Source organism: Megalops cyprinoides, chromosome 24, assembly GCF_013368585.1.
Source record: "Megalops cyprinoides isolate fMegCyp1 chromosome 24, fMegCyp1.pri, whole genome shotgun sequence".
Classification (NCBI taxonomy): domain Eukaryota; kingdom Metazoa; phylum Chordata; class Actinopteri; order Elopiformes; family Megalopidae; genus Megalops; species Megalops cyprinoides.
Window position 1 is genome coordinate 16160775 of NC_050606.1, and position 53563 is coordinate 16214337.

Consider the following 53563-nt stretch of genomic DNA (forward strand, 5'->3'; position numbering starts at 1 on the left):
TGGGAAAAGGGCATTAAACTGTCACAATATTGAGCTTTTTCTGAGTTGTTATGATTCAGACACTTTAAGTTTTAAGTTACAGGCTAAAGGAGTGAAAACGGAGTGGTTTGCCAATATTCACAAGTTGTTTTTTTTCAAATGCCGGTGAATTTCACCAAGGCATATTCCATGAATCACTGAAGACCTTCCTCATCATGTATTTATGTTGATAGTAGTTTTTTGCAGAATAACCTTTGAATTTAACAAATACATATACTCGATTTGATTCTTATACAGGTGCTTTGACACTCTTCTATGTGCATATTAAAATCATAAACTTATTAAATCTATATAGTTGATTGTACTGCTGTGTTATTATCAGATTTAAAACTGTAATCATATCCCGCTGTTTTAAAAAAATCCACATGTACAAATGTATTTTCTTGTATCCATTACAGCACAATTCCTTTGAGAGAATGGCTGAAAAAGAAGACAGCCAAGGCTTTGAGCATACCCACCATCTGAAATTAAGTGAGATATCTTGAAATCATGATGTTCCCACTTTCATTCATAAGAAAGTCTGCTTGTGATGAATTACTGTCAGCAATGGTTTTAGTCCATCGGATTTTAAGTGAATACTCAGTAGCAAGGTGGAACTCTTCCACTAGAAATGAGGTCAAGCGGCTTCCAAGTGCAACATTTGGCAAGGTATTCACCTCATTGAGACTGAGCCCTATGGCCCATAACTGAGAACTCACAGTAGTTGAATGCATTTGCCAGTTGGTTCTGCTGGGGACAGGGTTGGTAGATGGGCCAGGGTCTCCTTGTCACAGTGGTCTCTAGTTTACTCAGATTACATTGGTGAATTGCAACTATCTTCCATTTGGAGTACACTTCATTGCAGTGCACTGTGGGACTTGTAGTGTGAAAAACAATCACGATGGCCCACGTATGTACTGTAGGATTGCACCAGCCTCACCCTGAGCTGTTATGCTAGTACAGAGGTGGTTGTAATGAAAAAGCTAAAGCAGCATAAATGGTGTTCCCAAAAAATTGTGGGAAACAATGGGAAAATGATAAAAAAGAAATCAAGTCTAAACATTTCATTGTTTAATTCTTATTAACTTGAATGATTGGATTTCTCTAACGTACTTGTATATTTGGATGCATTAAAATGTGTAATACTCCTCCTTGACAGACAACAGTGACAGACAACAAGAGGAAAAACTTTCAGTGTCAGAATTAATTGAGAAAGCGAACAGGAACATTGGTATGTCACAACTTTGCAAACATGTCATTAAATACATCATTACAAATTTATATAACTGAAACAGTGCTGGTTTCATTTCTACCTGGGACACTGCTGTTGTACCTTGTACCCCTTTGCAAGGTCCCTAACCTAAAATTGCTCAGCAAATATCCAGCAGTATAAATGGATGTGTAAAAATTGTAACCTATGTAGGTCACTCTGGATTTGAGCACTGCTAAATGACAATGATGTAATGTCATACATTTCTGTGTGTTCTCTGATGTGAAATGCAGCACATATTGTGACCCTTTGTTTCAATATCATTGCACTCACGTGCACTACTTCTCAAAAATCTCTTTTCAAGGCCAAACACTTGATAAGCCATTCATCATCTTTGGAGACATTGCTGTCAACACTGGATTGCAGAATGCTGATCCCTGCACATACAGAAAATGCAAATGGGTCAAACATCCCAATGGGAAAGTTTATGTGCCCTATGTCATCTCCAACCAGTACTGTGAGTAACCTTTACTGACATTAATCCATGTAGCTAATGTGCTAGACACGCACTGAGATCTCTGAATGTACTGGGATTGCTGTGCGTTACATTGTTGTGAAGAAGTTTATAGGGATACGTAACGATTCAAAGTATCTGAAGGCATTGAAAATGCAAACACCGCAGTGAAGATGAGACATATTTAACACTCCATTGCTTTACTCTTGCTTAGCATTGATTTTGACAGTATGCCACTTTATACATTAAAATGTGTGTTACATGTTTGCTTTATGATACTATGTCATAGAGAAAAAATATGTTAATTTACATTAATTTACATGTTGTCCATGTGTGCTCTGATAGCAACACATGAGAGGAGTATCATTAAAAGGGGTTTGAATTCCTTTCACTCCTCCACCTGCATCCGATTCATACCCCGGAGCAAGAAGGAAGACTATTTGGATATTAAGAGTGACAAAGGGTATGTTGGTTTGTTTAAACAGAAGCAACCTGTGGAAGCCACACATCACTTTCCCACAATTGCATTTCTTTCCTTTTTCCCAGAGGCCCCAACCCCACTTAAGATGGATGCTTTCATTCCTTCTGACACCAGGGAACACTGCCAGTATACTGCAGTCTGTTCTTGCTTTAACTCTAACCTTCCATATGTGGTTCCAACTCTAACCCACAGTATCTCATACTGTAGATCCACCGCCAAACTTCACTGAGAAAAAGTAACTACGTTATGCTCTGAAATTATTAATGATGCAAGAGATTCACTGTATGTTATTTGCAACCGGCTGATTGGCCTGTGCATTGTTCCATTCAAACACTCCCTAAACAAAATGGACCAGTACCTTTATTGTGTTGTATTATTGTGTACTTGGCATTTGTCTCAATAACATTCCCTATGTTCCAGGTGCTATTCATATGTGGGGCGCCAAGGTGGTGGTCAGGTGGTGTCCCTGGAACGGCAGGGCTGTGTCTATCACGGTACTGTCCAGCATGAGATCCTGCATGCCCTCGGCTTCGATCACGAGCAGACGCGCAGTGACCGAGACCAGCACGTCAAAATCCTATATGAAAACATCAAACCTGGTGTGTACTGCTAGTGCCATCTCCCAGTCATACATTCATAAGAGTGGCATTTCCATGCTCAAAGGGAAACAGGACCATGCTGGCTAGCTGGAGAATATACAGCAAATGTAACTGAACCGTCATGTATGACACAGGTGATCTGGTCAATATCCCCATGGAGGGGTAAATGTAGATAGATATAGATATAGATATAGATATAGATATAGATATAGACATAGATATAGATATAGATATACACATACCCCCCCCCCCCCCCATATACATGTGGTTGGGCTCTGTGAACTAGACCCTCTTGATCTGTGGGTCAGTATCCCCATGGAGAGAGATACATGTACATGTGGTTGGGCTCTCTGAGATACCGCTTCGCATTTGCATGTAGGAAAATAGTATTCCTGATTGGAGATGGACATTGAATTAATCCTGGATAGGACATCTCCGTTAATATACATATCTGAACTGTTTCCTGTTTCTCCACAGATATGGAGAGCAATTTTGAGATAATCAACACCAACAACCTTGAGACTCCCTATGACTACAACTCAGTGATGGAATATGGAAGGTGTGTGAATGCTGCATTGCTTGGAAGTTGCTCAGAAAAGACTTTGTGGTCATGTTGCAGCAATGTCTTGACCTAGCAAGCAACTTGGAGCAGCAACTTGGAGATTTTTGCATTTGCAAGGAAATGATCATCCAGTAAAATTCCAGCCCTCTGTTCCTTTTTAATGGCTTGGTGCAGATCAGGGTCACAGCAGTGCTGCTTAATGACACTGCAATGTGCTTGTGGTTTCAGGTATGCCTTCTCCAAAAACGGAAAACCCACCATCATTCCAATCCCAGATCAAAATGTGGAAATCGGGACAGCCAAAGAGATGAGTCCCAATGACATTCTGCGAGTCAACAGGCTGTACGAATGCTGTAAGTATTGTTTCCTGGAGCACTCAGAGTGGTACAGTCTGTCAGCAAACTCTCGGAAGGTTTTATTGTAACATTCATGTACACACTCCACCCTTTACATTAATAATGTTAGCTTAGAAATGGCCAAAAAAAAGCACAAGACACTAACTGAAACTGCCACACAGGTGTGACTGCACAGCCAAGCAACCAGTGTGCTAAAGAGCGCTGTCCTCAGAACAGCCAGCTCTGGAGGTTTCAAAACTTTCAAATGAGAGACCAGTAAGCAGAGCTGTCACTAAAGCAAGTGCAATATTCAGAAGAGACACTTTCTGGTTTTTACTTCATGCTGGTGAACCTCATTCCTATATCCCTCTAAAGAAAGTTGAAAACTGTTACAATTGAGTCAAAATGCTTGGTTTATAGAAGGACTGTGTTGTAGTGAAGTCTTTTTTCCAGATATTTTCATATAGTTTGTCCACAGCAGTAATCACTCATCTTGTCCCTTTTCTCATAGGGAATATTGGAGACGAGTGATCGAAGAGCCGGGATCATTTTTCTTGCTTTTGTAGCTTAGAGTGCAATGCTTATAAACCAATAAAGAAATCCATTTCTTTACTTACCTTAGAGTAAAAATAAAATTAAAAAGCATCACAAGGAAAGCAAAGAATAATCAAGTAGTAAGAATGCACGCTCATTAATCATGTTAAACTTTAATACACCTGCATATCTATGAAAAACGTTTGCCTCTTTGGACTGTGTCTCTTTTATGATCTTCTGGTTCTAAGGGCTTCTTGTGTGAGTGTATCCACCATACATTTACAGTACAACCTCTTTTTTGGAATGATCTGATCAAATACACGGAAAGGCAGAAATGAATGATATCCAGCAATAACACGACTAACCATGACAAATAACTCTCACATGAAATGACCTTCTCCACACATTTCAGCATGACTTCCTTTTGATGAGGTGAAGCCTCAGCTCCAGCTTTAGGAAGCTGTGGTGTGGTGATAATTCAGAGTTGTGGGTTTGAAATCAGCTGGGTCACCATTTTCCCACTTAAAAGGAACATACTTCACTTGAAAATTTGTAGTGCTGAATCTGATGCTGTAATCCTGACATTACATTGGTATTAAAGAAATGCATAAGTGCAGATCCATTACAATGATCTGTGTAAAGGAAATAGCATTCCATTGACCCACAACTGAAGTTCCCAACAAAGATTTAGCAGCATAATTTTGAGACAGTCCCTATTCAATTAACCAATAAATCAAACCTAGATAATCTGGTCCTGTCCATGAGTTAACACTTCCTTTCTACATCATCTCTTCACAGCACCCCTCCCCCACCCCATCTCCCCCTTTCTTTTCCCTGTTTATGATGTCAGCATAGAGAATCAACAATATTTGCCTACAGCAATCCCTTTATGTGACTCCAAGCCAAATAAAAGTACCTCTATAACCACATTACACACATGTTCCAAGTGATATTCATATGTGATATTCATATGTGGGATGCCAAGGTGGTGGTCAGATGGTGTCCCTACAACAGTAGGGCTGTATCCATCACCACAGCATGTCCAGCATGAGCATGAGGACATAATTTCTGAATGCATTTGTAGCAGTTCACAGAAGCACACACACGTGCAAACACATGTACAATCTTTCACTCATACAAGATTTAGCCAGAGGCATAATTTTCCTAGCATGGCATGAAAGTTTGAAACATTTTTTTCATGTCATATGGGAAAAAATCATGGGAAAATTCATTAAGATTCTCACCTACATTTCAAAAGCATTTGGCATTATCTACATCACAGCTCAGATTCACCAGCAATTTGGCATGAAATCCTCTTGGTTACCTGCAGTCTGTAAATTTAAATGTTTATACTGAAGAAAAGCAGAAAAGCCATTCGACCATGTAAGGGCTGACAGCTTAGAATAATGGACTAGATCATATCGTTGTGTAACACAGTATGAAGCAGGTCGACTATTCTGTAGAAACCAGTGGCAGCTGGTGAGCTGGAAACAGGGGAGGCTGAAACATTACCTTTAAATCTATCATTACTTTCAACCCGTTCCCCTTTATCATCCTTGATGAACAATAAAACAAATAATTCACAGAATAATTGACACCAATGCATAAATAGAGTAAATGCTTATGCTTGTAAAACAGCGCGGGTTGTCTGTAGTTTGTGCACTATTGCGAAAGCTACAGCACGAGGTTGTTTAATTAACAAGGATGGCAATTTGAACAATTAAGTGGCAAGTAATCCTAAAGCTTTCTATTAAATGTTTCACATTATAGCTTTCATGTGTTACAAAATTCAAATTACAAAACGGAGCTAAATTTAGTTATACCGATTTAAATTACTGAGAATAAACTTTTAGGTTAGGTTGAGTGCAATGAACAATAACATTCAGAACAGACCTCACAAAAGCTGTGATGTGTCATGAGCATTTAATGTAATTTAAATCGATAAATGCCATCCTTGTTAATTAAACAATCATTCCCAGGCGTTGCATCATCACCAGCTGTGGTACAAGTGAGATAGAGGGACACAGCCTCTGTCTCTTCAAAAATGGGCTACTTTTATTGGCATTTTCTGCCAAAGCTGATGAGTAATCACTGCTTTGACGCTGACTTGTGAGTTTGAGAAATCGGCTGGCATATAACATTTTTTCAACAGAAATCTGTTGCTATTCATGGTTTAAAACAAAATTATGCTGTTGAGACTATGCTGAAATCAATGAATAAACACATTTTTCCTCCGAAACTTTTGATGGTTCAATAATCTGTCCCTAGAGTGAGATTATTCAACACAATCCAATAAATTATATATATTTTTAATTAATGTGCTCATGTGTATTGTTTAATTAATGTGCTCATGTGCTTGTCTGTTGCTCATTTAAAGTGAACAGATACACTTATGTTCTGTTGTGCTGGAAGTCGCTCTGGATAAGAGCACCTGCTAAATGTATGTAATGTAATGCAATGTTCAGCCAGTAACACACATGTCCTTTCCACTCAGTTCCTAAAAAAGTCACAAAATTCCATGGAGTCTAATGAACATGGGGTAATGCTTTAATCTGTTTATGGGACCAGCATTGTGCTTTGAAAGGCTTAAATTTACCAGCAACAGTTTTACATTTTTTAAACCTGAACAAAATTGCCACTTGGCCATAAAAAGATCAACCATTTAGATTATCAGCCGAGACATGTCACTTGTGTAAGATGTTATGAAATATGTGAGATATTTTGTAGCCACTTTCTTAGAAAGGAAATTGCAAAACATTCCTACCTTGGGTGGCTATCATTGTCTCTCTATGACTATTTTTGTTGTTACTGTGTCAATTTATAAATTATGTTTTCAAATGGTCAGGCAATCACCAATTGTATACTAGGCTCATCTCACCACAACAATTTCTGCACTCACACAGAATCACTCAGGTGAGTCAAACACAAGCGTCCCATGTATTCAGCTGCAGACCAGCGGCAATTTGGTCAACAATGTAATTCTGTCAGCTCACTACAACAGAGTGTAAAGGCACTGCTCTGCTGATGTCATCGGAGCAACTCACAGGCAACCTGACAAATCACAGACAAGGACCTTGATCCACAGTCAAGGACACCCTGGCCGACCTACCAACCTTAACCACAGAGCAACTTGGGAGTCCGTCAACAGCCATTTTTTTTTAACTAGGCCATGTTTGAATAAAGCCTGACTTGACACATTTGTAAATTCAGATCAAAATTTATAAAATATCAACTGATAATTCACCAAGCAGATATTTAAAGCAAATCAGTTATACCATCTTAATATCCAATTGGAGCACTGGCTATCATTTCTTACTAGTCCATTATATGAAAAACACCTTGTCTGAGTAATGCATTCAATGATCCCAGACACACACAATCACTTTCAGATGCACACACATACTTTGGCAAGGGAGTCCATAGATTTCCACATTCACTTGTTCAAACTGCTAGTCATGGCTGTAAATACACATGAAATCAAAAACATTTTTTGGAAGAAAATGGTCATTCAGACTGCCATTTCACAACTAAAAGAGTAGACTTCATAATTATGTCGGATGTTGTGAAATATGTGAGATGATTTGCAGCTATTTTCTAAGAAAAGGAAGTTTCAAAACATTGCCCCTTTGGGTAGTTATCATTCTTCATCTCTCACCATTTTTGTCTTCACTGTTCCATTCATATTTTATATTTTCAAACAGTCGTGGAGAGTGAATGTATGCATATAGATTTTTAAAACGTAAGCTGAGTTTGAATAAATCCTGGCCTAACACCTCTGAAAATTCAAATGTATATATAATAAATTTCAAAACCTGAATTTAGAATTCTCAGTGTTGATAGAGTAAAAGCAAAGTTCAGAAGGGCTGCTTAACCTTACAAAGTAGAAACTGTCGAAAAAAATCTTGACTAGCTTGCATATCTTTGTTGAGAAATACATTTAACAGCAAAGCACTTAAACCATGGTCTTATAGAAGGTTAATCTTCAGTTTTAATTTCAGTTTCATTGAGTCAAGAAGATGAATAATGTTCAAGTCTCCCTTCATTCTTCTTTTCCTTTCTAATCTGCTCTTTTCTGATCTGTACTTAGCCAATAAAAAACATGCATATGCAATACAATAGTAGGAAAAAAGGCTGACTTCACCTTTGTAATTTAATTTGATTATTATGTTTTTTCAACCAAGAAGGGAAGTGGGCTCTGGCAGAATGCCTGCTTCACGATGCAATCTTCTTCTGCAATCAAACACCAAACTTTAGCAGGTAGGAAGAGCTTCCGTTGCTTGAGAGAAACCAGCGTCACTCTGTTATATAAAAGCTATGGGTCTGCCAGCACCACAAAGGAACTGGGACCTGCAATCCATCCATCATGTCTCCTGCCTTTGTGATCACCCTCACCTTCACTCTGCTCTGTGTGGCACACTGTTACCCCTCTCTGGTAAGGAGAAATATCTCTGTTTATATGAAATGCATACTACATATTACATTTTAAGCAAGAGGTCAGAATTGGCAAAATCTGAAAAAGACAGCTAATTCACACAAGCACCGTAGCTTCACCTGTTCACTGACAAGTTCACTGTGTCAGCAGTGACTAATGTCAACAGTAAAGGAAAGCCGTTTTATCTTTTAGTTGTCAGTTGCTGCTAGTTAACTATTTAACTAGAATCACTATCTGCCATCTCATGAGAGACAGTTAAATAAAAGTGACAATTCTTTACCACTGACGTTTTGTAATAGTTGCATTAAAGTTAAATTTCTTACTAGTATCAATTCCACTCCAACCAGTAGATTTTCTTACACACGGCATTTTTTTTCTCACTAGTAAGAGTTTCATTGTCGCATGTGACAGTTTTCTTACTTGCAGCAATTCTGTTCTCACTAGTGATGGTGAGAGACTAAGCATTTTATTCAAAGTACTGACATTTATTTTCTTGCTTTTCTGGCAATTCTCTTCTCAGTATTGGAGTTTTGTCCTTACATGTCCAGTTTCTTACTAGTAACACAACCGTAAAATACTGACATGACCAGTGAGAAAATTACCAACAATAGTAATGACAAAATTGTCACTAATGAGAACATAATTGTCACTACTGAGATGGCAGTGACTAGTGAGATGGCAGAGTGAACTAGTGGCAACTGGTGATTAAATGGTAAAAAGACTTGTAGTGGGCACACATGGTTTTGATACATACCTTTGTACTGCAGCTGTGTGGGTGTACTATACTTCAAACTGCATACACTCAGTACTGGCCAGTACTGGCTGCTGAGGATTCAAATGTTCTCACAAATAGATATATAGATACTCTAGGAGAATGGTGCTCTGGCAAAACATTTGAAATGTCTATCACCAATGGCTCTGGGTCAATGCTGGTTGAGTGATGTGGCTAATGATGTAGGCATTGTGTAAAACTTTATAATGTAGATATTGCATTGCACTTGTGTGTTAATCCAAGTTCACACCCGTGATCACTGCTTTGTGTTTGTCACTGACACATGTTCAAATGGTATGGCCAACAACATTTCATGCTATTTTGTTAGATGCACTTTCAATTTGCATTTTGGAAGTTGTCTGCTAAATGACATGTAATGAAATGTATTTGTAATTTGATGTGATCAGTCACTTAAAACATTACTCGGGGTTTTTAGTTTTCAACAGAATTCCTGGCGAAATATTAGGCGCACTACCGAGCACCTGATAATGTGTATACTTTATTTCTCAAAGCTATTGCAGGAATCTTTCAGGGTTTTAGAGACTGCTGCCCCTCATAACTGCCTGTCTGAGTTTTCTTTTTTTGCCTGCTGTTTTCCCGGACTGCCACCACAGGCTCTGTCTTCCTGACTATGCCTTTTGCTAGACTAATTGAGTTGCTATGCTAATTGAGTTAATCTGTGTGTAGTTAGCCTGGTCATGTGTTTTGCGCTCTATATAAACTTTGCCTATTCCCTGCTTCCCTGCTCAGTCTTCAGCTGCCCTACCAGGTGTCCCAAAGTTTGGTGTTTTCAAATCACCATAAAGCTACTTTGTTGTTTCTTCATAACCCATCTGTGCTGCCCTGTGGTCCCTGCTATTGAATTCCTCCTGCTCATGCATTACAGCACCCTGAGGAAGCCAGAATTCTGAAAGGTTACAATGCATATAAATTAGAATGTAGTCGCACTGCAAACACCTCACAGCCTGATTCGGCTTATGCATAACTTTATTAGAATGTCTGACTTCCGGATTGCTATCAATCAATCAGTCAATCAATCAATATGATTTTATTTGAGACAATGCATTTCACTAGGGCATTCTTGGGCATTTTTGCAGTGTGCAAAGTGAGGTGATTTTTAGAACAAAGATTTGTAAAGAAATAATGAACTGAAAGGCAGTAGATAATTAGAAATGCCAGCACTTGTAAAATTTTGAGAATGTGACTGTGTGCAGCCCCCTTTGATAAGGCTAGAGGATTCCTGGTGTCGCATTCACAAAGAATATGAAAATATTCCTATCAGAAGGAGAGTAGAAAAATGAATTGACCAGACAGCTTTGACACTGATTCAAAGCTCTTTAAAATCATATTTCTCTGCTTTTAAATGAAATAATAAATGTTTTTCTCATGTACTTACAGCGGATGTTCTCCAGGACAGTGGCTGAAAAAGAAGACAGCCAAGACTCTGAGCATATCCACCATCTGAAATTAAGTAAGATATCTTTAAACCATGATGTTCCCACTTTCAATCATGTGGAAGTCTACTTCTGATTAATTACTATCAACAATGGTTTTAGTGCATCAGGTTGTTTAGAATAATGTGTCAAAACTAAGGTACAGCTTTTTAACCAGAAATAAGGTCAAAAGGCTCCCCGGTGGCTCAGTTAGCAAAGTGCTCACTTTGGGCGGAGACAGAGCCCTCTGTCCCTGGTTTGAATCTGTGTCATCTGTCTACAATGACTAGTGGTCCACATCAGCAGAACAAACTGGCAAATTCATTCTGCCAAAGGCCGGCAGTGTGGCATAGTGGGGTGGCAGTGTGCTGTTGTAGCCTTGGACAGGGTGCTTAACCCACAATTGCCTCAGTAAATATCCAGCTGTGTAAATGAGTGAAATGTAAAATTGTTACCCCTGTAACGCTCTCTGGATATCAGCATCTACTAAATGACAATAATGTATGTATAGGGCTGGGTAGATGCACCAGGGTCTCCTTGTCATACCTCTGTCAGCCCCCCACAATTTGTTGTAGGCCTGTGAGTTACTCAGATGACATCATGGAAATAGCACCCGTGCTCCAATTAGAGCCCTCTTCACTGTGGTGCACTGTGGGACTTGTCGTGTGAAGAACTGGTGTGTTGCCATGCATGTGTATTTGTTGTGGTGAGCAGCCTAAACTGGTAGAACTGTTGGTCAAAAAAGTAAAGAACTAATGCAAGAAAATAAATAAACTATTTAATAAATAAAGAATTTGCCCTTTAATTGTTCACATAAAAGATTGGGTACCAATTTAACTTATTTAAATATTTGGATGTATTCAAATGTGTAATACTCTTCCTTGACAGACAACAGCTTTGAAAAGGAAGACCTTTCTGTTTCAGCCATAATCGAGAAAGCTAACAGGAACATTGGTATGTCACAACTTTTCAAATGTGTTATTCATTACGTTATGTACCAAAGAATATGGACTGTAAAAAGTCAATATGAAGTCTCTGTCCCTGGGTTTGTTTTCTCACACTTGTCCATTCCTGTGTGTTCTTTAATGAAAAATACAGTACATACTCTGATCAGGTGTTTCATGGAGAATACACTTTCATTTACACTCATAGTGCCTCTGTTCTTTTTCAAGGGCAAAAGCTTGATAAGCCACTCATCGTGTTTGGAGACATTTCTGTTACTGGTGGGCTGCATAACGCTGACCCCTGCACATCCAGTAAATGCAAATGGATCAAGTCTCCCAATGGGAAAGTTTACGTGCCCTACGAGATCTCCAACACGTACTGTGAGTAACTTTTATTGACATTAATCCATGTAGCTTATGTGCTAGACACACACTTGGCTAAGGCATCACCATGTGCTGGGAATGTTGTGTCGAATTGTTTGAAAGGAATTGCAGGGCTGGTGCTGGTGTACTGTTGAAACGTTTGAAGACAGAGCAGATTGTTCTCTGATGCTGTGTCACGGAGAGCAATATGCTTGTGAGAATGACAGTGATTGAGAGTGAATCTGATTAACTCACATGTCGTGAACATGTGCACTTTGACAGCAACAAGCGAGGTGAGCATCATTCGACAGAGCTTGGAGTCCTTTACCTTCTCCACCTGCATCAGATTCATCCCCTGGAACAACAAGGACAAAGACTATTTGTACATTATGAGTCACGATGGGTATGTCTGTGTCTTCTTAAATTGTGTATTTGTTGTGAATTCTTACTTGACTGTTATGTATTCTTATTTATTTTTTATTTCCTCTGAGATACACAGATACACTTAAAAATCTGGTCTGCATACCTGGGTTACTAGGGTACTGTGAACTAACCAATATGTTGTGACATGATTTAAAGGTAAAGTCTTAGTAAGCAGCCAAGTGAGCAGAAAACTCATCATATTGTACCCTAAGTGAAAGTAATTTCTAATACACACCTGCAGAGTTAGGAAGAAAAGGTTCTCTCTTAAGGTCTCTAAAGTCAGGAATATTCATTTTTTGTGTATAAACACTTTGTTTAAAATTATGACCCTTTTATGAAACCTTTAAATATTTCTGCATTATACAGTTTTGAACTATCTAGTTTATAAATCATGGGTCCGTTCAGGTTGAAACTGCCATTTAGGTGGATCAATCTAAAGTGAGAATATATGAGAAACCGAGGCCAAGAAGTATATATGAGAACCTAAAGCAGGATAACAAATCACTGTAAAAAATACAATTGTAAAAAATACAGAAAAAAAGAAAAAACAATTGTACTTTAATTGGTTGATCCTGCCTTTCTTATCCAGAAAGAAATTGATATAAAGATGAGAAAAATGCGGGTGGGAGAAGTACTGAAAACTACAGAACCTCCTGATTGTAGACCTATGAAAACACAGGGATTATGCACCTTTGATTCTATTTTTCTTTCTTTACAGTCTTCATTTTCTTGTTGCTACCACTCTGCCAGGTGATTTCATGGCCTGTGCATCACTTCACGCACTCCCTGAATAAAAGGAACCAGTACCCTTACTGTGTGTTGCTGAATTGAGGAATCTTGATGTACATTCATTTGTCTCAGTGATCTTCCCTGTGCTCCAGGTGCTTCTCTTCCATTGGGCGACAAGGTGGTTTACAGTTGTTGTCCCTGAATCAGAAGGGCTGCCTCCATCGCCACGTGATCCAACACGAGCTCCTGCATGCCCTCGGCTTTCATCACGAGCACGTGCGCAGCGACCGAGACAAGCACATCGAAATCCTCTTTGAGAACATCGAACCTGGTACACACCACTGCTGGCAGCCACATACCACACACCACTCCCAGTCACATGTTCAGTACAGTGGCATATCCATGCCCTGTGCACTCAGTTTAAGGTCATTTGGAGCCCCCAAGTGGCATCTGAATCTGAATATACATCTATATCCAGCTGTGCAGTTCTGAATTCTGTGTTTGTCCGAGACTAGTGTTAGCTGTGGCTGGGCTCCCTGAGCTGCTGCTTTGCATTGACATGTAGAAATACAGTTTTACTGAATAGAGATAGACATTGAATTAATCCTGGTCAGTTAATACGCAGAGATATCTGAATTATTTCCTGTTTCCCCCTAGATGAGCAGCACAATTTTAACAAAGTCAACACCAACAACCTTGGGACTCCGTATGACTACAACTCAGTGATGCAGTATGAGAGGTCTGTATTGCTTGGAGGTTGCACCAATAATGTTTTGAAGACATCGTGGTCATGTTACAACAATTTTCTAAACTTACCAGAATACAGCAGAAATCATGAGAAATTTCTATTTGCAATAAAATGATTTGTGAACTGGAACTATTGAAAAATTTCAGTCTTCCGTAAATCTATCTCTCCATCCCTTTTTAAAGACTTGGTGCAGATCAGGGTCACAGCAGTGCTATTGACACTGCATGTGCCTGTGCTTTTAGGTATGCCTTCTCCAAAAATGGAAAACCCACCATGATTCCAAAACCGAATGAAAACGTGGAAATTGGGAAAGCCAAAAAGATGAGTCCCAATGACATTCTGCGAGTCAACAAGCTGTACGAGTGCTGTAAGTATTTAAGTTAATATGTTTCACTGGGAATGTGCTTATGAAGCCAAGGGAGGGTGTGCATGACTACATCTTGGGCCATGAACTCAGTCAAGAAAAGGGCACTACTGCACAAGGAGCCTAGAAAGTTGGCACATGTGTGATAGCATAGCCAAGCAACCAGTAGGCTAAACAACACTGAAAGGTTAGCTTCAGGCAGATGCCCAAGGCCAGAAGGAATGTATATAAAAAGTCCTTTTTTCAAAGTGTTTTAAGTCTATTAAAGAGTGAGGTGCAAGGTGCAATGAAAGCCTGGTAGTTTTGTTCTCATTACTTTTACTTTTTACTATCATACCATTCATATATTAATTGAGTAGAGGAAAGCATGATGGATATGATATGTTTTTAATCAACATATTTTAAGATACAAGAAAATTCAATCTGGGCATTGCAAATACATATGTATGTAGTGTATGTATGTACATATTTTTATGTTTATGTTTTTTTAACAAAATGAATGTATGTATGTCTTATGGGAGGTGAAGCCAATAGAAAGTTTCTGCTTAATTTAATTTAAAGGCATTATCGTTATTCAATGCAGAACAGGCATACAGCCATGAACATGGTTGAATACCTCTACATAAGCAAACAGTGAGCAAATATTTCACCAGAGCTGGCTGCTGTTAGAGGAGACACAATCACTCTATGGTTTCTTAATAATATACATACTAATCTACTTTACCCCCACAGCCTGCTCAAGGAAGATGAAAATGGTTGAAACCAATTCTTGCCTAAATGATTGGCTCATAGATTAAAAAGGTTGCCTGTTGTGGTAAAGATTTTGTTTATTCAGATTTTTTTTTCATCAGGATGTTAATCATTAATCACTTGTGCCATCTCTTTTATCTTAGAATGAGGAGGATGCAAGTGATCGAAGAGCCTGTGTCTGGGTTTCACATAAGAAAGATTTACAGCAAGCATGCTGGGGTGTGACTTTGCTTGTGCGTGTAGCTTAGAGTGAAATGCTCATCAAGCAATCAATTTCTTTACTTGCCTGAGAGTAAAAATAAAATTACAATGCATCTCATGGAAGACAGCAAACAAACGGGACCACAGTGGAGCCTTGTAAGATGTGTCAAAGTGAACTGCTCTCTGAATAGGCCTGTACAAATACATATTGCTTTGCAATTGTCAATAAAGGCATACATTTGTGATCTCAGTGCTGTGTTTGGCACTGATGATTCACTGACAATTCTTGTGTGGTTATTGGTGTCCTACATGTGCAAATGATTCATGCCACTTTATTAGATGTGTAAGTTGCACTGTGTAAGATCTTCTGCTAAATAACAATAATGTAACCTGCATCTGTGACTACTGTAATGCTTGTCTGTTTCATTATTTTCTGGTTCTAAACACTATTTGTGTGGAGTTCTATCATCCTATTCAGTTTACATCATCAACATATTTCTGATTAAAGTGTTCAAATATACAGGAAGCAGAAATGAATGATACTTTGCAATAATACCAAAACTAACCACAAGTGATATTTGTCATGTGACATAGCTTTGTGCACACATTGATGAGGTAGAGCCACATGGCTGGTTTTGTGAAGTTGTGGTAAGAGGATGACTCAAAGCTCTGGGAGAGTGAAAAAGTTGTCAACATTAACTCTCTTACCCATTCGGTAAGAGATAGTTCTCTAAATATGGTGTTCACATTCCTAATTTATTTGAGAGAATGTAGACACTGTTGCTAGGTAGCTAACTGTCTGGGTTCCTCACCGTAATTGACCAACGCTATCCATGAGTAGCCCAATTCTTTGCACCTAAGTTAGCTACCTATGTAGCCTAGCTATTAGAAAGCTAAAAGATAGTTATAGTAGCTAACTTGCTGCTGTTGCTATCTAGGTACTTTGCAGAGATAAATACTGGCCAGTCCTTCTTACAATGCTTTCTCTTTCTTGACTTTATTTAATTTCACAGAAAAGCCAAGTAAGTTGATGAAAACTAACCTTTTACCTTATGCCTTTTCTCATAAAGAGGATTGCAGTTTATTACAGTTACAGTAAACTGTATGCACTTTTGTAAGTCGCTTTGGATAAAAGCGTCTGCTAAATAAATAAATGTAAATGTAAATGTAAACAATAGAGTAGTCTAGTTAAAAAGACCAATTTTCCAGGTCCTAATGAAAATAATGTGTCTCTTTATGTAATTTAAACAGTCCTGTGAAATCCTCTTGTGTACATGTGAATTAGAAAACACTTTCATTAAAAAGTGCTTCATGTGACACCTAATCAGCACAGTGACTGCAACACTTCTCGCTCGCTCCACAATCACACACATTTGTTTATGAGTATTCTCGTGACTTAGTTCATTATGAATGCAGTTCAAGGTTGCAAACTAAGTCAACGAAAATTGCAGAGTAACGCAGAGTTAAGGGGTTTATATCATTGCGCTCGCCCTGATGGAACTCCCGAGTGGCTCAGATGGTAAAGGCACATGTCTCAAATGCAGGCTGAGTGTTACCACCTAGGCTTGATCCGGGTCGTGCCAGCAGCCTGCAATGACAGCGAGCCACAACCTGGCTTTGTTCCACCAGGGAGGTAGGGGTGGGGAGGTTGGCTAGCGGTTTGTCCCTCCCCATTGCACACCAATGACCCCCACTGGTCAACCCCAGCTTAGTTCATTTGATTTAGGAGCAATTTGAAGCTAATGCACCACTGTCTTGTTTTGCTATTAGACTTTGTACAACATAAACGTAAATAAAGCGTAAGTTTATAAGTGTTTTTTTAAGGATTTCCACAAAGAAATATTCTCAAAGGTCTTAATCAAATTAAATACAATTATCAAATGGAATAATCTTGAATAACATGTAGCTACATCATAAAGATCTCCCTGAATACAAAGTAATGTTGATAATAGTTTTGATAGAATGCACGTAATCCTATAGTCCTTAATCCTGTATAAATTCTCTAATCATTGGGATGGCGATTTGTGACTGTTGTTGCATGTATATCACAAAATGTAACACGTGAGCAGGAGGAACCCAATAGAAGAGACCACACTGCAGTAGATGGGTTAGAAGACAGTATTGCATAGTCCCACTGACATTCTGAGAGTGAATAGCCTGTACATGTGCAGTAAGTATTGTTTCCTGAAGCATACAGGGGGTGCTAGGGGTATATACATGAATTTTACAAAAATGTTGGCTTAGAAATGGCCAGAAAAATGGAGCCAAGAAAGTTGGAGAACATATTCTCAACTGCACAGCCAAGCAACTAGTGGGTTGCACATGTCTAATGCAGAATAGACCTACAGCCAAGCAGAAGTTTGAATACTTTTATACAAGAGACCAGTAAACAAAAATGTCACCTAAACAGTATGATGTTTGGAGGAGACATAATCACTTTCTGGTGTACTTCATGTTAGTGTATCTTATTAATGCAGTATATGTCTCTAAAGAAAGGTGAAAAGGCATTGTAACTACCTTGTTACAATGTTTAGCTCATAGATTATATAAGGACTGTGTTACTGTGAATGTTTTGTTTTGTATATTTTCTCAGGTACTTTCATATAATATTTCAGGGTATTAATCACTTCTACTGTCTCTTTTTTCTTTGAAAAAGGTGGCCACAAGTAATTTAAGAGATGATCTCTGGGTGTCAGATGAGAAACTTACAGCTGGTATTTCTGGGTGTTGCTTTGCTTGCACTGGTGGCTTGGCCTGAAATGCTCACAAACCATCAGTGTCTTTAATTACCTAAAACAACAATGCAGCCTTATAAGTTGTGTTAAAGCTAGGTGTAATCTCAGTAAACCTGCGTATCTTTGACAAACGTTTTGGATTGTTTGTCATCTGTAATGATTGAAGATGAACCACTTGCAAAAACTATCACGTGTCATACCATGCACACATTGACAAGGTATAGCCAAGTCACGTGTCCGGCTTTAGGAAGCTTCAGTGCAGGGATGACTCAAAGTATTGGGTTTACTTTAGCTGGGTGATCCCCTGTGTGAAACCGCTGTGCTTCACTTGAAAAAGTGTTGACGTGATTCCACACAACAGTCTTTTATTCACAGTACAAAGCTGTAGTACCAATGCAAAATGCTTGACACCTTGGAATTAAAAAGAGAGACATGATTTCATCTAATATTCAAATAGCCTGAACTTCATTCAAACATGCTGAAAAATGGTTGGACCTAGAGGCTCTGTAATTTTTGATGGTTCAAAAATGTGTCTCTAGAGTGATTTTATGCAACACAATCCAATAAATTATATATATTCTTAATTAATGTGCTCATGGGTTTTTTTTAATTAATGTGCTCATGTGCTTGTCTGTTACTCTTTTAAAGTGAACAGATACACTTATGTTCTGTTGTGCTGGAAGTCGCTCTGGATAAGAACACCTGCTAAATGTATGTAATGTAATGCAATGTTCAGCCAGTAACACACATGTCCTTTCCACTCAGTTCCATGGGGGTAATGCTTTAATCTCGTAGTGTGTTTATGGGACCAGCATTGTGCTTTGAAAGCCTTATACTTACCAGCAACAGTTTCACATTTTTTAAGCCTGAACAAAACGGCCATTTGGCCATAAAAACACAAAATTTGGCCATCAACCGTTTAGATTAACAGCCGAGACATGTCACTTGTGTAAGATGTTATGAAATATGTGAGATATTTTGTAGCCACTTTCTTAGAAAGGAAATTGCAAAACATTCCTACCTTAGGTGGCTATCATTGTCTCTCTATGACTCTAATCTCACCTCGACGACTTCTGCACTCACGCAGAATCACTCAGGTGAGTCAAACACAACCGTCTGCTGCTTTGCTGATGTCATCGGAGCAACTCACAGGCAACCTGACAAATCACAGACAAGGACCTTGATCCACAGTCAAGGATGCCCTGTCCGACCTACCAACCTTAACCACAGAGCAACTTGGGAGTCCGTCTACAGCCATTTTTTTTTAACTAGGCCATATTTGAATAAAGCCTGACTTGACACATTTGTAAATTCAGATCAAAATTTATAAAATATCAACTGATAACTCACCAAGCAGATATTTAAAGCAAATCAGTTGCACCATCTTAATATCCAATTGGAGCACTGGCTATCATTTCTTACTAGTCCATTATATGAAAAAACACCTTATCTGAGTAATGCATTCAATGATCCCAGACACACAAAATCACTTTCAGATGCACACACATACTTTGGCAAGGGAGTCCATAGATTTCCATGTTTGCTCATTCAAACTGCTGGTCATGGCTGTAAATATATATATGAAATCAAAAACATTTTTTGGAAGAAAATGGCCATTCAGACTGCCATTTCACAACTAAAAGAGTAGACTTCATAATTATGTCGGATGTTGTGAAATATGTGAGATGATTTGTGGCTATTTTCTAAGAAAAGCATTGCCCCTTTGGGTAGTTATCATTCTTCATCTCTCACCATTTTTGTCTTCACTGTTCCATTCATATTTTACATTTTCAAACAGTCATGGAGAGTGAATGTATGCATATATAGATTTTTAAAACGTAAGCTGAGTTTGAATAAAGCCTGACCTAACATCTCTGAAAATTCAAATGTGTATACTATAAATTTATAAAACCTGAATTTAGAACTCTCAGTGTTGGTATTTAAAGTACAGCAGTTCAAAAGAGCCGCTGAACCTTACAAAGTAGAAATTGTCTAGAAGCATCTTGACTAGCTTGCATATCTTTGTTGAGTAATACATTAACAGCAAACCACTTAAACCATGGTCTTATAGAAGGTTAATCTTCAGTTTTAATTTCAGTTTCATTGAGTCAAGAAGATGAATAATGTTCAAGTCTCCCTTCATTCTTCTTCTCCTTTCTAATCTGCTCTTTTAGTACTTACTTGTAACGACCTCGCCTCCTTCCACTCTAGCTACAGCCATTCAGCAATCAGTGTTGCCGACCTGCTAATCACCGGTCTGATCAGCGATTATCTCCCTCACCTGTCTCCACCTCGTTAACTTTGTTCCCCTATTTAAACCCTTGTGTTTCGTTCTCCTGTGCGAAGTCTACTCTAAGGGTATGCTAAGCTTGGTTTCTTGAACTCTTGTTTTTGAATCCAACCAGTTCTTCGATTCCCACCTGTCTCCCATCTGATCTTCTGTTCGTGCCCTGTGTGTACCCTGCCCCATTCTAGAATAAAGTTCTGTGTTTCCGCACTTGTGTCCAGCTCTCATTGCAGTGTGTGACATTACTTTAGTACTGTACTTTAGTAGCCAACAAAAAACAGATGCATATGCAATGAAATAATCATAAAAGGTGCACATCTAAATATTAAATCAGATCAATGACTTTTTGTTCCACAAATGAAAAAAAAAACATGTTATTTAAGTAATTGATCTCAAGCGTTATACCCCTAAAGTGTTAATTACCCAGTACTGCTTTCAATGCTAAAGAACAAGGAGTATTTGAGAGGTTTTTTTTTAAGAAATCAATCAATCAATTTTATTATCATTAACAAGGATATGAAAACTCATCACTGTTAAAAAAAATCCAGAACTGAATCAGTATATACATATAATTTAAAAAATAAAGGACTGTTTATTCTGTTAGCAAGTGAGCAGTGATCACTTGGTTTTCTGTTATGCACTGTTATTGCAAATAACACTCCCAACAGTGAGACAATGAAATGTAAAAGTGGGAAAACGGCGTGAAAGTACTAAGAAATGTACTTTATACTATTACAGTGAATTACAGAACTATACTATACAATCCAAATGAATAAGAAAACATTCTGCTTCTAACAAATTGACATGTATACTTTTTAAAGTGATTTTTTTTTTACCTTCTGACTTCACTTACGTAATTTAATTCAATTATTCTGTTTTTACAACCAAGAAGGGAAGTGGGCTCTGGCAGAATGCCTGCTCCACGATGCAATCTTCTTCTGCAATCAAACACCAAACTTTTGCAGAGAGGAAGAGCTTCCGTTGCTTGAGAGAAACCAGCGTCACACGTTATATAAAAGCTATGGGTCTGCCAGCACCACAAAGGAACTGGGACCTGCAATCCATCCATCATGTCTCCTGCCTTTGTGATCACCCTCACCTTCACTCTGCTCTGTGTGGCACACTGTTACCCCTCTCTGGTAAGGAGAAATATTTATATGTAATGCAGCCCCCTTTGATGAGGCTAGAGGATTCCTGGTGTGGCACTCACAAAGAATATGAAAATATTCCCATCAGAAGGAAAGTAGAAAAATGAATTGATCAGATAGCTGTGACACTGATTCAAAGCTCTTTGTAATTGTATTTCTCTGCTTTTAAATGAAATAGTAAATGTTTTTCTCATGTACTTACAGCGGATGTTCTCCAGGACAGTGGCCGAAAAAGAAGACAGCCAAGACTCTGACCATATCCACCATCTGAAATTAAGTAAGATATCTTTAAACCATGACGTTCCCACTTTCAATCATGTGGAAGTCTACTTCTAATTAATTGCTATCAACAATGGTGTTAGGGCATCAAGTTCTTTTCAGTGATGTCTCAAAACTAAGGTACAGCTTTTTAACCAGAAATGAGATCAATAGGCTCCCCGGTGGCTCAGTTAGCAAAGTGCTCATTTTGGACTAAGACAGAGCCCTCTGGCCCTGCTTTGAATCTGTGTCATCTGTCTACAATGACTAGTGGTCCACATCAGCAGAACAAACTGGCAAATTCATTCTGCCAAAGGCCAGCAGTGTGGCATAGTGGGGTGGCAGTGTGGCATTGTGGCAAGGAGAAGGACTCATAGTCAAAAGTTTGCTGTTTCGATTCCCCGCTGCTGCTGTACCCTTGAACAGGGTGCTTAACCCACAATTGCCTCAGTAAATATCCAGCTGTGTAAATGAGTAAAATGTAAAATTGTTACCCCGTAACGCTCTCTGGATAACAGCATCTACTAAATGACAATAATGTATGTATAAGGCTGGGTAGATGCACCAGGGTCTCCTTGTCATACCTCTCTCAGCCCCCCACAATTTGTTGTAGTCCTGTGAGTTACTCAGATGGCATCATGGAAATAGCACCCGTGCTCCAATTAGAGCCCACTTCACTGTGGTGCACTGTGGGACTTGTAGTGTAAAGAACTGGTGTGTTGCCATGCATGTGTATTTGTTGTGGTGAGCAGCCTAAACTGGCAGAACTGTTGGTCATTAAAAGTAAAGAACTAATGCAAGAAAATAAATAAACTCCAAAGAATTTGCCCTTTAATTGTTCACATAAAAGATTGGGTACAAATTTAACTTATTTAAATATTTGGATGTATTCAAATGTGTAATACTCTTCCTTGACAGACAACAGCTTTGAAAAGGAAGACCTTTCTGTTTCAGCCATAATCGAGAAAGCTAACAGGAACATTGGTATGTCACAACTTTTCAAATGTGTTATTCATTACATTATGTACCAAAGAACATGGACTGTAAATAGTCAATATGAAGTCTCTGTCCCTGGGTTTGTTTTCTCACACTTGTCCATACTCTGCAATTTCTCTCTCGTCTTAAATCAGGATTTTATGTCATAAAACAAATAATACATATTTTCAATGTAATTAACATGGAATACTAACAAATAGTATCTGAAACTTCAGTCTTCAGTCTGTCTAGTTCAGAGTTCTGACTGAGGCATTGTGCGTGTTCCTGATATGTTACACATTATGTATTCCTGTGTGTTCTTTAATGGAAAATACAGTACATACTCTGATCAGGTGTTTCATGGAGAATACACTTTCATTACACTCATAGTGACTCTGTTCTCTTTTCAAGGGCAAAAGCTTGATAAGCCACTCATCGTGTTTGGAGACATTTCTGTTACTGGTGGGCTGCATAACGCTGACCCCTGCACATCCAGTAAATGCAAATGGATCAAGTCTCCCAATGGGAAAGTTTACGTGCCCTACAAGATCTCCAAAAAGTACTGTGAGTAACTTTTACTGACATTAATCCATGTAGCTTATGTGCTAGACACACACTTGGCTAAGGCATCATCATGTGCTGGGAATGTTGTGTCGAATTGTTTGAAAGGAATTACAGGGCTGGTGCTGGTGTACTGTTGAAACGTTTGAAGACAGAGCAGATTGCTCTCTGATGCTGTGTCACGGAGAGCAATATGCTTGTGAGAATGACAGTGATTGAGAGTGAATCTGATTAACTCACATGTCGTGAACATGTGCACTTTGACAGCAACAAGCGAGGTGAGCATCATTCGACAGAGCTTGGAGTCCTTTACCTTCTCCACCTGCATCAGATTCATCCCCTGGAACAACAAGGACAAAGACTATTTGTACATTATGAGTCACGATGGGTATGTCTGTGTCTTCTTAAATTGTGTATTTGTTGTGAATTCTTACTTGACTGTTATGTATTCTTATTTATTTTTTATTTCCTCTGAGATACACAGATACACTTAAAAATCTGGTCTGCATACCTGGGTTACTAGGGTACTGTGAACTAACCAATATGTTGTGACATGATTTAAAGGTAAAGTCTTAGTAAGCAGACAAGTGAGCAGATAACTCATCATATTGTACCCTAAGTGAAAGTAATTTCTAATACACACCTGCAGAGTTAGGAAGAAAAGGTTCTCTCTTAAGGTCTCTAAAGTCAGGAATATTCATTTTTTGTGTATAAACACTTTGTTTAAAATTATGACCCCTTTAAATATTTCTGCATTATACAGTTTTGAACTATCTAGTTTATAAATCATGGGTCCGTTCAGGTTGAAACTGCCATTTAGGTGGATCAATCTAAAGTGAGAATATATGAGAAACCGAGGCCAAGAAGTATATATGAGAACCTAAAGCAGGATCACAAATCACTGTAAAAAATACAATTGTAAAAAATACAGAAAAAAGAAAAAACAATTGTACTTTAATTGGTTGATCCTGCCTTTCTCATCCAGAAAGAAATTGATATAAAGATGAGAAAAATGCGGGTGGGAGAAATACTGAAAACTACAGAACCTCCTGATTGTAGACCTATGAAAACACAGGGATTATGCACCTTTGATTCTATTTTTCTTTCTTTACAGTCTTCATTTTCTTGTTGCTACCACTTTGCCAGGTGATTTCATGGCCTGTGCATCACTTCACGCACTCCCTGAATAAAAGGAACCAGTACCCTTACTGTGTGTTGCCGAATTGAGGAATCTTGATGTACATTCATTTGTCTCAGTGATCTTCCCTGTGCTCCAGGTGCTTCTCGTCCATTGAGCGACAAGGTGGTTTACAGTTGTTGTCCCTGAATCAGAAGGGCTGCCTCCATCGCCACGTGATCCAACACGAGCTCCTGCATGCCCTCGGCTTTCATCACGAGCACGTGCGCAGCGACCGAGACAAGCACATCGAAATCCTCTTTGAGAACATCGAACCTGGTACACACCACTGCTGGCAGCCACATACCACACACCACTCCCAGTCACATGTTCAGTACAGTGGCATATCCATGCCCTGTGCACTCAAAATAAGGTCATTTGGAGCCCAGTCACAACCCAAGTGGCATCTGAATCTGAATATACACCTGTATCCAGCTGTGCATTTCTGCATTCTGTGTTTGTCCGAGACTAGTGTTAGCTGTGGCTGGGCTCCCTGAGCTGCTGCTTTGCATTGACATGTAGAAATACAGTTTTACTGAATAGAGATAGACATTGAATTAATCCTGGTCAGTTAATACACAGAGATATCTGAATTATTTCCTGTTTCCCCCTAGATGAGCAGCACAATTTTAACAAAGTCAACACCAACAACCTTGGGACTCCGTATGACTACAACTCAGTGATGCAGTATGAGAGGTCTGTATTGCTTGGAGGTTGCACCAATAATGTTTTGAAGACATCGTGGTCATGTTACAACAATTTTCTAAACTTACCAGAATACAGCAGAAATCATGAGAAATTTCTATTTGCAATAAAATGATTTGTGAACTGGAACTATTGAAAAATTTCAGTCTTCCGTAAATCTATCTCTCCATCCCTTTTTAAAGACTTGGTGCAGATCAGGGTCACAGCAGTGCTATTGACACTGCATGTGCCTGTGCTTTTAGGTATGCCTTCTCCAAAAATGGAAAACCCACCATGATTCCAAAACCGAATGAAAACGTGGAAATTGGGAAAGCCAAAAAGATGAGTCCCAATGACATTCTGCGAGTCAACAAGCTGTACGAGTGCTGTAAGTATTTAAGTTAACATGTTTCACTGGGAATGTGCTTATGAAGCCAAGGGAGGGTGTGCATGACTACATCTTGGGCCATGAACTCAGTCAAGAAAAGGGCACTACTGCACAAGGAGCCTAGAAAGTTGGCACATGTGTGATAGCATAGCCAAGCAGCCAGTAGGCTAAACAACACTGAAAGGCTAGCTTCAGGCAGATGCCCAAGGCCAGAAGGAATGTATATAAAAAGTCCTTTTTTCAAAGTGTTTTAAGTCTATTAAACAGTGAGGTGCAAGGTGCAATGATTGGTTTCTCTATGGTTTCTTAATAATATACATAGTAATCTACTTTACCCCCACAGCCCGCTCAAGGAAGATGAAAATGGTTGAAACCAATTCTTGTCTAAATGATTGCCTCATAGATTAAAAAGGTTGCCTATTGTGGTAAAGATTTTGTTTATTCACTTTTTTTTTTTCATCAGGATGTTAATCATTAATCACTTAGCTTAGAGTGAAATGTTAAGCTTGTAGTTTAGAGTGAAATGTTAATCCTTAATCACTTGTGCCATCTCTTTTATCTTAGAATTAGGAGGATGCAAGCGATCGAAGAGCCTGTGTCTGGGTTTCACATAAGAAAAATTTACAGCAAGCATGCTGGGGTGTCACTTTGCTTGTGCGTGTAGCTTAGAGTGAAATGCTAATCAAGCAATCAATTTCTTTACTTGCCTGAGAGTAAAAATAAAATTACAATGCATCTCATGGAAGACAGCAAACAAACGGGACCACAGTGGAGCCTTGTAAGATGTGTCAAAGTGAACTGCTCTCTGAATAGGCCTGTACAAATACATATTGCTTTGCAATTGTCAATAAAGGCATACATTTGTGATCTCAGTGCTGTTTTTGGCACTGATGATTCACTGACGGTTCTTGTGTGGTTATTGGTGTCCTACATGTGCAAATGATTCATGCCACTTTATTAGATGTGTAAGTTGCACTGTGTAAGATCTTCTGCTAAATAACAATAACGTAACCTGCGTCTGTGACTACTGTAATGCTTGTCTGTTTCATTATTTTCATTATATCTAAACACTGTTTGTGTGGAGTTCTATCATCCTACTCAGTTTACATCATCAACATATTTCTGATTAAAGTGTTCAAATATACAGGAAGCAGAAATGAATGATACTTTGCAATAATACCAAAACTAACCACAAGTGATATTCGTCATGTGACATAGCTTTGTGCACACATTGATGAGGTAGAGCCACATGGCTGGTTTTGTGAAGTTGTGGTAAGAGGGTGACTCAAAGCTCTGGGTTTAAAATCCAGATTGTTTCCTTATCTACAATCAATGCACTTCTGGGAAATGACAAATTTCCTATTTTATTTTATTTTGTGGTTTTGTTTTTTTATTTTTATTATTTTTCCCCTTTTCAGACCCAGTTTTAGTCACCAGTTATGCTTTTAAGTTTGTCACCAGCACAATGACATCCACTCAACTAACCTGAGCATGGGGCAGGGCACATGCAATCCTTCGATACACAGGCATGCCTGCCACAAGTATTTTCCTGCACTACAACTCCCACAATGCACCAGGAAGCAAACACTGTCTGAGGAGCAGCGCACTCTCCTGACATTGAGTAGCCCACAGGTGCACCGCACGAGTCTCACGGTGTCAAGAGCAGAGGGGACCTGCCTACCTCCATTCAGGCAGAACGAAGCCAGGTTGTTCTGCTTATGAGCACAGCCAATTTTCAAACCGAGGCCATGAAGCTAAAGCTGCACTTGAAACGTTGCTTTTAATGTCTGGGACACTCAGCAGCCTTCATTACATGAGTTTCATTTTGTCCTCAGATAGGTTAAGCTGGGTTGTCCACAAGCAGTCAATGTCAGGAGCTGTGGGACGCCCCACAGACCATCCTGCTGCCCCCTCAGGAATCCATCACCGGCCCCACCAAGCAGATCACAGACACAGAGGCAAATAATAAAGTAACCATTCTATTCATTTCTGCATTCATGAATTGCACTTGACCAATTTTAAAGACTGTGCTGGAGCTCACAGATGTTATCTTGTTGTGACAAATTTAGGTGTGATGTGTTGCAAAGGAAGTCGCAAAAATACACATATTTTGGGTGGCTATCTTCCTCAATCTGTTGCCGGTTTTCATTACTGTGCCAGTTTGTTGATGATGTTTTTCAAACAGTCATACAAAATGAACATACACATTTATATTTTAAATATCTAGACTGAATAAAGCCTGACCTGATGCCTCTGTAAATTCAGAGAATATAACTCCCCCAAACAACATTAAACCGGGAAAAGAGAGGTTGACACTGGCAACAGAACTGATTGCTGGACTTAAATGGATTAAAGCCTGTTTCATTAGACATACACTAGATATGCCACAAACCAGTCCTTTATAGTGAATGACTATGCGTGTGATAATGAGCAAGGTTTAGCATCACAGCTCTCTGCTCTGTAGAGAATATCTGCATTAGCACTGTAATAACTTTCAATAGTTTTATCTGTTTGCTATATCATACAGTACATGCTCTAAAGCCTTTTCTCACCAGTTCCTGCTCTAAGAAACACTTTTGTCATTATTGTGCCAGTTTGTATATGATGTTTTTAAAAACAGGATGCAGGATTAACATATAAATCTATATTTTAAAAATCTAGACTGAATAAGGCCTGACCTGATGCCTCTGTAAATTCAGATGGAAGTTTATAAAACATGAGTTCAGAACTCAGCAGGTGGTTACTTGCAGTAAAGCAGCTCAAAATGACTGCTCGTGTTTGCAAAGAAACAGTCGTGATCAGCTAGGAAAATCTTGACAAGCTTGCATGTATTTTTTGAACAATACATTTAATCTAAAAACCCTTCAACCACAGTCCTTTAGGAATGCAGCTGTGCTGGTTTAAATTGGTGTTAATTGTGTCAAGCCCTTACTGATTCATAGTTCATAGTCCATAGTCACTCCAGTCTGGCAATGCAAATGTGATGCAGTGAAATGACAAAAAGTGCATAAATGGTTAATTGGATCAGTGACCACTGGTTCATCAAATGAGAAAAAAAAAACGTCTGAGTAATTCATGGAAAAGGACTGAACCATAAAGCGTTACTACTAAATTCCTATTTTCATTTCTACCAAGTGGTGCAAGTGGTAAATTTGAGAATCGTGTTTTATTGTCAAAACTCATTGATGTTAAAAATGGCCATAGTCCAGACAATATATTACTGCCATTTACAAAATAAAGCATTGTGTGTTCTTTTCACAGCGTGGTGTCGTATGTTATTTCATATTGTTAGAGGAATCATAAATGAAAAGGAAAACTACAGAAGCACCTCATGTTTATGGTGTTAGTCCAAATAACATCTGAAGAGTACCATCTAAAGGGACTGGATTTTATAAATGAGGTAATATACTGTATAAAAGTAAACAGAAATGTACGTGGTAGTATCGTAAGAGAATCACAGTGCGATAAAACTGTAGGATTTAAATGAATAAGGAAATGGTCTGGCTCTAATTTAATTTCGTGTTGACTGTCATCAGTGCATCTTGTTTCTTTTTCTACTTTCTCTCGTAATTTAATTACATTTTTCTGTTTTAACAGCTAAGAAGGAAGGTGCAGTCTTTGCCTGGTGACAACTTTAGCTGAAACTGATAAGGTTTTACAACAGCCTGGCTAGAGCTTCCGTTGTTCGGGGGAACCCAGCTTCTTTCTGCTCTATATATACTGTAGGTCTGCCAGCACCGCAAAGGAACTGGGACCTGCAATCCATCCATCATGTCTCCTGCCTTTGTGATCACCCTCACCTTCACTCTGCTCTGTGTGGCACACTGTTACCCCTCTAAGGTAAGAAGAAACACCTCACTTTTCATGTATGCATTACAAACCAAAGACTGCATTTTAAATTTAACGTTAAGAGCTGGCAACAGCTGAAAAGACAGCTAATTCACATGCTTACATCAGCTCTTCACCTGTGCACTGACAAGGCTTCCTTGCTCTAATTGGTAAATTTGGTAAAATTGGTATTTGTGATGGAGAAAATAACCCACTGATTGAGAAAAGTAGTAAAATTTCTTTACGGTAATTGTTTTGTGATTCTAAATGGACAAAAATGTTGATGTAATGCACCTAACTTAGGAAATGGTTAGGGCTGACTTAATAAAAATGTTATACATTGAATTTTGGATGTTGTATATATCACTTATTTTTAAATATTTCCTTTTCTTATCCCTTATGTTCTATTATTTGCTACAAATTCATTTGTTTATTTGTTATTATGTTTTTGTATTTAGCTTGTTTTAGGATATTACTGTGGTTTCTCTTATTTAAAAAATAATGAAAGTGAAAATGTTACATCTGTTTGGACATTTTTACACAATACTTAGCTCCACATTTCTTCAGGTTTGTTAATTGCCACACTTGTTAAGTCACAGTTGTTACTTAATACATAAAACAAACTGAACTAATATTGTTTATAATGACATATACTACCTGTATGAATTATGCAACTAATCTCAAGTTCTTGAGGAATGTTTCTAAAATAGTAACTCTCATGAATCAAATACTGGCTAACTACATACTGAAACCAAATACAGTATATGCTTTATTTAGATCCATCTTCAATAAATCCATTCTGATTTGCCACTCTCTGACATGTGCATACTGACATGCATTTTTAATAATCCCCATGTATTCCTTTTATGTATACCTACAGCGGATTTTGTCCGAGACATTGGCTGAAAGAGAAGACAGCCAGGACTTTGAGTATACCCACCATCTGAAATTAAGTGAGATATCTTGAAATCATAATGTTCACACTTACAAACACATGGAAGTCTGGTTCTGATTAATTATTATCAATCAAGTTTTTTATCCATCAGATTCTTTACAATAATGGCGCTCACTTCCGTATGCATACCATGGGCAGCGACTAATGTGCTTCTTTGGGAGAGTGAAGACGTTGAGTCGACATAACTTATTGTTAACTTGAGTGATTACTGTATGTATTGATCTAACTGATTAGATTATTTGGATGCATTAAAATGTGTAATACTCCTCCTTGACAGACAACAGCTTTGAAGAGGAAGAACTCTCTGTTTCAGCCATAATCAAGAAAGCTAACAGGAATATTGGTATGTCACAACTTTGTAAATGTGTTGTTCATTACATTATGTACTGAAGAAGAACTTGGATTTAAATCAATATAAAATTGATTTCACTGCCTTCCCTAATGTTTTTCTTGCACTCGCTCTCACTCCCTGGTCTCCCTCATGTCTTATATCAGGCTTTTATGTCATGAAACAATTAATGGTCCCATTTTTATGTCATTAACATGGAACATCACAAACTGCATCATCATGGAACGAAGCCTGTAGTTATGGATCACAATTTTACAGTGCAGACCCAAAAATGACACTTGAAACTTTAGTCTATAAGTACAGAATACAGAGGGAAGCATTGTACATGTTCCTGATATGTTCTGTGTGCTCTTTGATCTAAAACACAATACTTATTGTAATGCGGTGTTTCATGGAGAATACACTTTTGTTAAACTCATAGTGACTCTGTTCTCTTTTCAAGGGCAAAAGTCTGATAAGCCACTCATCGTCTTTGGAGACATTTCTGTTACTGGTGGGCTGCATAACGCTGACCCCTGCACATCCAGTAAGTGCAAATGGATCAAGTCTCCCAATGGGAAAGTTTACGTGCCCTACGAGATCTCCAACACGTACTGTGAGTAACTTTTACTGACATTAATCCATGTAGCTTATGTGCTAGACACACACTTGGTTAAGGCATCATCATGTGCTGGGAATGTTGTGTCGAATTGTTTGAAAGGAATTGCAGGGCTGGTGCTGGTGTACTGTTGAAACGTTTGAAGACAGAGCAGATTGCTCTCTGATACTGTGTCACGGAGAACAATATGCTTGTGAGAATGACAGTGATTGAGAGTGAATCTGATTAACTCACATGTCGTGAACATGTGCGCTTTGACAGCAACAAGCGAGGTGAGCATCATTCGACAGAGCTTGGAGTCCTTTACCTTCTCCACCTGCATCAGATTCATTCCCTGGAACAACAAGGACAAAGACTATTTGTACATTGCGAGTCACGATGGGTATGTCTGTGTCTTCTTACATTGTGTATTTGTTGTGAATTCTTACTTGACTGTTATGTATTCTTATTTATTTTTTATTTCCTCTGAGATACACAGATACACTTAAAAAATCTGGTCTGCATACCTGGGTTACTAGGGTACTGTGAACTAAACAATATGTTGTGACATGATTTAAAGGTAAAGTCTTAGTAAGCAGAGAAGTGCGCAGATAATTAATTATATTGTACCCTAAGTAAAAGTAATTTCTAATACACACCTGCAGAGTTAGGAAGAAAAAGTTAACAATATTCATTTTTTTGTACAAACCCTTTGTTTAAAATTATGACCCTTTAAGTATTTCTGCCTTGTACAGTACAAGCAGAAGTCTGAGATTCATTAACTTCAAACTATAGATATAGACAGTTTTGAGTTTTCTGAGATCTAGTTTATAAAACATGGGTCCGTTCAGGTTGAAACTGCCATTTAGGTGGATCAATCTGAAGTGAGAATATATGAGAAACCGAGGCCAAGAAGTATATATGAGAACCTAAAGCAGGATCACAAATCACTGTAAAAAATCCAATTGTAAAAAATACAGAAAAAAAGAAAAAAACAATTGTACTTTAATTGGTTGATCCTGCCTTTCTTATCCAGAAAGAAATTGATATAAAGATGAGAAAAATGCGGGTGGGAGAAGTACTGAAAACTACAGAACCTCCTGATTGTAGACCTATGAAAACACAGGGATTATGCACCTTTGATTGTATTTTTCTTTCTTTACAGTCTTCATTTTCTTGTTGCTACCACTCTGCCAGGTGATTTCATGGCCTGTGCATCACTTCACACACTCCCTGAATAAAAGGAACCAGTACCCTTACTGTGTGTTGCCGAATTGAGGAGTCTTGATGTACATTCATTTGTCTCAGTGATCTTCCCTGTGCTCCAGGTGCTTCTCCTCCATTGGGCGACAAGGTGGTTTACAGTTGTTGTCCCTGAATCAGAAGGGCTGCCTCCATCGCCACGTGATCCAACACGAGCTCCTGCATGCCCTCGGCTTTCATCACGAGCACGTGCGCAGCGACCGAGACAAGCACATCGAAATCCTCTTTGAGAACATCGAACCTGGTACACACCACTGCTGGCAGCCACATACCACACACCACTCCCAGTCACATGTTCAGTACAGTGGCATATCCATGCCCTGTGCACTCAGTTTAAGGTCATTTGGAGCCCCCAAGTGGCATCTGAATCTGAATATACACCTGTATCCAGCTGTGCAGTTCTGCATTCTGTGTTTGTCCGAGACTAGTGTTAGCTGTGGCTGGGCTCCCTGAGCTGCTGCTTTGCATTGAAACATAGACACAAAGTTTTACTGATTGGAGGCAGACATTGAATTAATCTTGGGCAGGACTGCTCAGTTAATACGCAGAGATATCTGAAATGTTTCCTGTTTCTTCAAGGTGAGCAGCACAATTTTGTCAAAGTCAACACCAACAACCTTGGGACTCCGTATGACTACAACTCAGTGATGCAGTATGGGAGGTCTGTAAACACAGTATTGCTTGGAGGTTGCACCAATAATGTTCTGAAGACACTGTGGTCATGTTATGACAATTTTCTAACCTTGCTAGAATACAGCAGCATTCAAGAAAAAATTCTATTTCCTATCAAATGATTTGTGAACTGGAACTACAGATAAATTTCCATCTCCCTTAAATCCATCTCTCCATCCCTTTTTAAAGACTTGGTGCAGATCAGGGTCACAGCAGTGCTGCTTTTAATGATAAGCGCATGTGATTGTGCTTTCAGGGATTTCTTCTCCAAAAATGGAAAACCCACCATGATTCCAAAACCGAATGAAAACGTTGAAATTGGGAAAGCCAAAAAGATGAGTCCCAATGACATTCTGCGAGTCAACAAGCTGTACGAGTGCTGTAAGTATTTAAGTTAATATGTTTCACTGGGAATATGCTTATGAAGCCAAGGGAGGGTGTGCATGACTATATCTTGGGCCATGAACTCAGTCAAGAAAAGGGCACTACTGCACAAGGAGCCTAGGAAGTTGGCACATGTGCAGTTGCATAGCCAGCAGCCAAAGCAAGCAATAGGTTTTTATTCATCAGGATGTTAATCATTAATCACTTGTATCGTCTCTTTTGTCTTAGAATGAGGAGGATGCAAGTGATTGAAGAGCCTGTGTATGGGTTTAACATGAGAGAGAAATTTACAGCAAGCATGCTGGGGTGTCACTTTGCTTGTGCTTGTAGCTTAGAGTGACATGCTCATGAACCAATAAAGAATCCAATTTCTTTACTTGCCCGAGAGTAAAAATAAAATTAGAATGCATCTCATGGAAGATGGCAAACAAGACCACAGTGCAGCCTTGTAAGATGTGTCAAAGTGAACTGCTCTCTGAATAGGCCTGTACAAATACATATTGCTTTGCAATTGTCAATAAAGGCATACATTTGTGATCTCAGTGCTGTTTTTGGCACTGATGATTCACTGACGGTTCTTGTGTGGTTATTGGTGTCCTACATGTGCAAATGATTCATGCCACTTTATTAGATGTGTAAGTTGCACTGTGTAAGATCTTCTGCTAAATAACAATAACGTAACCTGCATCTGTGACTAATGTAATGCTTGTCTGTTTCATTATTTTCTGGTTCTAAACACTGTGTGGAGTTCTATCATCCTATTCAGTTTACATCATCAACATATTTCTGATTAAAGTGTTCAAATATACAGGAAGCAGAAATGAATGATACTTTGCAATAATACCAAAACTAACCACAAGTGATATTCGTCATGTGACATAGCTTTGTGCACACATTGATGAGGTAGAGCCACATGGCTGGTTTTGTGAAGTTGTGGTGAGAGGGTGACTCAAAGCTCTGGGTTTAAAATCCAGATTGTTTCCTTATCTACAATCAATGCACTTCTGGGAAATGACAAATTTCCTATTTTATTTTCTTTTGTGGTTTTGTTTAGTTTTTTTATTATTATTATTTTTCCCCTTTTCACACCCAGTTTTAGTCACCAGTTATGCTTTTAAGTTTGTCACCAGCACAATGATATCCACTCAACTAACCTGAGCATGGGGCAGGGCACATGCAATCCTTCGATACACAGGCATGCTTGCCACAAGTATTTTCCTGCACTACAACCCCCACAATGCACCAGGAAGCAAACATTGTCTGAGGAGCGGCGCACTCTCCTGACATTGAGTAGCCCACAGGCGCACCGCACGAGTCCCACTGTGTCAAGAGCAGAGGGGACCTGCCTACCTCCATTCAGGCAGAACGAAGCCAGGTTGTTCTGCTTATGAGCACAGCCAATTTTCAAACCAAGGCCATGAAGCTAAAGCTGCACTTGAAACGTTGCTTTTAATGTCTGGGACACTCAGCAGCCTTCATTACATGAGTTTCATTTTGTCCTCAGATAGGTTAAGCTCGGTTGTTCACAAGCAGTCAATGTCAGGAGCTGTGGGACGCCCCACAGACCATCCTGCTGCCCCCTCAGGAATCCACCACCGGCCCCACCAAGCAGATCACAGACACAGAGGCAAATAATAAAGTAACCATTCTATTCATTTCTGCATTCATGAATTGCACTTGACCAATTTTTAAAGACTGTGCTGGAGCTCACAGATGTTATCTTGTTGTGACAAATTTAGGTGTGATGTGTTGCAAAGGAAGTCGCAAAAATACACATATTTTGGGTGGCTATCTTCCTCAATCTGTTGCCGGTTTTCATTACTGTGCCAGTTTGTTGATGATGTTTTTCAAACAGTCATACAAAATGAACATACACATTTATATTTTAAATATCTAGACTGAATAAAGCCTGACCTGATGCCTCTGTAAATTCAGAGAATATAACTCCCCCAAACAACATTAAACCAGGAAAAGAGAGGTTGACACTGGCAACAGAACTGATTGCTGGACTTGAATGGATTAAAGCCTGTTTCATTAGACATACACTAGATATGCCACAAACCAGTCCTTTATAGTGAATGACTATGCGTGTGATAATGAGCAAAGTTTAGCATCACAGCTCTCTGCTCTGTAGAGAATATCTGCATTAGCACTGTAGTAACTTTCAATAGTTTTATCTGTTTGCTATATCATACAGTACATGCTCGAAAGCCTTTTCTCACCAGTTCCTGCTCCAAGAAACACTTTTGTCATATTGTGCCAGTTTGTATATGTTGCTTTTAAAAAGTCATGCAAGATTAACATATAAATCTATATTTTAAAAATCTAGACTGAATAAGGCCTGACCTGATGCCTCTGTAAATTCAGATGGAAGTTTATAAAACATGAGTTCAGAACTCAGCAGGTGGTTACTTGCAGTAAAGCAGCTCAAAATGACTGCTCGTGTTTGCAAAGAAACAGTCGTGATTAGCTAGGAAAATCTTGACAAGCTTGCATGTCTTTTTTGAACAATACATTTAATCTAAAATGCCTTCAACCACAGTCCTTTAGGAATGCAGTTGTGCTGGTTTAAATTGGTGTTAATTGTGTCAAGCCCTTACTGATTCATAGTTCATAGTCCATAGTCACTCCAGTCTGGCAATGCAAATGTGATGCAATGAAATGACAAAAAGTGCATAAATGATTAATTGGATCAGTGACCACTGGTTCATCAAATGAGACAAAAAAACATCTGAGTAATTCATAGAAAAGGACTGAACCATAAAGTGTTAATACTAAATTCCTATTTTCATTTCTACCAAGTGGTGCAAGTGGTAAATTTGAGAATCGTGTTTTATTGTCAAAACTCATTGATGTTAAAAATGGCCATAGTCCAGACAATATATTACTGCCATTTACAAAATAAAGCATTGTGTGTTCTTTTCACAGTGTGGTGTTGTATGTTATTTCATATTGTTAGAGGAATCATCAATGAAAAGGAAAACTACAGAAGCACCTCATGTTTATGGTGTTAGTCCAAATAACATCTGAAGAGTACCATCTAAAGGGACTGGATTTTATAAATGAGGTAATATACTGTATAAAAGTAAACAGAAATGTACGTGGTAGTATCGTAACAGAATCACAGTGCGATAAAACTGTAGGATTTAAATGAATAAGGAAATGGTTTGGCTCTAATTTAATTTCGTGTTGACTGTCATCAGTGCATCTTGTTTCTTTTTCTACTTTCTCTCGTAATTTAATTACATTTTTCTGTTTTAACAGCTAAGAAGGAAGGTGCAGTCTTTGCCTGGTGACAACTTTAGCTGAAACTGATAAGGTTTTACAACATAATTTTAGCAGCCTGGCTAGAGCTTCCGTTGTTAGGGGGAACCCAGCTTCTTTCTGCTCTATATATACTGTAGGTCTGCCAGCACCGCAAAGGAACTGGGACCTGCAATCCATCCATCATGTCTCCTGCCTTTGTGACCCTCACCTTCACTCTGCTCTGCGTGGCACACTGTTACCCCTCTAAGGTAAGAAGAAACGCCTCACTTTTCATGTATGCATTACAAACCAAAGACTGCATTTTAAATTTATCGTTAAGAGCTGGCAACAGCTGAAAAGACAGCTAATTCACATGCTTACATCAGCTCTTCACCTGTGCACTGACAAGGCTTCCTTGCCCTAATTGGTAAATCGAGTATTTGTGATGGAGAAAATAACCCACTGATTGAGAAAAGTAGTACAATTTCTTTACGGTAATTGTTTTGTGATTCTAAACGGACAAAAATGTTGATGTAATGCACCTAACTTAGGAAATGGTTAGGGCTGACTTAATAAAAAAGTTATACGTTGAATTTTGTATGTTGTGTATATCACTTATTTTTAAATATTTCCTTTTCTTATCTCTTATGTTCTATTATTTGCTACAAATTCATTTGTTTATTTGTTATTATGTTTTTGTATTTAGCTTGTTTTAGGATATTACCGTGGTTTCTCTTATTAAAAAAATAATGAAAGTGAAAATGTTACATCTGTTTGGACATTTTTACACAATACTTAGCTCCACATTTCTTCAGGTTTGTTAATTGCCACACTTGTTAAGTCACTGTTGGTACTCAACAATATTATAAAATATTGTTTATAATGACATATACTACCTGTATGAATTATGCAACTAATCTCAAATTCTTGAGGAATGCTTCTAAAATAGTAACTCTCATGAATCAAATACTGGCTAACTACATACTGAAACCAAATACAGTATATGCTTTATTTAGATCCATCTTCAATAAATCCATTCTGATTTGCCATTCTCTGATATGTGCATACTGACATGCATTTTTAATAATCCCCATGTATTCCTTTTTTGTATACCAACAGCGGATTTTGTCTGAGACTTTGGCTGAAAGAGAAGACAACCAGGACTTTGAGTATACCCACCATCTGAAATTAAGTGAGATATCTTGAAATCATAATGTTCACACTTACAAACACATGGAAGTCTGGTTCTGATTAATTATTATCAATCAAGTTTTTTATCCATCAGATTCTTTACAATAATGGCGCTCATCTCCGTATGCATACCATGGGCAACGAGTAATGTGCTTCTTTGGGAGAGTGAAGACGTTGAGTCGACATAACTTATTGTTAACTTGAGTGATTACTGTATGTATTGATCTAACTGATTATATTATTTGGATGCATTAAAATGTGTAATACTCCTCCTTGACAGACAAGAGCTTTGAAGAGGAAGAACTTTCTGTTTCAGCCATAATCGAGAAAGCTAACAGGAATATTGGTATGTCACAACTTTGTACAGTAAATGTGTTGTTCATTACATTATGTGCTGAAGAAGAACATGGATTTAAATCAATATAAAATTGATTTCACTGCCTTCCCTAATGTTTTTCTTGCACTCGCTCTCACTCCCTGGTCTCCCTCATGTCTTATATCAGGCTTTTATGTCATGAAACAATTAATGGTCCCATTTTTTATGTCATTAACATGGAACATCACAAACTGCATCATCATGGAACGAAGCCTGTAGTTATGGATCACAATTTTACAGTGCAGACCCAAAAATGACACTTGAAACTTTAGTCTATAAGTACAGAATACAGAGGGAAGCATTGTACATGTTCCTGATATGTTCTGTGTGCTCTTTGATCTAAAACACAATACTTATTGTAATGCGGTGTTTCATGGAGAATACACTTTCGTTAAACTCATAGTGACTCTGTTCTCTTTTCAAGGGCAAAAGTCTGATAAGCCACTCATCGTCTTTGGAGACATTTCTGTTACTGGTGGGCTGCATAACGCTGACCCCTGCACATCCTGTAAGTGCAAATGGATTAAGTCTCCCAATGGGAAAGTTTACGTGCCCTATGAGATCTCCAAAAAGTACTGTAAGTAACCTTTACTGACACTGAATCCATGTAGCTTATGTGCTAGACACACACTTGGCTAAGGCATCATCATGTGCTGGGAATGTTGCGTCGAATTGTTTGAAAGGAATTGCAGGGCTGGTGCTGGTGTACTGTTGAAACGTTTGAAGACAGAGCAGATTGTTTTGTGATACTATGTCATAGGGGAAAAATGATTGCGAGAATGATTGTGATTGAGAGCGAGTGTGATTAACCTAAATGTCGACGTGTGCTTTGTCAGTGCAAAACGAGACATATATAATTGAAGAGGGTCTGAAATCCTTTACCTCCTCCACCTGCATCCGATTCAGGCCCCGGAAAAAGGAGGAGGACAAAGACTATTTGTATATTATGACTGGCAGAGGGTATGTGTGTGTCTTTATTAATTACGTATTTTTGTATATGTATTGTTGTGTATTCTCATTTGACCTTTTTTTTTTCATTTTTTTAATCTCCTCTGAGAGACCCGCATAAAAAATTTGGTTTATATACCCGGGCTTTTAGGGTACTGTGAATTACTGTGAACAGAATTCCTTATGTCTGTATGTATTCTCAGAAGCAGCATTGTAAAGCCAGACAATCCTGAACTACAGTAGTGTTTTTTTATAGAGGGCACAACCTTATTTTCAGTTTGGGTGTTTCACTCCTGACATATTTCAACAACTAAGTACTACACTGTTTTCTGTTGTCATCTTTAGAATTTCTAGTGCCTCTAATTTATATTCCATCTTACATGAAATGCAAGACCTTTAAGAATAAACCATGCCCTGAGCTGGAATTATCAATGTTGATACAATGCACGTTACTCACAAGGTTGTTTATTTCATAAGATAATTCTGCATTTCTATTCTAAACCAAGTCACACAACTTACTGCGGTACAGTCTATGCATACCCAGGGATGTTACACTCCTGAAAGAATTCATACCAAGATGAGATCAATACAAGTGGGAGGAATAATAAAAAGCAGACAACATCCACATTAAAAAACTTGGTTATATATTTGATTCTCTGTTTTTTTTTTTATTACAGTCTTCATTTTGTTGTTGCTGCCACCCTGCCAGCTGATTTCACAGTCTGTGCATCACTTCATACACTCTCTGAATAAAAGGAGCCAGTACTCTTATTGTCATGCACTGTGGTGTGCTGCAGAAATCTGACACACATTCAGCATTTGTCTCAGTGATGTTTCCCGTGCTCCAGGTGCCAGTCATTCATAGGGCGACAAGGTGGTCGTCAGGACTTGTACTTGGATCGGAAGGGCTGCCTCCATCGCCACGTGATCCAACACGAGCTCCTGCATGCCCTCGGCTTTCATCACGAGCACGTGCGCAGCGACCGAGACAAGCACATCGAAATCCTCTTTGAGAACATCAAATGTGGTACGCACCACTGCTGGCAGCCACATACCACACACCACTCCCAGTCACATGTTCAGTACAGTGGCATATCCATGCCCTGTGCACTCAAAATAAGGTCATTTGAAGCCCCCAAGTGGCATCTGAATCTGAACATACATCTATATCCAGCTGTGCAGTTCTGAATTCTGTGTTTGTCCGAGACTAGTGTTAGCTGTGGCTGGGCTCCCTGAGCTGCTGCTTTGCATTGAAACATAGACACTAAGTTTTACTGATTAGAGGCAGACATTGAATTAATCTTGGGAAGGACTGCTCAGTTAATACACAGAGATATCTGAAATGTTTCCTGTTTCTTCAAGGTGAGCAGCACAATTTTGTCAAAGTCAACACCAACAACCTTGGGACTCCGTATGACTACAACTCAGTGATGCAGTATGAGAGGTCTGTCAGCACAGTATTGCTGGGAGGTTGCACCGTAATGGTCTGAAGACATCTTCGTAATGTTACAACAATTTCCTAACCCTGCCAGAATACAGCAGAAATCAGGGGAACTTTCCATTTACTGTCAAATGATTACTGAACTGGAACTACAGATAAATTTACATTTAATTCCATCCCTCTGTCCCTTTTTTAAGGGCTTTGTGCAGAACTGGGTAACAGCAGTGCTGCTTGATGACACTACATGTGCTTGTGCTTTCAGGTGTGCGTACTCCAAAAACGGATGGCCAACCATGATTCCAATTCCGGACAAAAACGTGGAAATCGGGACAGCCAAAAAGATGAGTCCCAATGACATCCTGCGAGTCAACAGGCTGTACAAGTGCCGTAAGTACTGTTTCCTGGAGCGCTCAGGAAATGCGAGGGATGTATGACCATCTTTGGCCTTGACCTCAGCTGAGAAAGGGAAACAAAATAATTGAAATCTGTGAACATGTGTGACAGCACAACCAAGCAAGCAGCAGGCTTAACAACTGTAAAACACAGCGCTGACTTACAGCCAGGGGAAGTCTGGGTACTTTTACATGAGAGACCAGTGAACTCAAATTTCAACAAAGCAGCACACTATTGATGATGTAACAATGACTTTCTGGTTTACCTCATTCCTACATTGTTCTGAAGGACCTGTCTTTTGTCCAAATCACTGGCTCACAGAACACAAAAATGTTGTGGTGTGGTGCATAATTTTTGTATGTTCGTTTATTTTTTTCAGGACATTAATCACATGTACTATCTCTTTCCTATTTGGAACAGATGGCTACGAGTGATTGAAGAGCTGGAGTTGGCACTGGTTTCATACAAATGATAAATTCACAGCTAGCATTTTGCTTTGTCTTTGCTTGTAGCTTGGAGTGAAATGATCATAATCCAATAATGCAAAAATGCAACTCATATTCAAGCAGCATGGCAATATAAGCTTTTAGGATATAATAATCCTAACAATGTAGGCTGATAAGATATATTAAATTTAATGCTATAGGCTTTTAAGATGTGTTGAAGCTAACAATGTAGGCTAATAAAATATACCTGAACAGCTGTGAAAAATGCTTTGGATTGTTTGCCTCTTTCATGATCCTTGGGTTGTAAAGGCTGTGCTGTGTTTCCCATCCAAAATACATTTTTACAGCATAACCTGACTTCTTATTGAAATTATTGTTGATATAACTGGAGAGAGAGCAAAAATTAATTATATATGGAAGTAACAGCCAGCTATCCACAAGCAGTAACTGCCACCTCTCATGACTTTCTGCACAAAGTCATATCATTAAAACAAAAATGTCATACATGAAATGCTACTATCATTTAAATATGCAGTGGTGTAAGAGAATCTGTTCATAGTCATCGCTAGGGTTCAGAGCCACACTCTCTGAACTGTTCTGTTTTCTCTGTTCTGAGAAAACTCCAGTGTAACACTATCTTACAAAGTAGGTGTCATTGAGTCTTTCTCACAGATGTGCTTCTTAGTCCCCTCAGCTCTGTCCCCTGGTCCTTCTGGTCTGTGTGGTCTGTTCTTCGCTGGGTCCAGCTGGCAGCCCTAGTGATGTCACTGTGTTGCGCCATTCTGCGGTGTGGCTGCAGCGTATCACAGAGCTCTGTCACTGTGGTGTGCTCCTGGAGAGGAAGAGGGCCCCAAATACCCCATGATGAAGAGCAGAACAGCCCAGTCATGATGAGAAAATGTATCATAGCTGGGGGAGGAGCTAGAGTTGGGATGGGTGGGCAGGAGCACCCAAGATTCGATACTAACTGACAGATCAGAGTGACCAATATTGCAGCAGCGTTGTACAGCAGCAGGCCTCAGAACTGTGTCACTTGAGTGGCCACATTAGAACAGAGCAGAGTGCATTTTTCTCTCAGGCCTTGTCAATGACTCCACACACCAGTAGGTGATGCTGTCACTTTCCTCTACATGTTTTTGTGGGTTTGTCTACAGAAATAGACTGAACGTTTGGTGTAGAGATGCTGGCTTTCACAAAAACAGAACAGAGAGAGCAAACGTAAAATAATACGAAGGTATTGCAAATACTCATCACGACTATTGCATATGCATGTAAAAGATGCTGGCACACACCCATATGACATACTCACACACACACACACATATACACACCTATGAGACATATTTCATATTTATTTTTGGGCATTTCATATATGTATTTGAGTGTGCACATTTTGTATTTGTGTGGTGCATAGGTGGGTGTACGTGTGAACATTTAATGTGAGTGTACGTGTGTATTTCATACTGTATGTGTGTGAGCAAAATCTGATGTATATTTAGTGGGGCATCTCATAATGCCAAGGAACGAGCAGAAACCAGGCACAGCACCAAGCAGCACTCGCAAGTAGGAAAGCACATTTACAGTAAGAATACACTGCACACATGCACATATGCTCACACACACATACATGTGCACGCATACACACACACACAACGGTATGCAACCAAGTAACACTGCAGCGAGCAACAGCTGTGGATGTGGTGAGCTCATCTCTGCATGTCTAATGCCTCTGATGTTCGTTTAACACCTGAAATGCAACATCAGTGACTGACACCTCTGATTGAACAGCAAGCATGTGGGCATCCCACACACCGTACAGAGCAGGCAGAAGTCATGCAGAGCCACACAGTTTCCTCCCCACACCACCCCGCTGATTTTGGTGGCCTTAACATGTTTAGCAAATGCAGCCTAATGGTAACTCATAGCTGTCTGATAGCAGGGCAGGTGGGTAGAATGGGCAATCTTTGATATTTATATTCAAACCCATCCATAGACGTGTATGTAAACCCCCAAGGGTGCGCTCACATACACAGACACACATACACGCAAACAGGTAAGAATGGATTAAGCTGATCCAGGGTGTGATTATCTTCAGTGATCATATCCTCAGGAAGAAACATTCCCAGCATATTCTATTTGTGTTCCGTGTGATATTTGTCTTAATTTTTCGGTGTCACTGCGTTACTTTCAGTAAACTTTGTCCCCACAGCTCTATCCCACTGTCCAGCCTGTGTGGTCTGCTCTTTGTTGGCAGCTGCTGGCGTCTCTGGTTTCCACCACATTGCTGTGTCCCAGGAGAAACTGAGGACTCCAAATAGAAAGATGTCTTCATTACCAGGATATGCGCCACAGCTAGAACAGGGGGTTGCCTTAACGCAGTCAGCAGATGTATTGTGAAATTTTTAAGATGGACAAGCAAGTGTTAAACGCCAGCTGAAATGGGTTAATGGGATATTAAAATACAAAGAATGTGTGTCAAACACGCCACTGAGAAGTCAGTCAGGACACCGACCAAGTGATATGATTGACAATGTATACAGTGAAACCTGCCAGAGGCACAAGCACTCTGAGACGCATGCTTAGAGAAGCCACAAGCCACATTTTCCATTTATCAGCATCACGGTTACTTTATTTTAAACGTCCAAACCCACTTGATGTTTTGTGAATAAAAATAGACTTGTGAGCTTGCAACAACTGGAAAGCTATACCTACTGTCATCTAAGTAAATGCAATGTATTTTATCATTAATAAAAAAATTTAAGTCATAACAGAAGCTGATTTTCAGTAATCTTTATTGTCTTTCAAAGATGACATTCAAGATGAGTGCCTGCAAATTAAAAGTTAACTTAGTTTTTTCTTGGAGTGTTCCTGCATTTTTGCAGCTCATCTAATTACTTAGCATTAAATCCTTAAGTTCTCTTCAGTAGTACACTGGTGTCTATAGAGTGAGATATGCATCATAAACCTATGCCTTTTTAATTAATGGTCAGTCAGTGAATTTACTTGCCCCCCCTTTTGATTACTAAAATAGGAACAGATATATGGGGAGGAAAAGGGATGTTGTTAACAGCTGGCACAAAGAGGAACTGGTGAGTGAGATTTTTATTTGGATGGGACAGGTTTGTTAATTGTGTAGAACTTGTCTGAAAATTCTCCTCCCAAATCTCTTTTTGAATTTAAATTACCGACGCAAATTAAAAAAAGAAAATATGTTTCTCCAATATGAGACAAAGTTGTATAGCCTTATTTAGAAACTGCAAGTTATAACAGAATACTAACCATTGTCACTCTTTGAAAGTTTTATGTGCAATTTGCAGTATTGTAATGCACTTTGTCAGCTCATATGCATCATATATCATTCATTTAGCACCAAAATGTGACACCTCTGTCGGAATAACATCTCACGCTCTACAGAGACCGTGCACGCTTACAACTCAGTAAAATGCTGCTGCAATATTCTGCAGGGACATCAGAGGAGGGAGATCCTGATTTGCCAATCTGACCTTTTCACTTAGCCAATTAGCTATCCATCTTCCTCCACAGAAAGTAGTTATTAATTAACATGTCAATAACACTTGGCAAAGTAGCCTGAAATGTCATTTTTATTTTTGCAGCTAGTTATTTATGTATTTATAAAGCTAGACAGCAAGGTAGGCAACAGCAATTATAGATGAGTTATGATATCATCAGCCTCTTTGGGGGCCCTCAAAATGAACAACGTTTCACAGTTTCTAAGTGTTCATGTTGCATGAAACTACCAGAATGCAATCAAGATTGCTATACTAGTTTGAAATGAATTCATTCAAAAAATGTCTTTGATTTCTTTGGCTTCATTGATCAAAGATAAGGTTTGAAACAAATGCAATGTTGTGGGCAAATGCAATGAAAATTATCATAATCAATTTAGTTACAGTAAATTCATTTTTGCATTTTAAGTAACTATTAAAATGGTTGCCCTGTGTCTCTCATCTGCTTCACTTTCCCTGGTGTCACTGTGTTTTATTTATCTTTAAGAAACGGAAACTGAGATACACTGAAAGAGCTTCTTCACTGAAATACAGGAAGCCAGCAACACTCTCAGTGCTGGTATCTGCTGGGTTCACGTGTGTCATGGAGTCTCTTCATTTTCTGATTCTTCTCTGGGCTGCTCTCTCTGGTAAGGATGATTTAAATCAATCTTTACTCTGCATTAATTCCATCCTTAAATAGACTGGCCAACAGGCAGAATGTTCTCTAGTGAGTTCCCATTTTCACAATATTTATAAAAAAGTCACATTTTTTATGACAGACCTTTCAGTTTAACCAAACCATGTACTGGTGTCCTTGGAATGTAAAATAATAAACTCTTTTAAGGATTATTCTTAAGGTCTGCCCGAAAATGAAAATGAAACAATGAAGGTGAAGGTGAATGATTATTTCACCATGTTTGTCTGACAAATTGTATGTATTCTTCCCTCACAGGAGCAGAGAAGCTGTCATCTGTGAGTGAAATAATTGGACGGGAAGGAGGATCAGTCAGTGTTCTCTGTCATTATGACCTCAAGTACAGACACAATGAGAAATTCTGGTGCAAAGGCCTCGCAACAGAAAGCTGCAGTGTTCTCATACAGACAGGATCTTTCTCTAAAGCTACTGAAAAACTAACAATCAGAGATGATCAAACTTGGGGAGTGTTCATTATCACAATGAGGAGCCTGAAGAACAGTGAAACAGGATATTACTGTTGTGGTATAAAAACAGAAGACCAGCATGAAAGATTTCTAGTCTATCTCTCTGTGTACGCAGGTAATCATTACAAAGAAAACATGTACAGAGCAAGACACTTTAAACTGCAGAACAATTATTCACCTTATTCTAGGCCAGGAGTTATCTGAGGCTTAAACAATTACATGCATTAAGTAATGTATGAGTGTTCTGTTTACAGATGGCCTGTCAATCAACAGTGACAGTAGCTTGTTTACGGCACAGGAGGGAGGATCAGTCACTGTCTCCTGTGGATACAGTAAGAAGTACTCACCCATGCGTAAATACTGGTGTAGAGGGATGCATCCAAAGGAGAATCTGACAAGATCTGAGTCTCCCAATTCCCTCAGTGATAGAGTTTCAATCACAGATAACATCACACTTGAGATATTCACTGTGACTATGACCAGACTGCAGAGGACAGACTCAGACTGGTACTGGTGCGCTGTAGACACAGTTAGAGTCCCCATTTACATCACAGTCACTCCAGGTAAGACATATATGTTTTAAACTTTAAATCGTTATCAGAATAAATGATTTGCCTTTAAATTTTGAGGTGAGAAGCATTCAAAATGGGACATCATAATGGACCACCATCAAAATCTTTATCAAGCTTAATATTAAAATACTGCACATATAAAAATGTCTTTAGGTGTGCAAATATTCTTTTACTATACGTGAAGATTGGCCTAAGCTCTTAAACTGTGTAACTAATAACCAGTTATCACCAGCATCTGCAGACCACCATGAGTTCTTAAAGACATGAATGTGGGTGTCAGTACAAGAGATAAACTGAACCAGACATTAAGCCACGGTCCTTGAATGCTCTCCAGAAGCAACTGAAGTTATATGAGCTTGTGTTGACATTTCTAGTATCCACATTTCTGACATGGGTGATTGCTTGTAATGTGTATTTTTTAAAATATTGTATTTGTGTGGGTATTGTATGTTGTTTACCCTTGTAGAAATGATTTTGATCTAAAGTGAATTCATAGTAAAATAAAAGTTAATGACAACAACTAAACTAAATGAAACATAGGTTAGGGTTTTGCCATAACATTTATATGCAAATACAACAGAATCACACAGAGAGTATGTTTTGATCGGAGAACTCTTGGCCTGTCTGAAAAAAAAAATTCAAAATATTTAACTTCAACGATGAATGCACTGCCATGATGGGAGTTCAATGCTTCAGCAGGGGTGAATGTTGTGTTTCGGTGTTCAGCAACACAGCAGATAGCATGCAACAATATTTCATTTCAATGATCTCAACTTCATTTGGATTGGTTTGTGTCTCTTAGCAGCAAGTACATCACACCAGTCATCAGTCCATCCCAGTGTTACAGCTGCAGCTACCAGCAGGAAAGACACATCTGAGGAAGGAGCAGAAACCACCTGGTACAGCACCAAGCAGGGGTCTCACAGCACAGAGACACAAAGGTAACAATGCATGGATACAAACACATGTATAAATGCTCAAACATACACAATATACGAAGACACTCAAAAATATCAATCTGCAAAATGTTCAATATATGGTTCAACCTTCATTAGAAAGCAATCTGCAACTGTTCGCTTCCTTTTTGTAAACCATTACTCTTTGCTATTTCAAAAAGTTGTCACATCAGTTGAATACTAGTAACTCAAAGAATCTTAATGTGAAATAAAACTGGCTCAGCTTATGTGGAAAAAGTAAGCCTGCGTACATAGTGATATGCACCCAAATATCGCTGTAGAGACCAACAGCTATGAATGTGGTGAGCTTATCTGTCTGTCTGTATGTTCTGATGACGTTTGTTTAACACCAAAATTGTGACACCGCTGACTGACACATCTGACTGAACAACAAGAATGTGTTCCTCTCACATACCATGAAGAACACACTTAGCTTACACACAGAGGAGGAAGCTCCTACTCAGTCAAGCAGTGACTGAGTAATCTCTGGTGCCCGGTTCATGCAAATTTGGTGTGTCAAAGTATGTGTCAAAGTATGTGTCTTAAGAGCAAGATTTATGTAGCATTACACTGAGACAATACAGAGATTTAAACATCAATGTCTTATCAACAGTCCATTTACTTACTATTTGAAATATCTCTGTAAACATAAAATAGGCATGATTCAAAATATAATCTTATTGAAATGGGTAGTAATCTGACACTGTGACTTAAAATAGATTTTCACTTTATTTGTGCATGTGTGTCTCACACTTTCTCACTTTCTCCCTTTCTCTCTCTTTCTCTTCCTTCATCTTTCTCTCACATACATATATTCACAACCATTGTGCTAATGGTAGCTGTGTGTATTAATGGTGTATGCTTGGCTTCCCTTTCATTTTCTTACAGTACTTCTGAAAATAAGCAAATTTGGACCGTTGTTATTGTGGCCTGCAGCATCCTCTTTCTGTTCCTGGTGACTGCTGTTATTTTCACCGTCAGAATGAAGAGCAACACAAGAGGCAAGTTCTACTGCGTTGCTTCCTAAAAGCTGTTCCCACTACTCTCTCTTAACAAGGAACATTCAACAATTCCCACAGCACAGTTCAACTGGTCACACCACTGGCATTTTGATGTTGTCATGGCCTTCTCTACCTCAGACATTCTGAGAAAGCTTGCTTGTGGAATGTTCTATCTGCTGCTAAGACATGTTGAACTCTGACATAATACTAAGCATTATGATTGGCTGTGATTAAAGGAGGTGGACCTACAAATGGCAGCGTCCCTCATACATTCACTCACTGATTTACACTCTGATTGCAAGGCAGTAACTTCCCTAAATGAAAAGCAGTACCTTGTTACATTACTACAGGCCCCTGAAGACTTTCACTTCTTTTAATAACAATCTATTAAATGCATTTAAACCCATGTTGTGGATAGAAAGTGAAAGTGTCTAGATTTGATTTATAGTGCAGATGTGAGAAGATTGTCCCATGAGGTCATATGGTTATCAATTATTTTTTTACTAGATATATAGTAATACAGCAAATTCAGAATATGTTTGAGAATTATAGTAAAAATGGGTTGTTAGCATTTTTTTAACTAAGGGATAACAACAGATGCACCTTAAACTTGAAATATTAATTTATTTAATACATCGAAATTCAGCAATTACATTAATGCTCACATTTGACTTGGACCTAGCACTGTGTTCACCACTGCCTTAGATCCAAAGTCTTCACCTTTTCTGCTTTATTTAAAATGTTTTTCATTGTCAGTTGTGATTATTTTAACAGCTTCACTTTTCATTTCTCCCAGTTCTACCCTCCCAATGACTGGCACAGAGATTTGTGAGAAATTGTAAAGAGAGAAGTAAACAATTGTTTAGGGAACCTTTTATTTGAATTGTTCATAAACCTCACTGGTTGCCTAGTAAGACTGAGTAAGACAGCATTACTATTGTTTCATTACATTTTTATTTTGTTTGAAATTTAGGTACAAAGACAACAACAGAAACCCAGGAACATGGAGAGAATGAACAAGTAAGTCAGTAGTAAGCCAGTAACTGGATTTTTTTTCTTGTGTTCTCTTCCTTTCTAACTTCAAAGTAACAGTCACGTGTGCTAAACCTCAACATATCTGTGTCTATGTGTTAAAGGAGAAATCAATGGTCCTTTAGAATGCATGGTTCTGAAGTCTGTATTTAAAGCAGCTACAAAAAATTATGTGACTGACTGTTCAGCAAAGACACTGGCTCAAGCCAGGCTGAGCCCTGTTGTCAAGTTTTGGCCCATTTATGTAACAAACTATGTAAAACAAGCGGTTGACTGTAACAGGGATTCTTCAGCGGCAGGGGACAGGTGGCTTCAGTAACTCTTTGGGCTCCTGCTGCACCAGCACCCCCTAGTGACTCAACAGGGTCCTGGTTGTCCACAGTGAGAGACAGGCTGCTCCTCTAATCAGTGCTATCTCTCCTGTAATATGCTTTTTTGACTCTTTACCTGTCCATTTTTTTGCTTTGTGTTTTTGGTTTCTATTTGATTTATAGCAGTAGCTAATTCATAGCTGTTGTCATGCTTTGGTTTGAATTTAAGTGATAAATAGCAAAATAAATACTGTAGCAAAATGTGTACAAAATGCAATTTTAGGCTTCTTTATTTAACTGTAAAATGTATGAACACAAGCTGTTTGTATCCTTTCAGTGTGTGGACGAGAGGACAGAGGATGTTAAGTACACTGAGGTGTCCTTTCAGAAGAAGGCCAGGAAGCACACAGAGGTAACACTCACTGTGTGGGATTGGAATACCACAGCATGATGATGTGTTTCCCATTGATACTCTCCCACTGCCACCCTGATGACAATCAGCCAGGTTCTCCTACATTCTTCACTCAGTCTATAACTGGCCCTGTTTTACAGGATGTTGATAAAGCACATCTGCAGTCTTTATGTCTGAAAATAAAACGAAAATGTATGGTCGATACATATCGTTTATATTGGCCTATATAATATATATATAATATCATTCTAATAACATATGTTAGCTTATATATTATTATGACAGACTGTTGACTTTGCATGACACATCCAAACATTTTTCAGAAGATTGCTTTTAAGTGGAAAACATAAAATGTATTCCAATATGACCTACATGTTGAATATTTTAGATACTTGAATAAATAAGAAACTACAGCCAATTTTAACAGGAGAGTCATATATGTCCTTTAATATGGTCCTCCAATGGGTCAGTTTAATAATGTACTGAAAATATAGCCTGTTATACTACTTAGTATTGATCCTTTTTCTCAAAAGAAGGAACAGGGCTCAGATGATGTGCAGTACGCTGAAGTGTCACTTCAGAAGAAAACCAAGAAAAGGATGAAGGTAATCATCAGCTACATTCTTAACAATCAGCGCTTTTTTCACAGACATGTATGGTGAATATACAGTAAACCACATGAAAGCATGCATCATCATGGTTAGTGTGCAGACTTCCCTGACAGGAATCGAAATCCACTTGAATCCTCTCATAAATTGTGAAGCCCCAAATGATGTCTTTGTGGAGGAACTGACTGTTCACCTCTTTCAGCAAACCAGTGACCTTGACAACACGGTCATCTACTCTGACATCAGCTTCCAGAAGACCACAGAGCAGTAGAAGCACCATGTCCTCATACTTTGTCTTGCCTATTAACTGAGTTTAACCAGTCACATGACAGTGACCAGACGCTGCCGCAAACCCCAAAAAGACCACCTTCACACGAACGCAGGCTGGTTTCATAGCTGAAACTTTCATTAGGTTGTCGAGAGCAACTGTGGTTCCAGTGTTTGACGTGCTAATATATGTGCTGGTGCAAATGTCAGGCCGTAAATTCAATAACTGTAGAACAGTATATTATTCTGTCAAAGTTATGTATATATTCTCTTGCAAGGCCCGCTTGTGGACAAACTGTGACAGATACAGTGACAGGGAACTGTAAGTTTACATTTAGTTTTAAGAGCCAACCATGTTAAATAAGTGTATAACTTTTGTACCAATTATGTAACAATGACTTTTTAAAGTATTAAAAAAATTGACAATTCTTTTAGAAATCGTTGTTATAAAAATAGATCTTGTGTTTGGATTCATTGTGTTTAATGAGGTCAGGTTCAGACATAAGGTCAGGCTCCAGCATCGAAATTTATCTTTTAATACAATTTAAACATTTCAACTGTTGCAGGAGCAACCAACACGGAAATTTCATTTCTTTTTAACCTATAGGAAAATGTCCAAAAAGCTTCACTTCAAAGTTTTCTGCCTTACATTATAGAAAGCTTACTTCTAATAATCTCAGATTATATCCTTCAGAAATGATATTAATCAATAGCCTTATTCAAGTACAGGCTAATACCCACACTTACATGAAAAAAGATATAGAGGAAATTTTATTCCCAGTTAATAACATCTTTTGATGGAACCACATAAAACTACAGAGACATTTAGTCTGAATATTAAGACTCCGTTACTGAAAGAAATATCATTTTTGGAGGCATGCTTACTGAATGTGTCAGAGTAAGCAGCAGGCCTTGTGGCCTTCAAATTTAGAGGAAGCTAAGCGTTGCATGAATAATGACTACTTTCTGCACCACACAGTGTGAAATAGAGCACAAGGCGTCCTTTGATTTTTTTCTGCTCTCACCTGGGATGTTGTCAGAAATTACTCTTCCAGAACCCAGGGAGAAAGAGTTCAATTTCAACATATGATCCACTCTAAGGCCGGTCTCATATCAGTAGAGGTGTAATAGAAATCCTCAGTTGGAAAATACAGGTTTCTTCCTGTTAATTGGCGAGTTTTTCCTTACCACCGTTGCCTTAGGCTTGCTCTCAGGGGGTCTCAGGCCTGGGATCAATGTAAAGCTGCTTTGTGACAATGTGTGTTGTAAAAAGCGCTATACAAATAAAATTGAATTGAATTGAATTGAATTGAATTGAAAATACATCAAAAGAAAATCAGCAAATGTGAATCAGGATGGTATAGCCTATCCATAGCTTTCTGCCAGGGCTGGCACCCACAGAAGCAATTTTTTTTACATTTAGTGGGTCCCCTTAACATTGGGCAATTCAAATGTACATTATTTTAGATGAGATTGGAAAAATACACCCAAATAAGAGGGCACACAAGGGTAAGAGGGGCATCTTAAACACTACCCCACACTGATGGGGGTTAATGAAGGATTGATCTTTAGTATAATTGATCAGGATTGGCACTCCAATGAAACTACCCAAATAACTGATGCCCTTTTTTCCCCACAATGTGTACCAATCCATTCACACTTGAAAGTAGAACACTTTAAATGTTACATTCAGTCAGACTAAAACTGAGGGAAACCTCTGTGTAATTCCTTTATTTAAAGAAAATAGGAAATGCAATTTTTGCCCTCCTTCCATCAGTGTGTCTGTGGAGTCATTTGGCATAGTTTAAAACAAAACAAAACGCCCTCAAGTAAAGACGCTTATTTTAAATTTGAGTTTAGCAGTGGCCTTGACTAAGGAAACATCTTTTCACAAAATAAGTCTGTTGATTGAATGTTGTGATTTAGCTTCTGCTGCAGGAAATCACATGATTCTGTATGGAAAGGTTCACCTCGTGTGGCTGTTCGATCAGGGCGTCTGCAGCAGTCTGATAAATCCATTGGCCTGTTTATCTGCTTATG

General features: G+C 38.7%; 4 protein-coding genes across 4 annotated transcripts; all 4 read left to right on the forward strand.

Annotated features, from left to right (window-relative positions):
• The first annotated feature begins 919 nt into the window (after positions 1-919).
• Positions 920-4250, forward strand: LOC118771565 (high choriolytic enzyme 2-like). Its single transcript, XM_036519572.1, has 8 exons — positions 920-932; positions 1178-1249; positions 1593-1745; positions 2088-2205; positions 2644-2822; positions 3300-3381; positions 3613-3737; positions 4231-4250. The coding sequence occupies exons 1-8, from the start codon at positions 920-922 to the stop codon at positions 4248-4250; spliced, it is 762 nt and encodes a 253-aa protein (XP_036375465.1).
• Positions 4251-8616: 4366 nt separating this feature from the next.
• Positions 8617-17049, forward strand: LOC118771566 (low choriolytic enzyme-like). The gene is made up of 9 exons (XM_036519573.1): positions 8617-8685; positions 11466-11469; positions 11779-11844; positions 12063-12215; positions 12480-12600; positions 13502-13680; positions 14007-14088; positions 14340-14464; positions 16976-17049. The coding sequence occupies exons 1-9, from the start codon at positions 8617-8619 to the stop codon at positions 17047-17049; spliced, it is 873 nt and encodes a 290-aa protein (XP_036375466.1).
• A 4455-nt stretch (positions 17050-21504) lies between these two features.
• LOC118771567 (low choriolytic enzyme-like) lies at positions 21505-29254 on the forward strand. Its single transcript, XM_036519574.1, has 9 exons — positions 21505-21573; positions 21787-21859; positions 22759-22824; positions 23227-23379; positions 23644-23764; positions 24654-24832; positions 25168-25249; positions 25501-25625; positions 29223-29254. Exons 1-9 carry the CDS (start codon positions 21505-21507, stop codon positions 29252-29254), a joined length of 900 nt encoding a protein of 299 aa, XP_036375467.1.
• Positions 29255-29396: 142 nt separating this feature from the next.
• LOC118771568 (low choriolytic enzyme-like) lies at positions 29397-51527 on the forward strand. Its single transcript, XM_036519575.1, has 11 exons — positions 29397-29465; positions 30334-30406; positions 30686-30751; positions 31200-31352; positions 31617-31737; positions 32663-32841; positions 40777-40858; positions 41118-41283; positions 50574-50648; positions 51182-51253; positions 51459-51527. Exons 1-11 carry the CDS (start codon positions 29397-29399, stop codon positions 51525-51527), a joined length of 1125 nt encoding a protein of 374 aa, XP_036375468.1.
• Positions 51528-53563: the final 2036 nt, after the last annotated feature.

Coding starts and splice junctions, on each gene's coding strand:
- LOC118771565 (XM_036519572.1), top strand. Junction 1,250..1,592: donor GAAAGCGAACAGGAACATTG/GTATGTCACAAC, acceptor TCTCTTTTCAAG/GCCAAACACTTGATAAGCCA. Junction 1,746..2,087: donor TGTCATCTCCAACCAGTACT/GTGAGTAACCTT, acceptor GTGCTCTGATAG/CAACACATGAGAGGAGTATC.
- LOC118771566 (XM_036519573.1), top strand. CDS start 8,617: ATGTCTCCTGCCTTTGTGATCACCCTCACCTTCACTCTGCTCTGTGTG. Junction 12,216..12,479: donor CGAGATCTCCAACACGTACT/GTGAGTAACTTT, acceptor GCACTTTGACAG/CAACAAGCGAGGTGAGCATC. Junction 14,465..16,975: donor CAACAAGCTGTACGAGTGCT/GTAAGTATTTAA, acceptor GTTACCACCTAG/GCTTGATCCGGGTCGTGCCA.
- LOC118771567 (XM_036519574.1), top strand. CDS start 21,505: ATGTCTCCTGCCTTTGTGATCACCCTCACCTTCACTCTGCTCTGTGTG. Junction 23,380..23,643: donor CAAGATCTCCAAAAAGTACT/GTGAGTAACTTT, acceptor GCACTTTGACAG/CAACAAGCGAGGTGAGCATC. Junction 25,250..25,500: donor TCAGTGATGCAGTATGAGAG/GTCTGTATTGCT, acceptor CTGTGCTTTTAG/GTATGCCTTCTCCAAAAATG.
- LOC118771568 (XM_036519575.1), top strand. CDS start 29,397: ATGTCTCCTGCCTTTGTGATCACCCTCACCTTCACTCTGCTCTGTGTG. Junction 30,752..31,199: donor GAAAGCTAACAGGAATATTG/GTATGTCACAAC, acceptor TCTCTTTTCAAG/GGCAAAAGTCTGATAAGCCA. Junction 31,738..32,662: donor TACATTGCGAGTCACGATGG/GTATGTCTGTGT, acceptor CCTGTGCTCCAG/GTGCTTCTCCTCCATTGGGC.